Raw genomic sequence first — 60,948 nt, 5'->3', positions numbered from 1 at the left:
GGGAGGTTTTTAAAGCAGGGGTTCGAGGGCCACCTGTCAAGGATGCTTTGGTTGAGATTCATGCATTGATGACTCTACAAATGTATGATTCTAACGCATGCAGCTTTCCCTTTAACTTTCTATGATGCTGTGATTCTGTCGCGCGTGCTTTGCCCTTCCTACGATTCCCTTCCCACTCAGAAAACACGCCTTCCACGAATTGAGCTTGAAAGCACCTGGCAACACACACAAACCCCACCCAGCCCCACCTGGGGGCAGCTGCGGCCCTTCAGCGCCCAGTCCCCTACGAGGAGAGGCCGCGCTGCCCCGGGGGCCGACGGGAGTTGGAGTCCCCCTGCCTCTGACGGAACCCTTATTGGCCAATGAGGAGCGGCGGGGAGGCGCCCGCTGCGTGCTTCCTCCCGGTAGCCCGGATGTTGCCGTTGTTGGGGCAGCCGAAGACGCGTCGGCTTTGAACGGGGAGCCGTTGGGGCGGGCCGCCATGTCGTCTCCGGGAGGCCCGCTGGAGAAGCCGCAGATCATCGCGCACGCGCAGCAGAGCCTGAACTACACGGCCTTCGAGTGCAAGTGGGTGCCCAGCAGCGCCCGCCTCGTCTGCCTGGGCAGCTTCCCGCGGGGCAGCGGCGTCGTCCCAGCTCTACGAGCTGCAAGGCGGCCGCCTCCACCTGCTCCGCGAAGTGAGTGAGGGACGGCGGGCGGGCGGAGCGCGGGCTCCCGCTGCCTTTCGCCGGCTGCTGCTGAGGAATTTGGCCCGCCTCGTGTTTGTTCAGGGGAGGGAAAGGGAACGAAGAAGGGGGGAGGAGGGCGAGTTGAATGGGCTGCCATAATAATAATAATAATAATAATAATCAAATTCAACTCTAATCGTGCTCGTCTCCCATGTTGTGAGAACTACGCCCTGAGAACTACAGGTCAAGGTGTGCAAATTTAATAAATTATAATTATTCGCAATTATTATTTATTCAATTTTTACACCCTCATTTGTAGTTCACAGGGCAGTTCACAACATACACATACTACATATATGTATATATATAAACACAAAGTACGTAATAAAAATAAGAACAAAAACAAACTGATAACACCCCCCCCCCGTCCCACAACCTAATTAAAAGGGTATACAGTGGTACTTCGGGTTACATACACTTCAGGTTACATGCGCTTTAGGTTACAGCCTCTGCTAACGCAGAAATAGTGCTTCAGGTTAAGAATTTTGCTTCAGGATGAGAACAGAAATCATGCTACGGCGGCAGCGGGAGGCCCCATTAGCTAAAGTGGTGCTTCAGGTTAAGAACAGTTTCAGGTTAAGAACGGACCGCTGGAACGAATTAAGTACGTAACCAGAGGTACCACTGTATAGCAGAGGTAGGCAATCTAAGGCCTGGGGACCAGATGCGGCCCATTAGCCTTCTCAATCCGGCCCGCGGGCAGTCTGTGAATCAGTGTGTTTTTGCATGAGTAGAATGTGTCCTTTTATTTAAAATGCATCTCTGGGTTATTTGTGGGGCATAGGAATTTATTCATTCCCCCCCCCTTCAAAATATAGTCCGGCCCACCGCATGGTCTGAGGGATGGTGGACAGGCCCATGGCTGAAAAAGGTTGCTGACCTCCGGTATATAGGGTGATAATTCGCGGAAGGACTGCTAATAGAGGAAAGTTTTTACCTGGTGCTTAAAGATACAGTGGTACCTCGGGATGTGAACGGGATCTGTTCCGGAGCCCCGTTCGCATCCTGAAAAGAACGTAAGACACGACTGCGCGGGTCGTGTTTCGCCGCTTCTGTACATGACATCATTTTGACTGCGCATGCGCGAGCGGCGAAACCCAGAAGTAATGCGCTCCGTTACTTCCGGGTCGCCGCGGAGCGCAACCCTAAAATACTTAACCTGAAGCGTATTTATCCCAAGGTATGACTGTATGCAATGAAGGCACTAGGCGAGCCTCCTGGGCGGGTGGGTGGATGGGTGGGGGCATTCCACAAGGAGGGAGCCATTGCAGAATAGGCCTGTTTTTGTGTTGCCACCTTCTGACCCTCCTAAATTTTGCTTAGAAATGCAAGGAGAGCAAAATCCACCTAGTAAAGCATCGTAAGAATCTCAGCAACTAGCAAGTTCTGGTCGGCAAAGGAGTTGGGAACCCGTTGCCAGACTCCATCATCATGACCAATGGTCGGGGGGGGTGGTTTGGGAGTTGTGCACCAGAAACATCTGGAGAGCCACAGATCCCCCACCCTTGCAGAAGTCCAATTTGCCTTCTCATGCCAGGATTATATGAAGAGTTGAAATAGTGTGGATTCATGCTTTTAAGCAACAAGGAAAAGGCAGACAGTGTTAGGAACTATGCGTTTGTGAATTGCAATTCATCCTGAACTGAAGCATGCCAATTCTAAGTTCAGGTTATTACGTGGGAAACAGGAGTCAATATATGGAACTGCTTTCATAAGTTATGGTTCCCTTTCCAAAGACACACCCCTCCTCAGCCCCATTTAAAAAGGAAAGGGAAAAAGGGGGAGGGAGTCACAGGGTAGGCAGTCTTGCTGGTGTTTATTCAGAAGTAAAGCCTGTCAGTCAGTAGAGCATGAGACTAAGGCCTGGGGTCTGGATCTGGCCCAATCACCTTCTAAATCTGGCCTGCGGATGGTCATGTTTTTACATGAGCAGAATGTGTGCTTTTATTGAAAATGCATCTCTGGGTTATTTGTGGGGCATAGGAATTTCTTCATTTTTTTCAAAATATAGTGCGGTCCCCCACAAGGTCTGAGAGACAGTGGACCGGCCCCCTGCTGAAAAAGTTTGCTGACCCCTGCTTTATATGGCTAATATATTTGGTCACCATTGTTCACTCCCATGTATCACGTTCTGGCCATTGTAAGTAGTAATCTAATTGTATTCAGTGAGTGAGGTGCCTTAGGTCAGCTAAGTAAGTTTGTGACTAAGATGATATTTGAATTGGGCTCATAGCTCACATTCTTAGGTAAAGCTGCCTTGAGTCCCTAGTTGGGCAAAAAGACAGGATATATAATAATAATAATAATAATAATAATAATAATAGAGACACATTTAGAGATGGGTGAAGAAGTGTAAATATTAAAAATAGCTTCAAGATGATAACTAATTTCAGTTTCAACTTTTAATTAGGAAGATTGATAATGAACTGTAAGCATATCCCAAAACAGGATCAAATAAGAGAATCATGTATGGATTGGCATAGATAAAATGAAGCAATGTAATATTTGTTTTACTCAGCATTTGGCAAACTAACGTTCAGTAATCAAGCACTGTTTAGAAACCAATAATGATGGAGAAAACCATGCTGATCACCATGGTGATAACCATTAGCTTTGCTTGTCTACACATCCCTTTGCTTCCCACACAGCTTTGGTTGCTGTAGCTATAGCAATATAGGAGAACACAATGTTGGCCGCCTTATGCATTGAGGAGTAGATTGTGGATAAAGTATTGAGGAGTGAGAGTCTTTTCGTCCGATAGATTGGCTGGCCAGTTATGTGAAATCAATCATGAGGTCTTCTCAATGAACAACTACAGTGGTGCCTCGCAAGACGAAATTAATTCGTTCCGCGAGTTTTGTCGTCTTGCGATTTTTTTCGTCTTGCGAAGCACGGTGTTGAGAAAGTTTTGGAAAAGCTTCAAAAATCACCGAAGTCTTTAAAAACCTCAAAAAAGGCTACCACACCGCGTTCTGTGAGTTGCTCCTCGAAGTCAAGTCGCAACTGTATTAACAGTGTTAAGAAAAAGGAAACAAACTTGCAAGACGTTTCCATCTTGCGAAGCAAGCCCATAGGGAAAATCGTCTTGCGAAGCAGCTCAAAAAACAAAAAGCCCTTTCGTCTAGCGAGTTTTTTGTCTTGCGAGGCATTCGTCTTGCGAGGTACCACTGTACTCTTATTGCTTTCTAGCGTTCAGAGAATGAAGCTGTTTTATTTTAGCATTGTTCTCAGTGACTAGCAGCCTATTTACGGCACTTGTTTAAACATAGGATTGCATCCAGCATTTTTTTCCTGTTTGTGCAAGGATTTCCACGTGAACAACAGGACTTAATCTCTCTTTCTCCTTCCCTGCACCCCACAGCTATTGTTATCCCCACTCCTCTGAAGCAGGTGGAGGTGGGAGTGGGGCTGCATGGAGAAAGGAGGCGGAGAGGAATCCCATTGTGCAGGCAGAACTCTTTGTGCTGGAAGGATGACATAAGTGGATGCAGCTCATAATTTTTTTATAATCTGATTTTAGTTACGCAATCCTATCCCCAAAACATGTGGTATATAAATAATACTAGTTCTGATATTTGCCAATTTAAAAAATATGAAAAGGGGAGGGAGAAAATAATAGGCAAGTTGCAATCTACTTTTATGTTTGCAAACTATCAGCAGTTGCTAGGTTTACTAACTATGGACATCTCTGAAATAAATTGGAAAGAAGAATGACAGCTCAGTCTATGGATGCCGATCCAAGAATGAGTCCAACTGAATTCAAGTGGAATTTACTCCTAGGCAAATGTGTATGGGATTGCAGCCACAGCGACTTAAAATAGCCTTATTAATGACAAATCTCTCCCATAGTCACTTAGACAAATCAAATTTCATAACCAAAAATCAGACTAAAATGTGTGACTTGTCTGTTAATATCAATATTCATGGTGCATATTTGAATTTTGCTAAAGCCTACAAGCAGTAACTCTTCAAACAAGAGAAACTGGCTTTTGACGTTTACTTTTTTATCAGCACTTAATACTAACAGAACCAGTCTGTTAGATTGGACAAGATAATAAATGTAAAATTATTAAGCCTTCCTCCTAGTTTTTTTTTTCTTTCCAGATTGAAAAATCAAAGCCTGTTAAATGTGGAACCTTTGGTGCTTCTTCTCTGCAACAAAGATACCTAGCTACAGGAGATTTTGGTGGAAATTTAAACATATGGTAAGAACATTTCTGCTGGTTAATACTGCTTAAATCTCCATTTCACACTTCACCTATTCTTTTGTTCTCAGCTAATTCAAATTTGTCACTTTATTTAAGTCGTCTTAGTTTAGGATCACAAAGGTTTTAGGCAGTTGTAACCTAATTCAGTTATATAGAAAAATTAGTTAATTATGCCACCTCTGCATGGTTTTGTGACTTTCCAAAGCAATTTGTGATATGCAATCATAGACTACTATTTAAATTTTTAAATATCAGTGAACATATTTAGGTAGTGTTTTTAGATACTGTTGTTTTATAAATTTCATAGTCTTTTTGAAGTGTTCCCTTCACAGGTGAAAAACCACCAAAGATAATGGCACTTGGTTGTTGTTGTTGTCTTTTTTTGGGAGTGGGGAGCTTTCTTCATGCTTACCTTTTGACCCTTATTAATCATGGTTTCACCAGACAGAGAAATCCATGAATCTGTATACCTTGTTAACAACTTGCTTTTGTTTCCTGCACCAGTTCTCCTAATACATGTATTAACTAGATTAAATAAGAGTATTTTACATTTTCTTCATTTGTCCTGATAAGCAGAGGGTGTATGCGGGTTGTTGAATGATAGTAGCATTGACTAGCTAGAAAGAAGCACTGTGTCCAGATGCTAAAAGAAAAAGTAGATCTTAAGGGAAAAAGAAAAACCCTAAAAAGAACAGGATTTGCAAATATGGTAAGATTACTATTGAACTCACAACCCAAGGGGCACATTTTGCAATCTTCTGATTCTTGTTGTCCCTTTCTTGAATGATTTAGAAAACTTCAGATGTTCCTAGATGTCAGCAGCTAATACTCAGGCAAAAGTTATTTATTTTTGAATCCCCCCCCCTTAGGATTTCACCCAGCCTTATGATAAAGCTATAAAAAAGTTAAAAGGACATATTTCAACCTCCATTCTCCCATTTCTTTTTCTTTCTATCTATCTTTTACATTTTTACTAGCTCTTACTATTTGAACCGGTTCTCATGTAGTACTAAGTGAAAACATGATTTAGTAGCAGATAGAACAGCAGCAACAGGAACCTGCAAATTTGCGTGTTTGCACTAAGCTATGATTTGGCTTAGCACTGCATGTGAACTGGGCCTTTGCAGGCTCAGCATACCAATCAAAAAGTTGAATTGTAGTCTTGAATTTTTGTAGTTTGGATTGTGAAGGTGTTTCTTGAACCTTTGGAATTCCATCAGTTTTTGGTGGGAAAGGAAAGAACACAGTTAAAAAAAATGTTTGCATCAAATTTGTCATTGTAACAAATAGCAATGATAAAAATGTTGCTTCTTAAGGCTTGAGCAGGTTCAGATTTTGATTAATGGGTTGTTACTCTTAAAACCACTTTTGGTTTTTGCATCAGAAATTTCACAGATTTTTGCATATCATTTTAATAATCACTGCTATTTGAAACTGAATTGAGAATAGTTTGTTTTAACCATTGTGGTATAAAATATCCCTAATTCAATTTACTGAGAACCATTAAAGAACACAAAACTAATTATGCCATAAGCTCTCATGGATTTAAAGTCCAGTTCCTCAGGTGCACCAGCTTATGACACGGTAGTTGTATCGTATGTAAGTTGCCGTAAGACTCTTAGCTTCATCTTTGGAAATCGTAAAAAAATAATTGTTCCTTTCTGGTGTTTAGGAATTTGGAAGTTCCAGAAATCCCAGTGTACTCTGTGAAGGGACATAAAGAAATAATCAATAGTATTGATGGCGTTGGTGGCTTAGGAATTGGAGAAGGAGCACCAGAAATTGTGACGGGAAGTCGGGATGGTGAGTTAGATCTACTGCAGTGTCACTGGTTAGAAGGAAAAGCGAAGTGGGTTAGGATAAATCCAGCTAATAGCTTCCAATGATTACCATTCTTCTGTCTTCATATGTTATGAACCAATTTAGTCCTGTTATCTAAATTTAAAGGGTGTTTCCATCTACTCAGAAGTAAGTACTGTTCAGCTGAATGGGGCTTACTCCCAGTGGAGATTGGCATGCTTTCCTGTGAGTAAGCCTGATTAACACAGTGGAACTTACAAGTAAACGTGCCCAGGATTCCGTCACCTGTCTTTACCATAAGATAGTTTCTGAGACCTAAGCAATTCTAAAACATTGTCTTTTCAAACTAGGACAACTATGTAGGGATATTGAGAATGGGAAAGTGAGAGGATTGAGAAGCATGGGGGATGGTCTAAGGTAAAGGTAAAGGGACCCCTGACCATCAGGTCCAGTCGTGGCCGACTCTGGGGTTGCAGCGCTCATCTCGCTTTATTGGCCGAGGGAGCCGGCGTACAGCTTCCGGGTCATGTGGCCAGCATGACTAAACCACTTCTGGTGAACCAGAGCAGCGCACGGAAACGCTGTTTACCTTCCTGCTGGAGCGGTACCTATTTATCTACTTGCACTTTGATGTGCTTTCGAACTGCTAGGTTGGCAGGAGCATGGACCGAGCAATGGGAGCTCACCCCGTCGCGGGGATTGGAACCGCCGACCTTCTGATCGGCAAGTCCTAGGCTCTGTGGTTTAACCCACAGCGCCACCCGCGTCCCCTCGGGCGATGGTCTACTCTTGCTTAAAAAACTACTAGATCAAAATATCTTGCATCTCCCAAGCATCGCATGGTCAAGGGTTGTACATGTGCACTTTCTTGAGGCCACTGGATTCTAAGCTCCAGCAGCTGAGAAGGGCATTGTCCCTGCCTTGCTAACTCAAGGTCCCAGTATTTTTCTGGGAACTGGACTTGGCTGAGCACTCACCTGATGTCTGACATTAAGGGTAGCATCATGGACTTGCGTCCTCCTGCCTGACGGATCCAGAGCCGCTCAGTGGAGAAAGTTGGGGAGGCCAATGCTTCTATCATTTACTGGAAAGGGGAGGGGAGAGTGAGATGCAAGTGGAGACTGGTTTGTCACTCTAAACGTGAAAGAACATGAATGTGCCTGAATTTGTGGAGGGAGGACAAAGGAATGATCATCTATTTCCTCTCTGCCCCCACCTTTCTAGCAGTTCATTTTCTGATGGGTCTTCACTTGACTTGTTTTATTTAATGTGGCCTTTTGCTTTCTATGAGTTCAGTTACAAGCTCCTATGAATCACTTTACAAGCATAGCAGCTTGTAGGATGGAGAACTAGTGAATAGCTGTTAATTGCAGCAGTTCTAAAGTAACACCGGATGATGATGTTTTGAGCTGTGCCTATGTGCAGCAAAAAAGGTGGACGGTTATATTGCTCTAGCAGGGACTGACCAGGGAGGTGAGTGGCAGCAATCGCAGACCATCCTGTCTGATATCAGGTGCTCCAGAGGGTGCAGTACATTAGCTTAAGATAGGTCATTGGCGTTGTGGTGTTTTGTTTTTTTTTAAAAAAGAACACCAGCTGGAGCAACACTGCATGGCTGTATTTCATTGGGCAAGCAGAAATGCCACGGGGTCTACAGAGATGCAAATCAGCATGGGTATTGCTACAACTAAGAAGTCCCCTGAGGATTAATCTGTACTGAGCATTTGTGGCTGTCTTACAATGTTTGCGCATGCTTGGGCACATTAGCTATTCTGTAAACTAGTAACTGATAGTTTTAAATAAGTCCATTTCTTGTGTACATTCCAGGCCCTGTTGAAGTTAGTGGCACAATATCTCTTGTTTTTAATAGATTGCCACCAGATGTCAGAGCAAATCAAGTTTACTTAGGTATAATAGGGGAGCAAAAAAGGATGAAAATAAGAAGAGTCTATTTCTGATTTCCCCACCCTTAAATCATGTCGAGCTTTCGTTAAAACTTATTGAATTATAAGCTTCTAGTATAAAGAAGCTTTTTCTATTATTCTGTTTCAAAGGGATGTCAGATGAGGACCAGGCCTTTTTGCGGGGTGGGATGAGGAGGATATGAAAAAAAGCAAAGCAGCAATCTAAACACAAAAATCTGTCAGATTTTTAAGACTAGGAAGAGGATGCTCTTACAGCTCTAAATTAATAAGACTACACCTACTGATTAGTGCAGTCTATCACTGCTTATCCATAGTTGTCCTCCCCGCCCCCTGCCCAACTAGTATATACTTGGTAACAGCAGTCTTGGCCAGCCTTTTTCCATTCCAGGTTCCTCCTCAGCTGCCATATGATATGGTTACAAGGGTACTGCAATCAGATCTACATATGCTGTATGTTCTATTTTGAGTCCCACATAGAACAGGGTTTTCACATAAGTCATTAGAGGACTGTAGCAAACTGATATCTGCATATATGAGGATACAAAAAGAACAACATCAAGACAATTGCAGAAAGATCTGTATAATTTACATATAAAAATGTATTATATTAGTAGGCCTGCCTTCTTAATGGAGATTACAGCTTCCAGGAAACGGAAGCTAGTATTTTAGCTGAGTTGCATCTTCTTTAATTTATCAGTTAGTCTGCTCATTGGATGAAACAGCTCATCCATCAAATTGTGAAAGCATTGAAACAAACTCTTCTATTTTTTTTAAAAGTACATTAAAAATGAATAGGAGTAAGGGAGACATTAATAGTGTTTTATTAAACAAGTTGCTGGGGCCGAAGTGATAGAATAAATGCCACCAGGTATTTTATCAGTAAAATAATAATCCATTATCCACTTTTGCAGGGACTGTGAAGGTGTGGGACCCAAGACAAAAAGACACTCCAGTTGCCAATATGGAACCAGCCCAAGGAGAGAGCAAGAGAGACTGCTGGACAGTTGCGTTTGGTAAGGCCTCTCTTGAGCTGGTTGATTTTTGATGGCATACAAACATATATCATGGAACTTGTCTTTGCTCCCATCGCTTTTGTACCATAACATGGAGTTTAAATGACTCTATATGAAATGGAGTCTGTAGAGTGCTGCTTTTGGAAATATAGCTTGCAGCTACTTCCTTTTCTCTTTGATCTTCTCTGGGTTCTATCTTTCTGTTGCAGAAGCACCACTTCTGTCTCCAAGAATGCAGTTTTGACATTTTAAATAAAATAAGTAATACAGAAAGACAGTAAAAGGTAAAGGGACCCCTGACCATTAGGTTCAGTCGTGACTGACTCTGGGGTTTCGGCACTCATCTCGCTTTATTGGCCAAGGGAGCCGGCATACAGCTTCCGGGTCATGTGGCCAGCATGACTAAGCTGCCTCTGGCGAACCAGAGCAGCGCATGGAAACACCGTTTACCTTCCCACTGGAGCAGTACCTATTTATCTACTTGCACTTTGAGGTGCTTTTGAACTGCTAGGTTGGCAGGAGCAGGGACCGAGCAATGGGCGCTCACCCCATCGCGGGGATTCGAACCACCGACCCTCTGACCAGCAAGTCCTAGGCTCTGTGGTTTAACCCACAGCGCCACCCACGTCCCTACAGAAAGACAGTAGCTTGCACTAAATCTTTCCAGCTGTTGCCCTTGTCCTTTGTTAAATGCCTTTATCTCTTCTTGAATAGTAATAACCTGTCATTCCAGGACTGGTTTTCTACCAGAAATGCATGATGCTTTTATAACAGAATAGGTGCACAAATGTGACTTGTTATAAAAATTGTTGGTCATATGATTTTTTAAGCAGTGCCTCTTATTTTTCTAACTAGGTAATGCTTACAATCAAGAGGAACGTGTTGTATGTGCCGGCTATGACAATGGGGATGTCAAGTTGTTTGACCTTAGGAACATGACACTGCGGTGGGAGACCAACATCAAGAATGGGGTAATGTTTCACAAATGTATGTCTAAATGTCCATCTTTTTAAAAAATTATTTTTTGCAATACAGATACTTCTAGTCTGGGAATTATGCTTAGTGCGATTAAAATTAAGCTGCATATTTAGTTATTTTTTTCTGTGCACTTTTTTTGGGGTATGGCAAAAAAATATTACTCTTTGTATGACAGTAGTCAGTACAAGTTGCTAAGCTTGCATTTGTCCTCAATACTTTGTAGTTCAGGCTTTGGAAATGACATTGAAGGATGTCTTTGTTACAAGGCACGGATCTGTAGAGGAATAAAATCTACACAGTTAGAATGAGAAATATACCGTATTTTTACGTGTATTAGATGAGGTTTTTTGACTAAAAAGTCATGTCATAAAACTGGGGTCGTCCAATACACGGGTAGTGGCAAGGGGTGGGGGAAGTGGTGCGACTGCCAGTCAGCTGGTTGGCGGGACCGCAGTTTCCCCTGATGCTGCAGCGAGTGCGAAACGATCTAGGGAGTTTTTCCTGCCCACAGCTGCATGGGGGGAGAAGCTAAACAACTTTGGGCCATCTCCCCTCATTTTCTTAAAACTGAGTCTCAAAAATGGGGGGCGGGTTTCTTATACATGGGGGCATATTATAGATGGAAAAGTACAGTAGTTCACTAAATGAAAAGTGTAGTTCTATACAGAGTTCAGGGTACCCAGTCTTGTTGGCTGGGATTCCCTCCTTTCCCCTAAAAATCACACAGTAGGTCTTGGGCCTGTGTTCTGGAATGGCAAGCTCCCTTGCTACATGTCAAACCACTTCTGAAACTCTTTTTTAATTTTTTTTTAAATTTTCAATGCAAAATTATAACAAAAATTACAAACATTGAATCCAAGATAATACTATACAAACAAGAAAGAAAAACAGAACACCAAAAAGGAAACAAAAAACAAAAGAAAAAGCACACATCTACAAATAAAACCATATCTTCATTCTAATCTAGTCATTACATACATATACACATATTGACCTTGTTCCTTTGTTCCTTTTACTCTTTCTAAATTGTGTCTAATGTAGATTACTTCTATCTTTATACTTTTTTACACCATTTTTCTTTTTCTTTAACCCTGTAAAGCATCATTCATTACATACCGATATGTTTATTCCAGAGCAATGTTTTTTCATATACTCTTTAGCACATCCCCATTCTTTTAATAATTTCTGGTCCGATTGTCCCCTTATGAATGCTGTGAGTCTTGCCAGATTTATAGATTCACAAAATTTAATTTGCCATTCTTTCATTGATGGAATTTTTCTCCCTTTCCAATTTTTTGCTATAAGCATCCTGGCAGCTACCACTTCTGAAACTCTTGTAGTCTCAAAGCCAGATTACAGTTGATCATGGAGGTCTGCTGTTATAACAGGAATCCCACGAGGCATGCCTAAGCTTTTGGATTGCTCCCAAGGTCCCTAATTACACTTCCCTTGGCAAGTGAATTTGCTGCCCCCTATCAGAAAATCCCCAATTGTGTAGCTAGAGAAACAGCTTGAGGTTCTCTTTACTGTTGCACGGTATTTTGGAGGTGCTCAGAACGCCCCCAGAGTTCAGTGCAACCGCAGTGAAAATCCCTTCCTGGTAGGAAAGGAAGGCACAGAAGCACACCTAAAAAACAGCAAGGCCCACTCTTTTCCTTTTGAGCTGAAGACTTGTTATGCTTGCTTCTACGCTTCTGTGGTGCTCCAATCACCTGAGAAGGTAAAGAAGAAAATAAGCCCCAGCCTGGTCTCCAGTTGGAATTCAAGGCGTGGGGCAGGCATCAGCCTAGCATTGTGCTGGCTTATGAGGCTGCTTCTTAAATTGCCCTACGATTCAGGAATATTCTCCCCTATTCCAAACTTCAGAGTAAGGGAGGGTAGCAGGTGATTGCCTATAACCCTGGATTGTATTGTGGCAATTGGGGAAGGACCCTTGGAAACGGGTCAGGATCCCAGAGACTATGTAGTTTGGGTTGGCTGCTACTGCCAGCCAAAATTTGTGAATCCCCGTTGAGAAGGAGGAAGAGGGTGAGACGACAGCCACAAACTCAGGGCCTGTTCCAGCTGGACTGTCTTCCCACTCTACCCCACCCCAGTCAACTTTACATTTTATACTATTTATTTTAGTCCTTTAAAATTGTAAGCTGCCTTTGGTACCTTGGCAGAAAGGCAATATATGAATGAATGAATGAATAATATGCATATATAACTATACCCCAGAAGCGTCACTTTGATTCTAGGCATACCTAAATGTACATAGGAATGGCCTGCATGCCTTTCCATCTTGAGCTTTTTCTCAGTGGGACTTGCTTCTAAATAAATACAGTTAGGATTGCACCACAATTCTGCTGAAGTCTTAATGCTTGCTTGCTTTATGCTTCTAGGTTTGCAGTCTTGAATTTGACAGGAAAGATATAAATATGAACAAATTGGTAGCAACATCACTTGAAGGAAAGTTTCATGTTTTTGACATGAGGACTCAGCATCCAACTAAAGGTTTTGCTTCAGTTTCAGAGAAGGTACGGTATAAAACACAGGCTGTTCATTGTTCTGACAGAAAATATGCTACTCTTGCCATGGGGAAGACGCAAAGCAAAAAGTTTAGGTGGGAACAGATGCTCATAAGAGTACTATGACTGGGGCCCTAAACCTCTGGAAGACTTTCCCCCCTGAACACTCTTATGGGGCAGTAGTTGTGATGGCTTGAGAATACTCTCCGCAAGAAAAGTTTCTGCTCACTCAGAGATACATAGATACAGTCTTTATTTTACATATGTACAAGCAGCGCACATAATTATGCGTCCGAATCTTGAGAGTCAGATTCCCGAAGTGACTTACGTCCGCCCCTTTTCCAGCAGAAGAGGCGAGGCATTCTCAATTGATGTCTCTGCCCCCCAGCGCTTTAACCCTCTCCTTTCCTGAGCAGATGGAACCGGCACTGCATCGCTGTCAGTGCCAGAGCTTCCTGTGCGGAGTTGAGGCTCTGCTCCAGCATCTGAGAGCCTTCCCTCCTCCTGACTTCCCCTCCTTTCCTGCACTGGCACTTCCTGCCCCCCTTCCTCTGCTTGTCTCTCCTCCTCCTCCCCTGCGTTCTCCGGCAATACCATGACAGTAGTCAACTAACTTTTTGCGGTGGGGATTTTTTTGGTAAACTTCTATGAAAAGGTTCTCTCCCCCCCCCCCCCCAGTCGTATATAAATGTTGTGAAATAAATTGTGGGACGAGGGCCTTCTGGTGGTTCCCTTGCTGTGAGAAGCCAAGTTACAGGGAACCAGGCAGAGGGCCTTCTCGGTAGTGGCACCTGCCCTGTGGAACGCCCTCCCACCAGATGTCAAAGAGAAAAATAACTACAAAACTTTTAGAAGACATCTGAAGGCAGCCCTGTTTAGGGAAGCTTTTAATGTTTAATAGGTTATTGTATTTTAGTGTTTTGTTGGAAGCCGCCCAGAGTGGCTGGGGAAACCCAGCCAGATGGGCGGGGTATAAATAATAAATTATTATTATATTATTATTATCTTTGAGCGAAGAAAAGGCTAAGTTTGGAGTGCGGTTGGATGGTGCCTTGTAAGCCTCCTTCCAGCAGCTCCTCCAGCCAAGCTGGTGCCAAATGTCTGAGCTGCCCCGCCCTGCCCCAAAGGAGGTGCCTCCTCACGCTGCCCCACAGGGGCCTGGGAAACACCCCCTGGCCAGCCCCAGAGGCACCATTTGCTAGGGCTGCTGCAGCTAGCAGTCACACAAGCCTTTGGGAGGCAGAGATGCGAGAGGGCATCAGAGGAGGGAAGGAAGGAAAGAGGGACGGAGGCCAGTGTTGCCCGTGGCACCCCTGACCAACATTCAAGACACGCCAGGGTGCCATGGCACACGGGTTGAAAATCACTGGATTAGACTAATGTATGTACAATTTTTGTATAACTTTGTTGTTAGGCCCACAAATCAACCATGTGGCAAGTTCGGCATCTTCCACAGAACAGAGATATATTTGTGACTAGTGGAGGAGCCGGAAACCTTCACCTTTGGAAATAGTAAGTATTTACTGTTCATCTGGGTGGAGGGGGGGCAGAGAAGTAGGACCAGGTTTGTCTGAGTAGCCCTAATTCTGTACATTTAGTTACGGGTTATGGTGATGGTAGCTTTTCATGTCGTAGGAGAGCTTACTGTTAAGACCGAATTATTAGAAGTGGCTTAGCTTTGCATCTGCAACCTACCTTTTTTTTTTTGGCAGTGGATATACGTTGCAGGGGGGCGTGGGTGGCGCTGTGGTCTAAACCACAGAGCCTAGGGCTTGCCGATCGGAAGGTCGGTGGTTCGAATCCCCACGGCGGGGTGAGCTCCCGTCGCTCAGTCCCAGCTCCTGCCAACCTAGTAGTTTGAAAGCACATCAAAGTGCAAGTAGATAAATAGGTACTGCTCTGGCGGGAAGGTAAATGGCGTTTCCGTGCGCTGCTCTGGTTCGCCAGAAGCGGCTTAGTCATGCTGGCCACATGACCTGGAAAAACTGTCTGCGGACAAACGTTGGCTCCCTCAGCCTATAGAGCGAGATGAGCGTGCAACCCCAGAGTCGTTCGCGACTGGACCTAACGGTCAGGGGTCCCTTTACCCTTTACCTTATATGTCGCAGGAAACTTAAATAATTTTGCCATCACTTTGTGTTCAAACACAGCTGTACATTCCTCTGCCAAATGAAAATATATGATCTTTGTTCCATAGATTGAGTACCTTACTAGTGTTCCTAACAGTGACTGTCCTCCTGTAATATGTTAATGCTAACAAGTCCCTGAAATAATACTTAACCAACACAGATTTGTTTCTATTCTCCCTGTAAGTCTGTACAGGGAACACACTGTCCAGTGGCTTAAGCCCTTTGTTTCTTCTCTGCCTAGCTCCTACAAACGGACATAATTTCATTCTCCCTTACTCAAGGGTGGCTAGTTAGAACTAGAGTATTGGGGGGGGGGGGGGAATTTTGCTGAGCTGCTAGGCTCTTCCACTCTGTGAATTGGCTTGATGTTTATATGAGCCTTCTTGCTCCAGAAGCAGTGTGCTTTGCTCCAGCACAGATGCCATTTAAAACTAACTTCTGAACAGAACCACAAACTCCACCCTCTTGAGTGGGACAGACAAGAGAAGAGGTTTTAGCTCTTTTAAATGGCTACACTGAGCACATACTGAATATAATAAAATTCAGGAATAGCATACATCTTCTGTTTTTAATGTCTGTCTTTATCGTTTTTAAAATTACTCCAGCTAGAGGTTTTTTTGTAAGTAGCATACACGTCTTGATAAATAAATTTCAGCATACATATTTATGTATTTTAACATATTACCAAGGAGCTTTATAGAACAGAAAGCTTATTGACACAGCCTTGATCAGGCATAGATGTTTTGGGACTACAATTCCCATCATCCCTGACCACTGGTCCTGTTAGCTAGGGATCATGGGAGTTGTAGTCCCAAAACAGCTGGAGGGCCACGTTTGCCTATGTCTGGCCTTGATGTTTAACGTCCTTCTGAGCTTTGGTTTGCCAAAGGCTGCAGTATTCACTTGCCTGGGATTTCTCCCCATTGAATTCATTAGGACTTCTGAACAGACGTGCATAGGAATGTTCTGTAACTTAGCATTATTAAAATTCTGGAATCTTCTGCATTTCCTTTGTGATATCTCCCATCTCCCGCAATGTCAGTATGATATAGTTTCTGGGGGTTGGATTTGAATGTGAAGAAACCAGGTTGAGGAGTCACTTGTGAGATGCATGGAGCGACCTTAGGCAAGTCACGATCTTAGCCTAAACCAACTTACAGGATTGTTGTGAGGGTAACGTAAGATACCCATTGTAAGTGACCCTGAACTCTTTGGTGGAAATATTGATATAAAAAAAGAGCATGTGGTGTGTGCTTATAACAGGCTTTTCACATACCTTTTTTGATCTATTTTCCAGTGAGTATCCTGCGCAGCGGTCTAAGCAAGATTCAGAGGGAAATGAGATGGGAGTAGCAGGTTCGGTTAGCCTTTTACAGAATGTGACGTTGTCAACACAACCTATTTCAAGCCTTGACTGGAGCCCTGACAAAATGGGTCTCTGTGTCTGTAGTGCCTTTGATCAGACTCTGAGAGTACTCATCGTCACTAAACTGAACAGGATTTGACAAAGGACTTCTAAGGAGCAAAAATGTATGAGTTCCAGAGCAAGAACCTTTTAGAAATGTAATGGAATCTCTGTATGACCTCATGCTACAGAACAAAATGTGAAACATTTTGTCTGGGATACTTTTCACCATTTTGAAGTGTAGCATACATTTCTACAACCTGTGCCTTCAGTTTTAGCACATTAAGACCTGTTTGTATGTGACACACTTAAGTTCAAGGTTTCTTGTGGTTGTGGCCTTTTTTTGTACAGCAGTAAAAATTTGTTGACATTTGCTTAAATCATTTTTAATCATTTTGTGTGTCTGTTGCCCACAAAACTAAACCATATCTTAGAAACCAACTTCCAGAACTAGCAAGTGTTTTTCCTTTAAAGTACTGCATTTGTTAGTATGTTCACCAAAATGGCTTGGATTGCACTTATTTTCTGCATTTAAAAATTTGAACAGCTGTGTTTTAATGTAATAAAGGTTAATGTTTGTAGTGATATTTTTCAGTTATTGGCTGCTTATTTAAAATATGATAAATAAACATGAATGGAATAGTATTATAATTTGAGTGTAGTTTGCTATACTCCGGCCAGAAAGATGGGTTTCTGCACACCTATTTTGATATTAAAACCACACCTACCGTATTTTTCTCTCTATAAGACGCACCAGACCACAAGACGCACCTAATTTTTGGAGGAGGAAAACAAGAAAAAAAATATTCTGAATCTCAGAAGCCAGAACAGCAAGAGGGATCGCTGTGCAGTGAAAGCAGCAATCCCTCTTGCTGTTCTGGCTTCTGGGATAGCTGTGCAGCCTGCATTCGCTCCATAAGACGCACACACATTTTCCCTTACTTTTTAGGAGGGAAAAAGTGAGTCTTATAGAGCAAAAAATACGGTATTTTGATATTAAAACCAACTTTGCTCAATTTACAATCATTTTACATTTAAGATCAAATTTGCTTAAACTTAATTTTGTGCTTGTGCTTAGAAAGCAGTTGAATATTAATCAAATTTAATTCCCCACATCAATTGGGTGTTTTGAACAAGCTATTATTCTTTTTCAAGATCAATGTAAAATCTAAATCTATAGACAATAAAAGCATAATAAAATAAGTTGAAAGGTTTAACAGATCAACAAAAAATAATATAAAATGTCAGACAGGTCTTAAAAACACAGAAGAAGCACTACATCTGAATCACTGAAGAGATTCCAAGTCAAATTTTATTTTGATTAAGTGAGAAACATCTAAGCTTCCAAAGTATGCATATACAGTGCACTGAGAATCACTTTGAACATGATTTTCCACAAGGTTGGAAAAATCCACACATGCCGGAACTGGGTGCTTGCCTCGTGTGAAGCTGTGGACAGTTTTAAAATAAATAAAAACAAATAAAAAGTATTTTGTCATAGAAGTGATATGTGTGACCAGTCCTGTGAAATAGTTTACAGTCTTGAAGATGTTCATTAAAAATAAATAAATTCTGCAGTAGAAACGTATTGCAAAGTTTCAGATAGAACAAAAGAATTGTAAAACTATGATTTCCAGAACTTCTCAAGACACCACATTATTACTGCATCATATTCCAGGCCAATAGAATGATCTACTTGATGACTTTGTGTCAAACATCTTGATTTCTGTCGTGGCAGCATGGATCTTGCTTGTTTTGGAAGTAAGCCCCACGGAGTTAAAAGGGTCTTACAAGTAAATTGTACCGAGAACTGTAGCTGCGTAGTGTCAGCTTATGCATATCTACTCAGAAATAAATTCCACTGAACTCAAGAGGAAGTACTCCCAGTTAAATGTGCATAGGCATGCAGGCATAAGACGTTCCAGACAAGGAATGACCGCTGGGAGGAGCATAGAAAGAAAGAAACATGTTGCATCTGCCGGGCACAACCAGGCACCGAAACACTCCCAACGGTTTGACTTCAGCCCCAAAGGCGCACTCTTCCACCGTTTCCTGAGACAAAGGTATGTCAACTTTTAAAGCGCCTCAAGCCTTTTTGTTTTAATCTTAACACTGTAGAGCTGAGAGCTTCAGTAACTGAACCCTAAAATATATGGTAAAGGTAAAGGGGCCCCTGACCATTAGGTCCAGTCGTAGCCGACTCTGGGGTTGCGGCGCTCATCTCGCTTTATTGGCCGAGGGAGCCGGCGTACAGCTTCCGGGTCATGTGGCCAGCATGACTAAGCCGCTTCTGGCGAACCAGAGCAGCGCACGGAAACGCGGTTTACCTTCCCGCCGGAGCAGTATCTATCTACTTGCGCCTTGATGTGCTTTTGAACTGGTAGGTTGGCAGGAGCTGGGACTGAGCAACAGGAGCTCATCCCGTTGCAGGGATTCGAACTGCCAACCTTCTGATCGGCAAGCCCACAGCGCCACCCGCGTCCAAAATATATGGAGGACCGCCAATTTTGCAGCTAGAAATCCTAAAACCAACTGGGGAACAGCAGGCCTTAGTTCAGGGTGGAATGTGGGGACGGGTTTCTCGTGTTTTCACTGTACCATCTCTGAGCTGCCTCTGCTGATGGGCCCAAGAATTAGGTTCATCAAGAAGTCTATATCGTTTTGTTTCAGGGCTTTCTGGAGAAAAATGCCAGCAGTAGTTTCCTATGCAGCTAAACACAGTGGGGGACTTTGCAGTGGCAGAAGTCCCCCCCCCCCCATTGCTGATGGGGCACTTCCAACATGTCCTCATCCCCCTTCAACAAAGATCAGGACGTGAGGGCTGCAATGTTAAAATGTCTATAAACCGAGCTTACAGAAAATTTGCTGTACATAATATGTCCATCCCAATGTTATGCAAGCTTGTAATAATAATAATAATAATAATAATAATAATAATAATAATAATAATTTTTTATTTATACCCCCGCCCAGCCAGATGGGCGGCTTCCAACAAAATATTAAAATACAGGGCTGCCTTCACATGTCTTCTAAAAGTCTGGTTGTTGTTGTTGTCTTTGACATCTGAAGGGTATTCCACAGGGCGGGTGCCACCACCGAGAAGGCCCTCTGCCTGGTTCCCTGTAACTTGGCTTCTCGCAGTGAGGGAACCGTCAGAAGGCTCTTGGCGCTGGACCTCAGTGTCCGGGCAGAATGATGGGGGTGGAGACGCTCCTTCAGGTATACTGGACTGAGGCCGTTTAGGGCTTTAAAGGTCAGCACCAACACTTTGAATTGTGCTCGGAAATGTACTGGGAGCCAATGTCGGTCTTTCAAGACCGGTGTTATGTGGTCTCGGCAGCCGCTCCCAGTCACCAGTCCAGCTGCCACATTCTGGGTTAGTTGTAGTTTCTGGGTCACCTTCAAAGGTAGCCCCACGTAGAGCGCATTGCAGTAGTCCATGAAATGACAAAATGCCAACCCAGTTTGGCCAAATGGCCTGATAAGAGTTAAATTACATGTGCCATACAAATTCCAGCAGCATGTCTCATAGTAAACAGAATAGATATGTGTCTGAAAATGTAAGTGAATATGAGTCTGGGACGAGCTGCACAAACTATTAAGCAGCCTAGTGTGGAGGCAAGTCTAGATCTTGAATGGCCCTCTCTAAGATAAAATGGGTATTTCACTCCCCCTGGGAATTCCAATAGCTGCAATGCATTGCTTTTTTGTGTTTCATATGAATCAAAAAATTAATCTAGATCCAAGAGTGAATAAAACCAGACTAATATTAGCATTGTTAAGCAATTTCACTGTTGAGTTGTGTTGTCACCTCTTTTTAAAAAAAGGCTTAATCATTTGATAGGAAACAACGAGAATAGCTCTGGGTTAAGGAAGCTGTGAATTAATACTTCTTGCTTCAGCTAAATGGAGAGCAATGGCCTTGTCAATATATTTGATTTGAGATTATGTGCCTGCAACTTAAGCATTTTATTTCAGAGTAGGTGCAGGATTTCCAAAATGGACCATGCCGTAAAAAGCCCCGTCTAGCTTACGAAACAGTGGAAGGTACCGTATTCTGACCCTGTCCTCTAGTGGGCAAATATGAACATTGCAGAAGGTGAAGCCGTGTTTTCCAAGCAAGAGAAGAACTAAATAAAAGTTATTCAGTACAGTATATAGGAAAGGTACAAATCAGAACTGATTTAAACGTATTATGATTTCCAGGCCTTTTGAGAAACCTGAACAATCAAGGAGAACTTGTCGCCGTGACTTACATGATTTCATTTTAAGACTGAGTTCTACAGCACGCAGTAGATTCCTACAGGCATGTAAGGGTTGCATGTATCTGGGCAAACAGAAGGCAGCTTCAAAAATTTTGGAATCCAGCTCCTCCTCTCCATTGCGCAAGTGGTTTAAGTGCTAAACAAAAGGAGGAGGGATTGTCAAACTAATGCACTACACTTAATTGTCTTTTCATTTAAGGTTTTTTTTTTTTTTTTTTGTTTGCATCAGACAAGTCTGTTTCATTGGAAATCAGTGCTTCTAAAACCTGAACTTTTCTCTGGGAGCTATGCCATGCCTGAAGGCAGCAAAATGTTCCAGATGACAGGTTCCTGTGCCACTACCCTGTGTTTGTGTTTTGGTGTGTACACAGGTGAAACTCGGAAAATTAGAATATTGTGGAAAAGTTCATTTATTTCAGTAATTCAACTTAAAAGGTGAAACTAATATATGAGATAGACTCATGACATGCAAAGCGAGATATGTCAAGCCTTTATTTGTTATAATTGTGATGTTTATGGTGTACAGCTGATGAAAAACCCAAATTAACAATCTCAGAAAATTAGAATATTAAATGAAATCAGCAAAACAAGGACTGCAAATAGAGCAATACTGGACCTCTGAGAAGTAGAAGCGTGCACATGTACTCAGTACTTGGTTTGGGCCCCTTTTGCATCAATTCCTGCCTCAGTGTGGCGTGGCGTGGATGCTATCAGCCTGTGGCACTGCTGAGGTGTTATGGAAGACCAGGAAGCTTCAATAGCAGCCTTCAGCCTTCAACTGAGATGTGTGAGGTTATGGACTGATAGAATGCTTTGGCTCATCCACACTGAATATTCTCTTTTACACACAACAAACTGAGTGTCCCAACACCTTCTGAAAAAATGAGAGAGATGCTTTGGTTATAAAGAGAGTTCCCCGAGTATGGTTTAGGATGGGGCCGAAGATACCCTGTTCTTTTCTTCAATGGCAGCATTAGAATAGATTGGTACCTGCGACCCACAGATCATCACATGCAGTATCTCAGATTGTAACTGCATGAAGCGTGCATGCTGGATCCTATAGATGGTCCAGAAAAACACTTGTGACTACATGGTACAGTACTTTGATATGCTTGCCAATAAAGCTCTTTCCGCCTGCTGTTAAGTTATGGCCATTCAATTTGTTCAGGAGCAAATATGGATTGTGTGGCTACTGGTGAGTGTAATTTATAGCAGAACAGCTACTAAATCATGCCGTTGGCATTCTTCATTACAATAAAGTTGTCTAATTGAAAGACGTCCTCATTGACAATCTGACAGGTGGGACCTATCTTAAAAATGAATTTTGAATTATTGTGACTGCAGTTCCTAAATCGAGCTACTGTAGCTGTTAATCCTTGAAACAGGGCCTATATTCACCTAAAGCAGAGCTCTCAAGTGCACTCTAGGTTCAAGCATAATTTGTTCCCAATCTATAGACTGCCAAATGAATTTGATGCTTTATGGTACTGGAATCAAATAAATCACCTTTTGATCACCTGAAAAGGCCTGCTCCAAATTCTAGGTTGTATAAAACAGAGAGAAAACGGGGAGATTTTCCCCTTGACAGTCATCTAGTCAGTCTAATTTTGCCATTAATAGAGCAAAGGTGCCAGTTCTTTTTGTCAAACTGAGCTGGGTTTATGTCACCTTATCAAATACTATATTTGATATTAAATAGAGCTGCAGCAATTAAATGAAATTGGATAAACTTTTAATTAGCTAAATTACCAACCCAGCTGCAGATATTGGTTTAAGTTACTAATTTTTTTTTAAGTGCTTATAAAAATTGCAGGTGATAAGCATCAATGTAAAAGATGCGTTCTTTTGGGACGTTCACTACATGTGTGATCTTCTAAAAAAACACTTCTTGCTTCAGAAATGTTGTTCTTTGCCCCCATGCAAATTTATTTGATAGACCCTAGCCTCACTATACCTGGGAGTAAGTCCCATTGAATTCAAGAGACTTGCTTCTTCATAGGCATGGTTAGGATTGTGCCGCAATTGATTAAAACTCAGATGCTCATATATTTCAGGTGGTGCTCACCTGACTATCCTGGCCTAAGTCAGATGTCAAAACAGGAGAAAAACGTCCAAGATGCTAGGGAGCTGTATCAGTATGCAAGGGATATTGCCCCATGTAATCAAATTTAATACAGTCATACCTCGGGTTGAATGTGCTTCAGGTTGAGCGCTTTCGGGTTGCGCTCTGTGGCAACCCGGAAAATGGAGCGCGTTACTTCCGGGTTTTGCCACTTGCGCATGCACTCAAAATGATGTCATGCGCATGCGCAGAAGCAGCAAAAGGCAAGCCGTGAACCGTTGCGTCTTACGTTCCATTCAGGATGCGAACGGGGCTCCGGAACGGATCCCATTCGCATCCCGAGGTACCACTGTATATGGAAAATGTGCTAGAGAAATTTGGGGCCTTTTGTTCTGTCTGTCGGTGCCCTTTAGAGCCTGCCACAAACCAACAATAACCTGTTACTGGAGGGTTAAGTGGGGTTAAGATTGCAGCCTTTCATCTCCCAGTTTCCTCCTGCTGGTATTTCCGTATTCCAGTACGATTCCAAGTTTGGGAATACTTCATATTAGAATACATGATGAAAACTCAAGTCAATCATGTAGACTTTACATTGACTACACTTGGCTGCATTAGACCACAAGGGATTGGGGAGTCCAACACTGAAATTTATTGCCAATGAAAAAAGCATAATCAGCACAGAACATACCGCATCTATTAGAACATCAATAGTGTCCTGAGTTTATTGAAGCCGCAATTCTGCACAGTATGATCACATCTTGTGCAGTGGCTATATTCCAGGAGGGGGTGCATATATGCAAAAATGTATATACCTGAACCACCTCCTTGGAACTTGCCCCCGTTTGACCATCTTTATCTTCTAAGAAAGGCAGAGAGCTTTTAAACTCTCAAGCTTCCTTACCAGGCTCTGAGATGCTCTCACAAGATCCCACGGGACTGTCTGAGTTCCTGCAAGATCTTGTGAGAGCATCCCAGAGCCTGCTAAGGAAGCTTGAGAGTTTAAAAGCTCTTTCCATATGTCAGGAGTGCTCTGATGGTGTTTCCTGCTTGGCAGGGGGTTGGACTCGATGGCCCTTGTGGTCTCTTCCAACTCTATGATTCTATGATTCAATTAATTTGCGAGATTTCAACCGGTTGGCTTTCAACTATGTAAGGTTGAAATTGTGCAAAATCGGATCATACTGTACACACTTATTTGGGATTAAAGCCCATCAAATTCCTAAGACTCTGCTGCAAACAGTGTTGGATTACCCAATAGGCACCCTAAACATGTATTTAGGATGCCAGCAAAGGATGTCGCCAAAAAAGAGAGACAGAGTACTGCTTTGCTTCTCAAAGCATAACCATTTTTAATTTGCTTCTGATTTGTTTCATTTGTCTCTGACTTACAAGATCATGTAAGAGATTTGCCTCCGACTTACAACATATAACAAAAGCCTTCATTTAACCAAACCAGCTCTGGTCATGCAAAATGTTGCCCAAACACATCCTGTCATTTAATCTAGCTCATGTCCAGGAGACACTTTGTGGTACGTGCCAATTACCCTAATCTTAACCTGTATCTCTTTTCTATCTACCATTTTGAAAAAGAAGAAAGACCGAAAAAGCTTTAATCAGAAAGCCCTGTATGATCTCAGGGAAATAACCCTGAAGTGAAAATCATGCTTGTTCTCTTGTATCGTTTACTTTTGCATTTAAATGTTGATGGAAGCACTCCCTTTTAAGAGGGCAGATAGCACATCTTTCTAATAGAATTACACCAAAAGGAAGCACAGTCCTTTGACTCAAAGGCTAAATTGGTAATGCGGGCAGGGAGAGAGAGAGGCCCATGTATGGCACAGGATTAGCCAGTGAGGCAGGTGCCTGAGGCTCTGGCAGCAGTCCCATTAACAACACCCCCAGCCCTCTATAGCAGCCCACTTGGCAGCTCCTCAGTTAGCCTGCTGCCCTCAGCACCAGTGCAGGATGCTGTTCCATCACCAATGCCAAAGTAAATCTAGTTATATTTTCTGCATATGCCTTTTGTTGGGGGAATCGTGTAATTTTTTAAAAAACATGAGACTTTTCTAACTTACCTGATGGCATTATAAGCAATACTTAGGCAGTAAAGTGGAGTGTTTAGGAGAACAAATGGCTGAGTGTGTGTGTGTGTGTAAAAGGTAAAGTAAAGGGACCCCTGACAATCAGGTCCAGTTGTGGCCGACTCTGGAGTTGTGGCGCTCATCTCGCTTTATTGGCCAAGGGAGCCAGCGTACAGCTTCCGGGTCATGTGGCCAGCATGACTAAGCCACTTCTGGCAAACCAGAGCAGCGCACGGAAACGCCGTTTACCTTCCCGACGGAGTGGTACCTATTTACCTACTTGCACTTTGACGGGCTTTCGAACTGGTAGGTTGGCAGGAGCTGGGACCGAGCAACGGGAGCTCACCCCATTGCGGAGATTCAAACCGCCGACCTTCTGATCGTCAAGTCCTAGGCTCTGTGGTTTAACCCACAGCGCCACCCGCATCCCGTGTGTGTGTGTGTGTGTGTGTGTGTGTGTATATTCACACCATATTGCCCTTCAAATCAGGAAGCAAAATGTACCCGGCCGGTCCTTGTCACGGTGGCAAACAGCTGTCTGCCTACAAAGTATTGATATTGGACTGGGGAGGAAGGCTGGTCTGGATGGCATCTGTGGGTCCCCTCTGAGCCTGTATTTATATCTACATAACATAGAAAGAGAGGCTGTTAAAAGTTGCCACACTTACGCAATAGAAATCTGGAGTGTGGTCTGCACATCACACAAGGCACCTCGTTTCCTAGAAAAGTCTCTGTGTCACCCCTTCCTCCCATTTATTGTGAAAAAGCATCGTTTAACCAGCCAATCTAGTTGTTTGTTACTGTTATATATTTTTGTGCTTTTATATTGTAAACCAACCTCTGATCATCAGATGAAGGGCAGTATAGACATTAAATAAAGAACTTAATAGATGCCTCCAGACTCTATGATGGAATATTGCCCTTGATTGCTTATTATCGCCCTGGCCATTTTTGCAGCTTAGCAGACCATTTCCCCCCTCTCTTTTCCTTTGCATGCAAAAGTGAAAGCATTATACAGTGGGACCTCGGGTTAAGAACTTAATTCGTTCTGGAGGTCCGTTCTTAACCTGAAACTGTTCTTAACCTGAAGCACCACTTTAGCTAATGGGGCCTCCCGTTGCCGCCACACGATTTCTGTTCTCATCCTGAAGCAAAGTTCTTAACCCGAGGTACTATTTCTGGGTTAGAGGAGTCTGTAACCTGAGGTACCACTGTATTCTATTCCTCTCCTGTGGCCTGCCAGGCCTAGGCCTTCAGGGCCTGCCTCTTACAGACACCAGCCTCCATTAAATAATCTTGAAGAACTCCATGAGATAAAAAATAGGTGCCTAGTGCCTGTTGGCTTTCCCAGAATCTGTGGTTTTTCATTACATCTCATTTACACACACACACACACACACACACTAATTAACTTATGGAATCAGCTACCACAGGATAGCTTTAGATGGGAGTGAAGACAAGTGCATGGAGGAAACAGTTATCAGTGGATCTCTGCTGCCACAAGGATTACAGGCGAGGTGGGAGTTGGGGGGTGCATTGATGGCTCCCTGTTTGTGGCTGACTCCCCAAGGAGCCTCGCCAGGTGCCTTCATTACACACCTTGAGGTGCCAGGCAAAAACCTTCTTCAACCAGCCCCTTGGCTAACATCTGATACCCTTCAAAGGGGAGTTGGGGGGCATTTGTGGGAGGGAGGGGTTTTTGTTTTGTTCTTATTATGCATTATATCTCCTTATATTGTTTTTTATGCTGTGAATCGCTTTTACATCTTTTCTCTTTTACACCTCTCTTTTAAATCAGAACCAGTGAGGGCGGTGAAGGTCCTGTGTGAATGTCTGGAGGCAGTTGGAGGATGGATGGTGGCTAACAGATTGGAGGATGGATGGCGGCTAACAGATTAAGGTTGAATCCTGACAAGACTGAAGTACTGTTTTGGGGGGACAGGAGGCAGGCAGGTGTGGAGGACTCCCTGGTCCTGAATGGGGTAACTGTGCCCCTGAAGGACCAGGTGCGTAGCCTGGGAGTCATTTTGGACTCACAGCTGTCCATGGAGGCGCAGGTCAATTCTGTGTTCAGGGCAGCTGTTTACCAGCTCCATCTGGTACGCAGGCTGAGACCCTACCTGTCCGCGGACTGTCTCGCCAGAGTGGTGCATGCTCTGGTTATCTCCCCCTTGGACTACTGCAATGCTCTCTACGTGGGGCTACCTTTGAAGGTGACCAGGAAACTACAATTAATCCAGAATGCTCCAGATAGACTGGTGACTGGGAGCGGCTGCCGAGACCACATAACACTGGTCTTGAAAGACCTACACTGGCTCCCAGTATGTTTCCGAGCACAAATCAAAGTGTTGGTGCTGACATTTAAACCCCTAAATGGCCTCAGCCCAGTATACCTGAAGGAGCATCTCCACCCCCATCATTCTAGCCGGACACTGAGGTCCAGCGCCGAAGGCCTTCTCACTGCGAGAAGCCAAGTTACAGGGAACCAGGCAGAGGGCCTTCTCGGTAGTGGCGCCCACCCTGTGGAACGCCCTCCCACCAGATGTCAGAGAGAAAATTAACTACCAAACTTTTAGAAGACATCTGAAGGCAGCCCTGTTTAGGGCAGCTTTTAATGTTTGATGTATTTTAACATTTGGTTCAGCATCTTAAAAAGCAGAGACATCACCTTGCCAACAAAGGTCTGTATAGTTAAAGCTATGGTTTTCCCAGTAGTGATGTATGGAAGTGAGAGCTGGACCATAAAGAAGGCTGGTCGCCGAAGTATTGATGCTTTTGAATTATGGTGTTGGAGGAGATTCTTGAGAGTCCCATGGACTGCAAGAAGATCAGACCTATCCATTCTTAAGGAAATCAGCCCTGAGTGCTCACTGGAAGGACAGATCCTGAAGCTGAGGCTCCAATACTTTGGCCACCTCATGAGAAGAGAAGACTCCCTGGAAAAGACCCTGATGTTGGGAAAGATGGAGGGCACAAGGAGAAGGGGACGACAGAGGACGAGATGGTTGGACAGTGTTCTCAAAGCTACCAGCATGAGTTTGACAAAACTGCGGGAGGCAGTGGAAGACAGGAGTGCCTGGCATACTCTGGTCCATGGGGTCACGAAGAGTCGGACACGACTAAACGACTAAACAGCAACAAAGAACATAAGGACAGACCAAGCCTCTGCTCTCACAGTGGTCAAACTGAGGCCTGTGGGATCCCTGCAAGCAAGACCTGAGCTCTAAAGCACCCTCCCTTCTTCCAGCAACTAGTATGCAGAAGCATAAAGATCCGATAGCGGAGGCCATTTCTGGACCTTTTCCTGGTCTCCTTTACCATGTAAATCAGGAGGAAGGAACCTTTATCAGCTGGGCTGGGTTACAATTCTCTTGTGGCTAACCTTCTCGGGAGGGTCACGAAGAGTCGGACACGACTAAACGACAACAAATTATTATTATTATTATTACATCTACATCAGTGCTATTTTCCTAGAAAAAAGAGGTTCCAGAGCTCATCACGAACACCTCCCCCCTTCTTTTTAGAATGGCAAAGGCCAAAAATCAGAAATAAACCCGCGCGCCCCGCTGCGTAAAGCGCAGCCTTTCCCCGCGCGCAGCCCGGCCGGAGACCCGCGGGACCCCCTTGGCTCGGAGGGGTCGAGCTGCGCAGGCCCGGCCTCCTCGTCTCCCAGCGAAGGAGCGCGGTGGGCGGCCAGGCTCCGCGGCTCCGCCTCGCCCAAGCCCAAGCCCGGCCGGCCGAGCAGGCAGGCGGGCGGGCGGGCGGGACTCCGGGGGCGCCTCCCCGGCTTCTGCGTCAGAGCGCTGCGCGCAAGCGGAGGCCCGCCGTCTCCACGCCGCAGGTAGGAAGAAGCGCCGCTGGGCGAGGAGCGGGGCCCCCGGCTCGCGAGGAAGCAGGCAGGCAGGCAGGCAGGTGGGCGCTGGCCTCCCGTTTAGCCCGGTGGCGGTGGAGGGACTGCATTCCCCGCAGGACCCGCAGCGCCAAAGCGGGTGGCCTCGGGGGTCCCTGGGCCCAGAGCTGGTTGCGCCTTTCCGGGGAGGGGGGAGATCTGCTGGATCCGGCCGCGAGGCGTCCCCTGACCCGCAGGATCGCCCAGGGGCCTCTTCTGGAAAGTGCCCCCAACACCCCCCCCAAAAAAAAAGAAAGGAAAGGAAAAGCTCTCCGCAGTTCTCATTTTCTTCCTTATTCTGTATACCGCCCTTCATCCCTAGATCCCAGGGCGGATCACAGCATTAAAAACACAAAATACATATTAAAAACAAGAACAGGAGGAAAGCAAATCAGTAACCCCCTTCTCCCCACTCACTTCCACAAACACATTTAAAAGTGTTTCTGGGAGGGGGTGGTTTTGTTTTGTTTTGATTATGTATTTCGTGTTTAGAGTGGATCCACACTAAGCATTTGTTAAAACATGTGCAGCACATGTTTAATGCACATGGCTTCCCCCTGCTGCCAAAGAATCCTGGGAATTGTAGTTTCCATCCCAGAGAGGCTACGGTTCCCAGAATACTTTTCTGAGGGGAGAGGGAGGAGCCATGCGCTTCAGATTGTGGTGTGTGTGTTTGAATGTGCTTTAAATACATGGTGTGCATGCGGACCCGGGCAATTCATTTGGCTATTGTAGTTGTTGAAGCACTTTTTCCTTTGAGTTGCATCTGATGGGTTTGCAGGAGCAGAAAGAGTTTCTGCTTGTGTAAGGCAGGCTGCCTTGTTTTTGTCAAGAAGCACCAACCTTTGCTGCTGCTGCTGCCTCCGTTTCCACCCAGGGGTGGGGAGAAGCCGGTCCTATGTGATTATGGCCCAGAAAGATGAAGTAGGGTGGGGGGTGGAGTTGTTGGTTTCTGCTTTCCTTCACTGTGCAGCGAAAGGGCTTGTCACGAGACAGGTGTTTACATTCCACAGTCTGTACTGTTGGAGTTTCTCACGGGAAAGGGAGACTGGATGTGACGTACACTGGTTTCCTGTTTTTCACTGTACTTTGCTGTTTCACTTTGTGATTTCTCTCCGAGCTGTCGAGGAGAGAGGATGCATTCTCTGCTCCGGCAGAGGCAAGATGTCTTTCTGTAATATACCAGCTTTGAACTGTAAATAAAGCAATATAGAGTATGCAGCACGTACTCCTCATCCTTCCGCTGGGCACGAGACTCTGCTTTAAACCAACACGTGGTTATGGGCCCAGAAGTCGAATCGGAGTGCCGGCAAAGCATCGGAATGCAGAGGGACAGATCGGATCGGAATCTGCTCTGCGCGTAAAAGTGATTGATGAGGTATGTGCTACTGCTCCGGGCAGCCTGCCAGCTTCTAGTTAATGGCTTTATGGCTGGACTTTGAACTTTCAAAGCCGTTTTGCCGGGAATAGGCAAAAGGCTCCCAGGCACAAGTTACTATGCTGGGGAAATCGAAAGTAACTTTTAAGTGCGCTTTTGGAATAAGGCAGCTGCAGCAGTGACGCAGCAAGATTTAAAGCAGCATATATGATGCTGAAGGCTAATGCCAGAGTCATGATGGCCCTTCAGGATGCTTGTGGGATTCCTAAGCTCAACAAGAAAAATTACGCGGACTGGGTTCTGTATGCAGAGGCAATTCTGCGGAAAGAGGGTTTGTTTGAGGTGATTACAGAAACCCCCCCAGCTCCAGTTACAGATGCATGGGAAGCTAAGGATTCCAAAGCAAGGGGAACTCTTACATTGATAGTATCCCCAGAAGAGCTCTGTCTATTGCGTGATAAGACCTCAGCCAGAGAAATTTGGGACGCTTTGAGAGAAGCTCACTTAAGGACAAAAGCTGGGTCCACTATGTTTTACTTTAACAAGCTGCATAATATGGCTCTTGCTGAAGGTGGAGATGTGCGTTTACATCTGATGGAGATGCAAAATCTGAGACATGAGCTGCAACAGAGAGGACTCAACTTTCCAGAGGCTGTGTATTCTTTCATGATACTACAATCTTTGGGTTCAGGTTGGGAGTCTGTTGCAACCCAGATTGCTGTGCAGCCAACCGCTCAGCTGACAGTGGACTTTGTTACTGCTGTGATTCAAAATGAAGCAGATCGCCGGGGTGCTAGCTGCATGGGCAAGGGGGAGTCTTCACAGACGTCGTCCCATAGTGCAGTGGAACCACCAGATGGCGCCAAAGCTTTGAAGGCAGTGAAATGCTACTCGTGTGGACGTCTAGGCCATATGAAGAGGGAATGCAGATATCCCAGGGCCAAGACAGAGCAGCGCAGCGAAAGCTCATCGCGCGGAAAAGGCCGAGGCAAAGGCAAAGGTCCGGTGTCTAGGACAACGCAGCACAAGGCTATGGTTTCACGCTTCACTCCAAAGGTTGCAGAGGTCCAGAAGACGTCTAGATCTTTCTTCGTTGTTGATTCAGCGGCGACCCACCACATGTGCAATGATAAGAGACTGTTTGTGTCTTTTACACCGCAGGAAGGTGCGATTCACCAGGCGGATGACCACACTATTCCCAGTAAAGGCTACGGAACTGTTGTTCTTCACAGTTTGGACTTATCGATACAGAATGTGCTTTATGTGCCAGACGCCAAACATAATCTGCTCAGCGTTGGACAGCTGAATGAGCGGAACATTGACGTTTCCTTCAAGAACAGGAAGTGCATCATCACAAAGAAAAATGATTATGTATTGCATGCTGAATATGTTGATCGTTTGTTTGTTTTGTATTATGATGATGTTGTGCAGGATGACACTTGTTGCATTGCAGGTTCTAACAAAAGTTTGCATGCAGAATGTATTCATGATTTTCACCGAAAATTTGGTCATTTGCATTTTGAGGCAGTATCTAAAATGCCTGCCTTGGTTGAAGGTATGACTATTAAACCCTGCAGGTACTACATGAAGTGCAAAGCATGCGCAGCAAACAAGGTGAAAATGGCTGCGAAAGGTAAGGTGTCTAGTAGGCAACCTACAGAACCATACCAGGTTGTTCATGCAGATTTGGTTGGACCACTAGCGCCCTCTTTGGGTGGAAATAGATACTTCATGGTTCTCGTTGATGCATTTTCCAGATATATTTTTGTGTACAATCTCAAGCAGAAATCAGAGGCTTTTCCTAGGTTCAAGGAATTCTGTGCTTGGTTGGAAAATGTGCATGGTAAGAAGATAAAGACTCTTTTCAGTGATCGCGGGGGAGAATTCACTTCTCAGCAGTTTGAAGCTTTTCTGACTGAGAAAGGAATTCAACACGATTTGTCTAGTCCTCGCTCGCCATGGCAGAATGGACTTGCGGAACGGGCAAATCAGACATTGCTTCAAGGGTTAAAAACCTTGCTGCATGATGCCAATCTTCCAGAGAGTTATTGGGCCGAATCTCTCTCGTGTTTTGTTTACAGTTACAATCGCAGGTTATCTTCAGCGATTGGTTGTACCCCCTATGAGAAGATGTTTGGCAAGAAGCCATACATCAAACACATGAAAATTTTTGGTTCTGACATGTGGGTTCGCTCACCACAAAACTCCAAGTTAGACAAGCGTGGATTGCATGGTATCTTTCTAGGTTATCAGAAAGGGTCTTACAGAATAATGATGACTGACTCTGAGACAATTAAGCTCACGAGAAGTGTTGAGTACAATGCAAAGTGGGGGGAGAATGTGGGAATTTTCCAATGTTATCCTGATGACGGTGATGAGACTGAGGATAGTCAAAAGCAACCACAACAACCCACACCCACTGATGAAGGTTCTGAGTCTGAATCTGAAACTGAATCGGGTGATTCAGAGGATTTCAAGAGTGCGAAAGCCTCTATGCGACCCTCTGAAAGCTCTGATCAAGAATTGGAGGAACCATTGTTCACAATAGGTCGTTTTTCTCCTAAGAAGGAAAAGGAGAGTGTTGAAGACTTAAGGCTAATTCGTAGGTCACAGAGAGCCACAAAAGGCAGACCTCCAAAAAGATTTGCTGATGAGTTTGCTACGATAGCAGTAACAGCTGTTAAAAGCTCCAAGAAGGTATTTGAACCTTCAAGTTTCCAAGACATCCAGGGTTTGGATTCAAAGGAAGCTGAGCCATGGTTAAATGCCATGAAGGCTGAGCTTGATTCCTTAGAAAGGAACAAAACATGGGAGCTAGTTCCAGTAGTTCCAGGAATGAAACTGCTTGGAAGCAAATGGGTCTTCAAAGCGAAGACAGATCAAAATGGCAAGATAGTCAGACACAAAGCCAGATTGGTAGCCAGAGGTTTTGCACAGGTACCAGGTGAAGACTATCACGAGACCTATTCACCCACAGTGAGATATGAAAGCATTAGGCTTATGCTCAAGCTAGCTGCAGAGGAAAATCTACACATTAGTCACCATGATATTAATACAGCTTTTCTGTACGGATCTCTGGATGAATCACTTTATATGCTTCCACCTGATGGCGTACAGGTAAAACAGGGATTTGTTTGTGCTCTGAAGAAATCCCTTTATGGTCTCAAACAAAGTGCACGGTGTTGGCACACAAAACTCACTGAAGTATTGTTTTCTCTAGGTTTTCAGCAAGGGAAAGCTGATCCATGTGTATTTGTCAAAGAGGAGGGGCAAAAGAAACTGTACTGTTTGTTTTATGTTGATGATTTATTATTCTTTTGGAAAGATGTCGCAATGTACAATAACGCCCTAGCTCAACTGAAAGAGCACTTTGACATGAAAGATCTTGGTGAGGTAAACAACTACCTATCTCTGGAAATAGAGAGAGATCAAGATGGTAACATTCTAGTACACCAGTCACGGAAAATTGCTGATGTGTTAAGCAAACTAAATCTGATGGATGCTAACCCTGTAGACACACCGATGACAACAGGTTATCAGGTAGATGACACTGAAGAAGCATTTTCTGACACTACACTGTACAGAAGTGTGCTAGGCAAGCTAAACTTCATTGCCAGATGTTCAAGACCAGACATTGCTGTTAGCTGTAATTTGCTAAGCAGACAAGTCAACAATCCTAGTGTCAAGGATTGGAAAGCTCTGAAACGCATAGCGCGGTATTTGAAAGGCACTATGCATTACAGACTGAGATTTAACAATCAGAAGTCTGGTGGTCTTGAGATATTTGCAGATGCAAGTTTTGGAAGTGACACTACAGACAGGAAAAGTACGTCTGGAGTTTGCTACATGTACAATCAAGGTCTGTTTGATTGGTCATGCAAGAAGCAAACAACAGTTAGTTTAAGTACTTGTGAAGCCGAACTGAATGCACTATCGTATTCACTTAAGGATTGTGAATGGTTAATACAATTGTGCAAAGATATGAAAATTCCTGTCAAATGTCCAATCCAGGTTTACCAGGACAACAAAGCATGTTTGGCTTTGCTGAAGTCTGAAGGTTGTAAGCAAAGCACGAAGCACTTGCAATTAAAGTTGCAGCATGCTAGGGAATGTATTCAGAAGGGACTCGTAACGGTGTCCTATATGCCAGGTAATGAAATTCCTGCTGATGTATTGTCCAAGATTGTATCAAGGGATCAACACTGTACCTATGTGCAGAAGTTGGGTTTGTACTGATATTGTACGAACACGCTGCCCAGTGATGTTCACAGAAAGGGGGAGGATGTTGGTTTCTGCTTTCCTTCACTGTGCAGCGAAAGGGCTTGTCACGAGACAGGTGTTTACATTCCACAGTCTGTACTGTTGGAGTTTCTCACGGGAAAGGGAGACTGGATGTGACGTACACTGGTTTCCTGTTTTTCACTGTACTTTGCTGTTTCACTTTGTGATTTCTCTCCGAGCTGTCGAGGAGAGAGGATGCATTCTCTGCTCCGGCAGAGGCAAGATGTCTTTCTGTAATATACCAGCTTTGAACTGTAAATAAAGCAATATAGAGTATGCAGCACGTACTCCTCATCCTTCCGCTGGGCACGAGACTCTGCTTTAAACCAACAGGAGTCAGTGAAAATAGTGTGCCACCTTTTTGTACAACACTTCGTGTTTGGGGCCGGATTAGTTGAAGGACACTGGCTGTGGGCCCATTTTGGCCTACTTTGACTCCAGTCTGCTCCCACTACATGTGTTTGAAGCAGTACAGTGGTACCTCAGGTTACATACGCTTCAGGTTACATACGCTTCAGGTTACAGACTCCGCTAACCCAGAAATAGTGCTTCAGGTTAAGAACTTTGCTTCAGGATGAGAACAGAAATCGTGCTCCAGCGGCGCGGCAGCAGCAGGAGGCCCCGTTAGCTGAAGTGGTGCTTCAGGTTAAGAACAGTTTCAGGTTAAGAACGGACCTCTGGAACGAATTAAGTACTTAACCTGAGGACCACTGTATTAGAAACTGAGATATGAAAGCTAGGACCTGAATGACTCCTTAAAACCTAGGTTATGGGTGCAAGAATGGAATGCCTAGGTGTGCTTTTTAATAACAGGAATACAAACTGAAAATGAATGAACTGCAGCTAAAATATTAAGTTAATTTTTCACATGGTCTAGTCCTTCCCCTAGGGACGCGGGTGGCGCTGTGGGTTAAACCACAGAGCCTAGGACTTGCTGATCAGACGGTCAGTGGTTCGAATCCCCGCACCGGGTTAGCTCCCAACTGCTCCTGCCAACCTAGCAGTTCGAAAGCATGTCAAAGTGCAAGTAGATAAATAGGTACCACTCTGGCGGGAAGGTAAACGGCATTTCAATGCGCTGCTCTGGTTCGCCAGAAGCGGCTTCGTCATGCTGGCCACATGACCCAGAAGCTGTACGCCGGCTCCCTTGGCCAATAAAGCGAGATGAGCGCCGCAAGCCCAGAGTCGGTCACGACTGGACCTAATGGTCAGGGGTCCCTTTACCTTTACCTTTTAGTCCTTCCCCTGCCCACCCCCCTAATATTCTTAAGAGGGTCTCTTCTCAAGTCTTCAGAGAGCAGCTACAAGTGGGGAGGCAGAAAAAAGTCCTTTCCCTCCACGCTGCAGTTTTAATCTGAAATCTTAGGCACAGTACTGCGCCCTGAGCTCAGAAATTCCCTGTCGCACAATGCGCCTAGAACAATGGGAGTTTTGAACACTGGTTTGTAGCTGAGTGCACGTGGCAAAGGCTCAGACAGCCCTTGCACTGGCACAGATGGCAGCTTAAGTGAATTGGAGTTTGGTAACGGGCCTGGGATGAATCTATAGCCCTGCCACCTATGCGGTGTGAACATCGACCAAGAAAGCAGCCTGGGGTGGGGATGTGATCTAACTATGTTTCAGGCCTCTAATGTGTACAGAGCCTGTAGAGTTCACCATCCTTTGCGATAAGCATCAGAGTGGCCTCCTTGTTAGCCTGCCTTTATGATAAGTTAGACTGGCAGCCACTAAGGAAGGCCTATGTTATAAAAGGACCCTATTCCATGGGAGGCTCAGTGAATGGCCTTTTCAGTCCAGCATTGAAAGCAGCTTTTAACTGATGGGATTTTATTGGCCATGGCAGTTCTGTTGCTTGAATTACACCGTGAAATATCGGTGCTTGCTTATAATGTATTATATAAGTTTTAAATATATTTTATGTTTTTGATGTTTGCCAGCTTGAGAAAGACTACACAGAAAGGGGTGAGGAGGTATTGACAAATAAAACACCTGCCTAAACTGAGTTCTGCAAAACACAGCAAGTGAGTGGATGAAGGCTTTTCAACTTCATCACTCAAGGGAAACCGTCCTCCAACAGCTATAGGTGAAAGTGCATCTGATTCCGGATTATTTTAAGCAAGGTACTGTTTTCTTCACACTTAACCCTACTTCTTAAATCATCTGTGCTCAGCTCACATACTGTTTTTTGGAGTTCTCAAACTCTTTTCTGAATGCTTGCACCCTAGTACTTTGCATTGTGCTGAAGTGCAAGCGTTTGGGCAGCTGTGGACTGTGCGCAACAGACGAGAGAGAGGATTCATTGAAACAGGGCAGTCTTTATTCCAGATTACTTAATCCAGAATGCTTTGGGTACTGCCGCTCCGCTGCTGGCACGTACTCCCGAGAAGGTTAGCCACAAGAGAATTGTAACCCAGCCCAGCTGATAAAGGTTCCTTCCTCCTGATTTACATGGTAAAGGAGACCAGGAAAAGGTCCAGAAATGGCCTCCGCTATCGGATCTTTATGCTTCTGCATACTAGTTGCTGGAAGAAGGGAGGGTGCTTTAGAGCTCAGGTCTTGCTTGCAGACTTCCCACAGGCCTCACTTTCACCACTGTGAGAGCAGAGGCGAGATGGGCCATTGGCTTGGTCCAGTAGGCTCTCCTTATGTTCTTTGTTGTTGTTTAGTCGCTTAGTTGTGTCCGACTCTTCGTGACCCCATGGACCAGAGCATGCCAGGCGCTCCTGTCTTCCACTGCCTCACGCAGTTTGGTCAAACTCATGTTTGTAGCTTTGGGAACACTGTCCAACCATCTCGTCCTCTGTTGTCCCCTTCTCCTTGTGCCCTCCATCTTTCCCAACATCAGGGTCTTTTCCAGGGAGTCTTCTCTTCTCAGGAGGTGGCCAAAGTATTGGAGCCTTAGCTTCAAGATCTGTCCTTCCAGTGAGCACTCAGGGCTGATTTCCTGAAGAATGGAGAGGTTTGATCTTCGTGCAGTCCATGGGACTCTCAAGAGTCTCCTCCTCCTCATTCAAAAGCATCAATTCTTCGGCAGTCAGCCTTCTTTATGGTCCAGCTCTCACTTCCATACATCACAACTGGGAAAACCATAGCTTTAACTATACGGACCTTTGTTGGCAAGGTGATGTCTCTCCCTATGTTCTTAAGCGGATTCAAATCAGATATGGTGCTTTATGTATGTTAAACCCCCAGTACAATGGCTATTGTAGGGGAAAGAAGCAGGGAGAAAGCTGAATGGGTGCAATCCTCAGGTATGCCTGCCTGTAATGATATTCAGGGTGAGCAGTTTCTGAGGGGAAGCATGTTTGGAGGACGACTTTCTTTACTGGGTAAAAGCCTACGGATAAAATTTGAAGTGGTGGTACTACATAGACTTCTAAATACCTGCAGGCACAAGGCCGTTATTTTCAAAAACAAGCAAGTAGAAAGCGAGCCCTTTCAAATTTTGGATATATCTGTTAAAAATGAGGTACAGGTTTGATGTCCTGGAATTATTAGCCTGCTGGAGAATGCTTTCATGGTCATTTTGTCCTTACATCTATTCATATCTCTGTAATAGTTTAAGGCTACAGCTTTGTGAATTAACAGTTATCAAACTCTTCCCATCAACTCTCTGAAACACCACACTTGGAATATCGGCACAATAAAGTTCACGGTATTTTTTCAAAACCATAAATATATTTCCAAGTGTCCAGAAATGGTACTTTATCTTCTGGTGTGGCATGAGGTGAAGGAAAAAAACAAGGAGGGGTGTATTTATTTCTGAAGCCTCTCTCCCTCTCTGCCCCAAAATGTGGGACAGCACACCTGTGTGTAACCTTTTCTTTAATCTGAATGGAAGAGTTTAGGTTAGAGTTTCCCAGACTTCACAACCTTCATCCTGGTGACCCACAGCAAAAATACAATTAAAAATCAGGTACCATTTAGCACAGCAAAGTGCAATAGCTACAACAGCTGAAGACCTTTACCAATTTCAAAGTGGACTGGAGGGGGAGAGATTTGCTGCCCATGAGATTTGCTATTCCTGTCGGTTGCCTGTAAGCAGTACTTCTGGGCAGAAATATAAGGGTCACCCTTTTAAAATCATTCCTGCAGCATCATTCAGTCGTGCCTTCATTTTGCAGGAACTGGCCAATATACATTTGATTCAAGTAGTGTGCTTACCCACAGAATAGCTTCACTTTTATACATTCCTTGCTTAGTGGCTCTGCAGAATGTTCTATTCCGCCCCCACTTTTTAAAAACCTTTCTGGCCTTCTCTCAGAACTGGGATTATTTGTTTTTGTTTTTTTAGTTTTTTATTTATACAGCAAGAAAAACACACACACACAAATACCAAATTACACACAAATTACAAAAATAACCATAGACACATAATTTTCTTAGCAAACAATAAAACATCTACTGGTCTTAACACTAAAGACCCAACTTCCCGTCTATTCCATATTTCAAATTCATATTACTTTTTGCCAGTACACGCTTTTATCATAATTAAACTTATTCTCAATAAATCTAATTTCTTATATCTACCTTGCAAGTATTACTGAAGTTCCTCGAATGCTGCAACAGAATTTAAACTACTATATTTATTTTTCAGATAATCTTTGAAAACCTCCCATTTTGAAACAAATTCCTGTTTTGATTTATTCTTTATTTTTTTCTGATAAACCATCTAATTCGGCATATTCTGTCAGCTTTTGGATCCAATCTTGTATAGAGGGGATTTCATTACTCTTCCATTTTGCTGCGATCAAAACTCTTGCTGCCGCCGTCGCATATAAAAATATACCCTTCCTCTTTTGTGGAATATCCAAATCTGTTATTCCCAGGAGGTAGGCCTCTGGTTTTTTACTGAAAGAGATCTTTAGCATTTTTTGCAGTTCTACATGGATACTCTCCCAGAATACTTGTATTTTCCTACATATCCACCACATATGGCAGAATGTTGCGAACTGGGATTATTTGGAAGGAAATTTTTGTTGCTGTTATGTAGAACCGTCGTTCAGTTTTGGCACAAGGAATGGGGTGGAAAGGCAGGCCAGAAACTGATCAAGTTTCTGCTTGTTGTATGTAGGAAGTACCTTTTTTGTATAGTTTGAAGTAATTGTTTTGCAGATTAAGTAAGGGAAAGAAACAAGGAGTCCAGGATTGCCTGTAGATATATGGAATCATCCACATTTCTTTATTTCCCCCTTAGCAACTTCTGTTCCATAGCAGTTTGTGTTGATTTTGGCAACCAACTGTTTTGTTGAAGCAGGCAATGGTCTTACTTATTGAAGATTAAAGCTTGAACACAACTGCTTAAAACTAGGGGTGTTGCCTGGAATCTTAGTCATTACTATGAGTTTCAACCGATTTCTGAACTAAGTGATTAAAACACAAGTTTTAAGCCGCCATCTTAAAAAGGGATCTGATTTCTCTCTCTCTCTCTCTCTCTCTCTCCTCTCTCACACAAAAGCTGTGCCACTGACCTGTGGTCAATTTGGGGACACCTCTTTAAATGATCCAAACTTTTAAAGTTAAGTGGACCAATCAGTTGTCCAAACAACTTTTAAACTCTGCCATAGCAGCAGCACATTCTCTGTGGTCATACTCTGGCCTCTGCCAGCTCAGTTTTGTGTGTGTCTTTTTTGAGGTAATAAAAAGTAGTATTCTCCCCACCCCCCGAATCAGTGGAGGTGCACAATTTCTCAATGAGAGCTAATGGGGCACTCATTTATTTTATGAACGTGCTTTCTGGCTGAGTCCATGTGATGGAAATGAAAAAAGTTCCCGTCCTTGCAGACATCCATGTTCCTGGCCCACACCCCTTTTCTTTTGAAAAAAAAGCGCTATTCAGATGATGTCTTTGCGGTGTGGTTCCTGAACTCCATTGTCTGGTTCCCACATTGTTATCAGTAGAATATTAAATTATGTATTACACGGGGTATTTTCATGCCAACATCAGCATTCTGGTTCCAGTGGTGAGCAGAGAGCAGCATGAGAAGTAGTCTTAACCCAAATCTAAATCTTTAAAATGGGCGGGGAATCTATGGCTCTCCAGATGTTCATCATCTCCATCTCTTATCAACCCAGACGATGAGCCATGCTGGTTGGGGTTGGTAGGAACTGGAATCCAACAACATCTGGAGGGCCTTCTGCTTTAAATGATACCAGTATGCTCTAGGTCATGGGTAGGCAAACTAAGGCCCGGGGGCCAGATCCGGCCCAATCGCCTTCTCAATCCGGCCTGCAGACGGTCCGGGAATCAGCGTGTTTTTACATGAGTAGAATGTGTGCTTTTATCTCTGGGTTATTTATGGGACATAGGAATTTGTTCATTTTCACTCTCTCCAAAATATAGTCTGCCCCCCCCACAAGGTCTGAGGGACAGTGGACCGGCCCCCTGCTGAAAAGGTTTGCTGACCCCTGATCTAGGTGCTGCACATTTATTAATTTTATTACATTTATATCAGCATGGTGTAGTGGTTAAGCCAGTGTATTGTAGTGGTTAAGAGCGGTAGACTTGTAATCTGGTGAACCGGGTTCACGTCTCCGCTCCTCCACATGCAGCTGCTGGGTGACCTTGGGCCAGTCACACTTCTTTGAAGTCTCTCAGCCCCACTCACCTCACAGAGTGTTTGTTGTGGGGGAGGAAGGGAAAGGAGAATGTGAGCCGCTTTGAGACTCCTTCAGGTAGTGATAAAGCGGGATATCAAATTCAAACTCTCTTCTTCTTCTTCTTCTTCTTCTTCTTCTTCTTCTTCTTCTTCTTCTTCTTTCCTTTCTTCCGTCATGGAACCCAAGTTGATGGTGGCTTTCATGAGGTGCATGAAAGTGGTACATATTCTATCATGATAATATTTGAAAACCTGTTCAAAATGAAAAAAGTTGCCAACCTTGCAGACTTCCCTTGGTTATCTAGGACTGTCAACCCATAGGTTGACGTAAGTGATTTCTTTAAGAGCTCGCGGACCATTTCATGAGCCTAATGTTTCTGTGTTTATCTACCTGTACTGTAGGTAAACCTGTCCTGGTTCTTGTGTGTAGAGCATAATGTCGGAGAGTGATCTTGCTGGAGAAGAGTACCCAGCAGAGATCCATGATTACCTTTCGGCCTTTGATAAGTCTCTTGGTTTTGTGGATGAGATGCTGAAGACTATGATGTCTGTGTCGAGAAGTGAGCTTCTCCAGAAGGTAAGAAGCAGGTGAAGGCACAGCAGTGTTTGTCTTTTAACTAATCAATGGTGGAAGGGAGGGTCCCCAGCGGTCTTTCATAATAGGGTGGCTTGTACTTCATCCAGAAAGTACGTTCTCTGCTTGCCTTATTTCTGGAAGTGGGGTTTTAGAATAAACTCGCCCTAGAATGTAAAATCTAGGTGTTAAACTGCTACCGTACCCATTCCAGCTGTAGGAAGAACAAATCTAAAAGAATATATGAAGTATCTTTTCTTTCTCACTTTCAACACCCAGAAACAGCACAAGGCACTGCCTGAGGCCTTGGTACATGTATCGATGTACCTTAACATTTAAAATCCAATTTGTAATTTCTTTGGGGCAAAATAAAAACTCGTCCATCAGGGAGTTTCACCCCCGAAGCTTTCCAAACATGAATAAATTATAAACACAACGGTTCTGACAACTCAGCTCTTTGACAGCATCCATGTTCAATCTTGTAAGCTGCACACTCATGTAACCTGAGTTTCCTGGAAATCCTGTAGGAATGAAATGATAGATTGGGTTTGACAGCCAAAAAAAACATTTCTACCTTTTGGTGTACAGCTGCAATATCCCTGCATGCATTGTACACTTAAGTACAGGTGGCAGCGATCCATAGCCACCAGTGGCGTACGACTCCTTCCTTGCTTGTGAAGAGAAGCAACTCTGCGAGCACCTGGGGCTTTCGTAGTTGGCTGTGAGGGAGGTCCACTGGTTACCTCGTTGGGTCACTGCCAGGATTGACAAGTACCGTATTTTTCGCTCCATAGGGCGCACTGGACCATAGGGCGCACCTAGTTTTTAGGGGGGGAAATAAAGAAAAAAAATTAGTTCCCCCCCAAGCCACAAAGAGCAAAGAAGCCAAGACAGCGAGCGGGGTCCATCCCGCTGGCTGTCTTGGCTTCCTCTTTAGCAACGCGCAACCTCTCCAGCCAGTGCTCCGAAGGCTTGTGGATAGCTGCCTGAAGCCTGAAGCCTCAAATATATAAAAGGATGTCACATAGAGGAGGGAGAAAGGTTGTTTTCTGCTGCTCCAGAGAAGCGGACACGGAGCAATGGATCCAAACTACAAGAAAGAAGATTCCACCTAAACATTAGGAAGAACTTCCTGACAGTAAGAGCTGTTCGACAGTGGAATTTGCTGCCAAGGAGTGTGGTGGAGTCTCCTTCTTTGGAGGTCTTTAAGCAGAGGCTTGACAACCATATGTCAGGAGTGCTCTGATGGTGTTTCCTGCTTGGCAGGGGGTTGGACTCGATGGCCCTTGTGGTCTCTTCCAACTCTATGATTCTATGATTCTATGATTCTATGATTCTATGAGTGAGAGGGGTCGGTGCGCACCAACCCCTCTCGCTCTCCAGGCTTCAGCGAAAGCCTGCATTCGCCCCATAGGATGCACACACTTTCCCCCTTCATTTTTGGAGGGAAAAAAGTGCGTCCTGTAGAGCGAAAAATACGGTAGATAATAAATGGGAGCAGTGGTGTAGCATAATGGCTCCTAGAGCTTCCTTTGGTGGTGATGTTGGTGGAGGAGACTGCTACTTCTGAAGCCCAGACAGCTTGCTGGGGGCTGGGGTGGAGTTACTATTTCCTACCACAGTCATTAAATATATATATATATTTCCTTCCCATTGACTGCAGCAGATTGAGGAGGACAAAATAGGCCAGCTCCCAGGCTGGCATAGTTTTGGGGTCGGTTTGGGGAGTATTGGGGGATGCTTAGGATCCTGGAATGCCTTGTGTTGTCCTTTGACATTGATGGTTTCCCTTCCTGTGGAACAGTGATGCTTCTCTTTTGTGGGCTTCTCTTTTTCACCCACAGAAAGATCTGAAATAGCCACTCGTTTCCCTGGAAGTATACACAAGCTCCCCAAATTGCAAACTGTCAAGTCCTGTTAGAATCAGTTGGCTTTTGGGAAGCTTCCCCTCCACCTGCAATTGAGGGACAACAATACTAGTCTACCTTACAGAGTTATTGTAAATATTCCTGCAGATTATGTGAAAAAATGTGAATCGTTTTAAATGTTCAGAACGGGTACATAGATGCTGAGTTGTGTATTAGCTTATTTCAGCATACATTGACACTTGGGTTGCGAACATACCGTATTTTTTGCTCTATAAGACTCACTTTTTCCCTCCTAAAAAGTAAGGAGAAATGTGTGTGCGTCTTATGGAGCGAATGCAGGCTGTGCAGCTATCCCAGAAGCCAGAACAGCAAGAGGGATTGCTGCTTTCGCTGCACAGCGATCCTTCTTGCTGTTCTGGATTCTGAGATTCAGAATATTTTTTTCCTTGTTTTCCTCCTCCAAAAACTAGGTGCGTCTTGTGGTCTGGTGCATCTTATAGAGCGAAAAATACGGTAATCTGTGCGGGAGGCACGTTCGCAACCCACAGTGCCATGTCTGCACACACGCGGGTTGCGATTTGGCGCTTCTGCGCATGTGCGACCGCCGAAACCCAGAAGTAACCCATTCCGGTACTTCTGGGTTGGGGCGGTGTGCAACTCAAAAACGCGCAACCTGAAGTGTCTGTAACCTGAGGTATGACTGTGCTTTGTGGATTTCCTGACATTTCGTTGGGTTGGGTAGGTAATACTTTAATGGGACAGTTTTATTAGGTGTCTGAAAGTCAAGCCCCCAAATGCAGATCATGCCTACATAAATATTACTTTCTGTTCTTTAGAAATTTGTTTACTTGAAATTATTGGGTAGGATTCCATGAACAATTTGATTTTTTTTTTAATGAACTTTGAATTTTGCGAAGTACTGTTAGATTCCAGATTGGGGGGAATGTGCCATTGACGCTATACTGTGATAGTACAGTGGTGCCCCGCAAGACGAATGCCTCGCAAGACGGAAAACCCGCTAGATGAAAGGGTTTTCCGTTTTGGAGGTGCTTCGCAAAACGAATTTCCTATGTGCTTGCTTCGCAAGACGAAAATGTCTTGCGAGTTCCTGCGGGGTTTTTTTCCTCCCCCCCCCTTTTTCCCAAGCCGCTAAGCCGCTTATCAGCTGATCGGCTAAGCCGCTTAACAGCTGATCGTTAAGCCGCTTAACAGCTGATCGCTAAGCCGCTTATCAGCTGATCCGCTGAGCCCGCTAAGCCGCTAATACTGTAGCGCTAATCCTCTAAACCGCTAATGGGCTTGCTTCGCAAGACGAAAAAACCCGCAAGACGAAGAGACTCGCGGAACGGATTCTTTTCGTCTTGCGAGGCACCACTGTAATTGGTTCCTGTAGCTGGAAGCCTTTTTTGATGTCTCAGTTAAATAATGAAATGCACACGATGACGTTTGTATCTTTTGTGTTTTAGTTGGATCCTCTTGAACAAGCAAAATTAGATTTGGTCTCTGCTTACACATTGAATTCGATGTTTTGGGGTGAGTGTGGAGTATGAAATTTATGGTGGTAATTTAAGCACTTTAGCATGTAACTGCATATTTAAATATGCGACTTGGCAGCTAAGTATCCATCCTATTTCTAATGATGATTTTACAGCCACTATACTTTTATAAGTGACACTTAAAGAAAAGCTTAATTATTTAAGCCTTTGCCATTTTTGTAATAGCTGATCAATTCCCTTTTCTTGTTCTTCGGTTCCTCTAGCAACCCTTCCGATTCTCCGTAGAGCCTTTGATGCCATTTCACCCAGCTGTTAGGCATTTTATATTATGACGAATACCACTGAGTTCAGTTTAGCAAAGCAGCTTTACAGTCTTGCAATTGATGTGTGCTTTTGCAGTTTAGATGTGTAGTAAGGATTCTATTTGCTAAAGTCTCTCACAACAATAATAATATTGATTAATAAAATTCATTTTACAGTATATCTTGCCACACAAGGAATTAATCCAAAGGAGCACCCAGTGAAACAGGAGCTGGTAAGATTCTTATTTAAAATACAGTACAAAATCAGATTCTTACTTAAAATACAGTACAAAATTCCTGGGATAAATGCTTGCACAATGTTAAACCCCCCCCTCTCTCTGAGTGTGTGTGTTCCTGGATAGATCCTCAATTATAACCTTATTTTATATTTTTATTTTATTCCAAGCATGTCAGGGTGATATTCCTAGTTCTTCCTCTACCCCAATTTAACCTCTCAACAACCCTGTGAGGTTGATTAAGAGTCACTGACTGGCCCAAGGCCACCTAGACCAGGCACCCCCAACCTTTGGCCCTCCAGATGTTTTGGACTACAATTCCCATCATCCCTCCACTGGGCTTGTTAACTAGGGATCATGGGAGTTGTAGGCCAAAACATCTGGAGGACCAAAGATTGGTGATGCCTGACCTAGACCTTCATGGCTGTTTGCACCTTGATCTCCCGAGTCCTCTTCCAATGCCAACCCAGCCTTCCTCAACCTTGGATCTCCAGGTTTTCTTGAACAACAGCTCCCCTGAGCACTGGCCATTCTGGCTAGGAATGATGGGAGTTGTAGTCCAGACATCTAGGGACCAAGGTTGAGAGAGCCTATGTTTCCCCCCCCCCTTTTAAAAAATACTTTATTTTTCAATTTTCAAAATAACTGCATTTTTTCTTTTGTATGTACATATCCAATCCAAATTTGCATTAAATGACTCCCCCCCCGCCCCCTCTGGTTTCCATTCCCCCCCCTTTAATTCTCCTTGCATATAATTATGTCTCTCCAATTAATTATAACTTCTTTTTTCCTCCTAATTCTATTATTAGTTCATAAATGTTACATCAAACCTGGTAATGTTTTAACATTTTTACAGTATTCTTTAAAGTAATCTGTAAAATCTTCCCATTCTTGATTGAGTTTTTCCTCATCTTGCTGTCTGATCTTCACGGTAAGTTTAGCCATTTCGGCATAGTCTATCATCTTAGTCTTCCATTCTTCTTTTGTTGGGACATTCTCTTCTTTCCAGTTCTGGGCAAGTAACATTCTAGCTGCTGTAGTCGCACACATAAACAGTCTCTTCTGCTTCTTTGCACTTCTTCTTCTATTACTCCTAGTAAAAAAGCCTCTGGTTTTTTAACAAACGTATTCTTAAACATTTTGGAAATTTCATTGTATACCATTTCCCAGAAGCCCTTTACTTGCAGATGATGAATGAACTTTATTACGGTCACAGACCAGGATAAACAACAACAACAACAACATATAAACAAAATAGCAGTTAGGATTTTTTTTTAACCGATAATTGTTAGAGCAAATAAGGACAAAGAAACAAGCATAGGATAAAACATCTGAATAAAATACAAGATTAAACACGGATAATGGATGGATAAAAACTGATAATTAAAACATATAAGAACTAAAAACAAATAACATGCAGTTAAAACTACTGTAAGCATAAGAACTAAAAGACTCGCAGTTAAACAACTATAAGAGGCTGCAGAGTAGAAGCCTCTGAAATAGAGGACACGCACAACATTAGAAACTAATGTGCAGATATGGTTAAAACAGACAAGTAAAACAATATACAACAATAAATTTAGAAACAATGTACAACAATGAACTATCCCAGGGAGTTGACTCAGAGTCACTCATGGAACCGAGTTTGGGGATTTTCATGCCAAACTATTTTGAGTTGGGCCTACAGATTTGTACACAGAATCTGGCGACTATCCAGGTCATCTTCCTTTACTTCTTTTACACATCCACCACATATGAAAAACTGTACCTTCTTTCTCCTTGCATTTTCAGCATAAATTAGAAGAATTTTTATACATCTTAGCGAGCCTTACTGGAGTCAAATACCACCGGTACATCAGAGAGAGTTTATGCTAACCACTTTTCCACACTTGCTTCCAGTACAAAGCTTTTGCTTCCATGTGTTGGTGTACTGCCTCCAGTGAAAATTTGCTGAAGCAAAGCCACCATTGAGTATGACCAGTTGTTCATATGATTTGCTCACCTTCCTAAGCTAGGAAGGAATTCCCAGGAGGCGAGCGTTTCTTTGAAACAGTCTTGCCTGTCTCTGCAAGCAGAAGTTTCAGGCTCGGTGAAATTCCAAAAGGGCTACAAGTTAAAAGTCAGACAATCCTTTCTGATGCCTCTCCCTACTGAGAGTCGAATTCTGTGCCAGCCACCTTTTCACTTGCGGAATGGAAAAATGTTGCACATCTAATAATTATTTATAACTTCCAGTACAGTGTGTTTTCCTATAAATACTTGGACTTGTGTTAATCTCTGAGGCTACCTTTCCTTACTCCTGTATGACTTTAAAAGTATCATGTGGTTGATTTACTAGCGAAAACGGGAAAAGATTCTCCCTCCCCTTTTCCAATCCCTCCATTAATTCATTTTCTCAGCAGTAAAGAATCCAGTTCGGCAACAAAGCTAAAAGCTTTTTTGGCACCAGTTGTATGTATACTGTCCAGTAATTCTACATTAGTGACATATTTACTGCCTACGATAAATCTTTTCAGTTTGTCTTTATATTCCATTTAGATGCATGAGTACAGTATATAAGGCTGGATACCTTGGAAATTCTGCTGACTTCAAGAATCAAATCAAATGATTTAGCTTGAAGAATAGAAAAACTGCAGATCAAATCTATCAGAATAGTTGTGACATATACATTGTATTATTCTATATACACGCACACATCGTTGCTAAAACAATGAACAGTGCGTAACCATAAAAGCAGATGGTTGGCAGAACTAATTGCAGAATAAAAGTTACTCTTGCGTAGAGAACTATAGCTTCATGCCCATACATAACGTGTGGCTAGATTTGCGGTGCATACTTTTAGAAAGAAGATTTGCATTTGTTCCAAGATCTTATCTGAACCAAATTGCCATTCAATTTTTCTTACCTCTTCCCAAAGCTATGTCAGTATAGCCTATAGAAAATATATTTAGTGTTGAAAATCTCAAGCGATGTGTGAATTGTTCGTTTTGCTGAAAGCTTGAACTCCCTGAGAGGAAAGGGATTATTTTCCAATTCTTCTAGTTCCTTGTAAACATTGTATAATGAAGTGGGGGTGGGGTGGGGGGAAGGAGAGAGAGGTGGATGGTATTTCCTTCTGAAGGATGACATGATGTCCTTATCTTGCATATGGATGCTCAATCAGTAGTCGCTGCTCTCTTGCTGTATGTCTGGTACTTAGGACCAAAGGGAACATACATGATCGGTTCAGTGGAACTTTTCAATCAGGTTGTGAGAATCCATTACGTGTGTCATTGAATGTAAATCTCTTCATCAGCTCCTTTTACCTACGTTGACATATAGGCTTGCCATTTATTCCTATGGCTTGTTGGAGCACTCCTGAGGCCATCACACAACATGTTATGATGGTCTTGAGAAAACAAGGTCACTATCTAATCAAACGTTTGTTGTAATGGGATTAAAGGGAACTCCGTATACTCGTAATTTTGGAAATCTTAATCAAAAGATCGGTGCCAGCCCAGGACATTCTGCTGCCTGAAGCAGAGACAAAATGGCAGCCACACCATCAGAACCCCTACCAGGGCCAGCATTTTCTGGATCATTGGCACCAGTTCCTGCCTTTTTCTATGGTGACACCATGAGGTGAAGAGGCCACATAATTTATATTATACACCCCATCTACGTAGAATCCTTTTCTTCCTTGAACCACTGCTATCTGAAATTACATTTTATCTAAATGAAACAACTGTGCTGAGTGGATGCTTTGGAATTTACACAGCTACCCTTCCAGGTGATTCAAAAGAATCTGATAGTGTGTTCTACTAATAGTTGTGCAACTAGAACTGCAGGTTTAAATAGGCTGGATAATCTGCAAGCAAGTTAAAGGTGCTTATGGGGCGTGGGTTTTTTTTTGGAGAGGCTATTTTGGTTCCGCTTTTAGTGTAATGGGGAATGAAAAGAAGATTATAGGTCCCCCTTTCCCTCTAAGAGTTATGTTTAAAACAGTGTTTAGGGCTTTGTAGGTCAGTAGCAAAGTATAAAGTCAGATAGCCAGTGCAATTCTTCTAGAAGTGGTGTCATGTGCTTATGGTACATCCCTCTACTCAGCCACCCAGTCAGACCACACCGACCCACAACACGCAGTAAGTTCAAGACCCTTGCCTGTGGCAACTGATGGTCATGGTCAGCCAAACAATTTCAGGCCTCCAGAGCTTCAATGGATCCCATCAAAAAGGACTAGGTGGTTCCTTCTGGATCTGTTACAACCACGGTGTCCCAACTTGTCATGGTGGCAAAGTATTTTATCCACTAGGTCCCTAGAGACATGTCCCAGCAGGCTTTCGAGGGCTCCAGTACTTTGTTCACTTAGATATTAATAAACTTTGCACCACTTAGAATAGCTCTGCTGGCTTTTTGAGATGCAATTGAGGCAACCCACAATCCTCTCTTGCTTCCCCCACTACTGTAAATAATGGGCAATTATGCATTCTTAATGCACATCGGTGCCAAACTTATCGCTCTGCTTTCCTTTGGACCACATCAGTGAGGCTGAGGCGTGCGTGTCTTGTTGTCAGGGCAATTGGTCCAGGTTTATGCGCTCCCTTGCTTAGCCATTGCTCTATGGCCCTTGTCAGTACAGGGCTGCCTTAGCTGTGGCCCCCCAGATATTGCTGAATTACAAGCCCCATCATCCTTGATCATTGGTCCTGCTGGTTGGGGCTGATGGGAGCTGGAGTCCTTCAGGAGGCTGGAAGGAGCAGCTTCTCCATCCCTGAGATAAGCGAGCAACACTAACAAAAGGATCTCAGACATGAATTTTGCATTTAGCCCTTGAGAATTAGATTTTCGTCTTGGAGGAGAGTCCCCACTGTGAGTTAGTTTTCGGCGAAGTTGAATTCTGGAATGTGCAAGCAAATCATAGTTTGAGGTGGGTCTTTTGTTTACCGTTTTGCTTAACAACCCCTACACTTTTTTGATAGGAATTGTGATCTTTCCATGTCTTCCAGGAGAGGATAAGAACCTACATGAACAGAGTCAAAGAGATAACGGACAAGAAAAAAGCTGCCAGACTTGATAAAGGAGCCGCTTCGAGATTTCTGCGGAGTGCCCTCTATGAACCCAAACCTCAGAACAAGTCTGCAAAGAGAACTCCCATTCCAGCCAAAAAGAAGAAAACACACTAGGATTTCCCTGTTTTCATTGGTATAGGCGGAATGAATATTTTAATTGAATGTGTCATGTTTCATATGCAGTAAAAATACGTTTTGGTGAAATAAATTTATAACAAAAAACCATTTGAGATTTGTAACCCTGCCTCAGATCCTGTTGTTTATTTTGACTTTTGATAGAGAAGCTGAAATTAACTAATCAGGGTCTTCCAACCTACCTACTTTTTACAAAATAGAACTTATAGCTAATTTGTCTTTTGATCTGGGAAACACGACAAGGTATCCATATGCTAGGCAGCTGAAGAGCAACTACTGCAGAACAGATAGTTTGCAGATTGCACCGTCCGTGATCAAATGTATCTGCTTGTCTGCATCTGACCCTTGTGTGCAGTTCTTTCGTTCTAAACCAGCTTAGCTGCTGCTGCTGCGGTTTATCAAGTATCCTCTTGAATGAATCTGCTGTTAATAAGAATTGTTCCCTTCCGTTGTAGTTCTGCTGGTGCTCTAGTTCAGGAATGACGGAGCCTCCAGAAGTGGCTGCACTTCTGTACAGCTCCCACCAGCCTCTCTGCCCAATGGCCATACTGGCTGGAGCGGATGGAAGTTGGCAGTCCAATATCATCTGAAGGGACACAGGTTCTTCATCCCTGCTCTAGCTCAACTGGTTAATGTTTTAGTTGGTGTTCTTGCTGGAGTGCCTCCCCCCACCCACCCTTCAATTCCATTCATGTTGCTATTGGCATCTATCTTTCTCAAGAGACAATGGAGTGCTCTTCTGGAATCGCAATCAGACCACTGGAGAATCACAGCGCCTGCTGTGGCTGCAGAGACTATAACTCCTTACTGCTGCCTCCCACGTCGTTTTTTGCTGCATTAGCAGCACTGAAATGACCTCTCCTGGGCACAGACCTGAGCAAAGTGTATATGGAGGTCCAGGGCTGCACAGAAGACAAGACCTCACTGCTCAGACTGGTGTGGTCCAAAGGAAAGCAGAGCAATACGGCTGGTACCAGCTTGGCCGCAGGAGTTGCCAGAAGGAGGCGTATAAGACACTATCCAACCATCTTGGGGACTTCACTCCAGATTTGTGTAGGGTTTACTCCTAAGCCTTTTCATCTCCCAAAGATGTCCTACAAGGCATCCATTAATATACGTGTCAGCTAAACCACTCACAATCAGAACAAACCAGGTTACCCTTGACAGTTCCTTAGAATGTGAACTTCACCTGCTAATTTCCCCCCCATAATCTTTGAAAGCCTTTTAGGATGTGAAAGGGGAAAGAGAGACTTCTTGGTGGATGCCTCTTGTGAATTTCTCTTCATGTCAGTTAAGCTTCCCATAACTAGTTTCAGTATCTACAGGCAGCAATGTATATTTTGTATTACAAAAATCAGCATTATAAATCGCAGTAACCTAAGGTCAAATTTATGGGACGCGGGTGGCGCTGTGGGTTAAACCACAGAGCCTAGGACATGCCGATCAGAAGGTCGGTGGTTCGAATCCCTGCGATGGGGTGAGCTCCCGTTGCTCAGTCCCAGCTCCTGCCAACCTAGCAGTTCGAAAGCACGTCAAAGTGCAAGTAGATAAATAGGTACTGCTCCGGCGGGAAGGTAAATGGCGTTTTCATGCGCTGCCCTGGTTCGCCAGAAGCGGCTTAGTCATGCTGGCCACATGACCCGGAAGCTGTATGCCGGCTCCCTCGGCCAATAAAGCGAGATGAGCGCCATAACCCCAGAGTCGGCCACGACTGGACCTAATGGTCAGGGGTCCCTTTACCTTTACCTTTAAGGTCAAATTTACAATGTAAAATAAGCAAATATGCATACATATCCTTACTGCAAACAGTGGAAATGACTAGCACTATGTTAACCCTGGTTAATAGAAGCCCTGGTCAGTCTGCTGGGTTTGGTCTAGATGTCCCTTGGAATCCCTTCTACCCCCTACAGTTCTGTGATTCTGTAGGGGGTAGAAGGGAGTCCATCTTCTCCCCTACTCATGAAATTTCACCAGGCTGGGTTTGAAAATTTTCAAGTAGTCATAGGGGTTAGAAACTTGTTTTTTCTTTCAAACAAACAAACAAACAAACAAACAAACGAGCCCCCTCAAGCATTTGCCCTGTTGGTTGTGGACTGACTCTGCGGAGAAGTCTGTTAGTCAAAAAGGGAAAAGCCAATTTGGACCAACTTGCATCCTATACCCAGTGAAAGTGGAACCACCAAGGGCCCAGCACAGAGCTTTCCAAACACTTCATGTTGGTGACACTTTTTAGACATGCATGAATTTGTGGCGCTGTGGGTTAAAACACAGAGCCTAGGACTTGCCGATCAGAAGGTTGGTGGTTCGAATCCCCGCGACGGGGTGAGCTCCTGTTGCTCGGTCCCTGATCCTGCCAACCGAGCAGTTCGAAAGCACGTCAAAGTACAAGTAGATAAATAGGCACCGCTCTGGCGGGAAGGTAAACGGCGTTTCCGTGCGATGCTCTGGTTCGCCAGAAGCGGCTTAGTCATGCTGGCCACATGACCCGGAAGCTGTACGCTGGCTCCCTCGGCCAATAAAGCGAGATGAGCGCCACAACCCCAGAGTCAGCCACGACTGGACCTAATGGTCAGGGGTCCCTTTACCTTTACCTTTACATTTGGTTTTACTAGCAAACCGGAGGTTAAACGAAACCCTTTCCAGCCCTGGGAGGAGCACGGGGAGTGTACATTCAACACACCTACACACTGCAGCCAACACACTTAACATGTCACGACACACAGTTTGGAAAGCTCTGGCCTAGCAGATTGAATTAAGGTGTCTGTTTGCTATTGCAGTGAACATTCAGTTCACACTCAATTTACTCTGGGACTCTCGTTTTAAGCACAATTCTCTCTGTTGATTTAAAATTGGGACATGTTAGATTTCCTCCGTTCCACTTGGTTGAGAGCCATCGTTCTCATCACTGTTCTCCAGATTTACTTCATAATGTGACTACATTTCGTCTAAGCTGTTTGATTAGTTTGAGATGCTGTCCCCACTGCTTGTTTCTGCTAAGCTGATTCTTTAACCCTCATATGTTTGCAAAAGCATTTTCCTAATCACAGAATCAAATGGAATATAGAATATCCTAATCGTAGAATATAGTTTAGTCACATTTTTTTTGGTGGGGAGAGGGAATGATTTATTTGATAATGACTCAAATTTCAGTGTTTACATGTGAAATAATAAGGATTTAAAAAAAAAGATTAGAGGTATACAAGGATCATATTTTGGGAACTGTGCTGATATTTGTTAGTTTCTGTGGGACTGCAGCAATCAACTTAAGGTCTCTTCTTATAACTTGAAGTCTTCTGAAGGTGTGAATAAAGAAACCTGTCCAAATGGTTACTCCTTAGCTGCGGCATCGATGTAAAGCAGCAAATGGATTAAAGGAGTTTTCATCACGTTGGGTATAATTTAGGCCCCCGTGTGGTACTTTCAAGTAAACATGAGGCCTACCTCCTGGGGATAACAGATTTGGATATTCCGCAAAAGAGGAAGGGTATCTTTTTATATGCGACGGTGGCAGCAAGAGTTCTGATCGCGGCAAAATGGAAGAGTAATGAAATCCCCTCTATACAAGATTGGATCCAAAAGCTGACAGAATATGCCAGATTAGATGGTCTATCAGAAAAAAATAAAGACTAAATCAAAACAGGTATTTGTTTCAAAATGGGAGGTTTTCAAAGAATATCTGAAAAATAAATATAGTAGTTTAAATTCTGTTGCGGCATTCGAGGAACTTCAGTAATAGTTGCAAGGTAGATATAAGAAATTAGATATATTAAGAAAAAGTTTAATTATGATAAAAGTGTGTATTGGCAATAAGTAATATGAAATCGAAATATGGAATAGACGGGAGGTTGGGTCTTTAGTGTTAAGACCAATATATGTTTTATTGTTTGTTAAGAAAATTATGTGTCTATGGTTATTCCTGTGTGTAATTTGGTATTTGTGTTTTTTTCTTTTTTCTTGCTGTATCAATAAAAATCTTTTTTTTTTAAGAAAAAAAGTAAACATGAGGCAGGATTAGGCCGCTTCTGTAGCACTCATGCAGTTCGTCTTCCCTAGCTGGAGGAGTAACACCTGCATAAATGTCTTGCAGTTTCAGAACCTGCCAGTCAGCCTCTCCTTTTTAAATATTTGAAAACTGTCAACATACGGCCTTCCTTTCAACCACCCCTCTCTTCACAGATAGAAAGTGCTATCTGTACACAGTTGCAGTTAAGTACAAGTACAGCAGCACGATCTATCTTTGAACGCTGTTGATTGGGACTGCTTTTGATTTTCAGGGAGTCGTCACAGACATTTAATCAAAACATTATTTAGGTACACTGAGCACACGGATAGCTGTTTAGACAGGAATCAGCCGAGGAGTTTTGAACTGCCAAGTGTTGCAAAGGTAGCAGGCTGCCGAGGTGGATTTTGCTTCAATAAACCGTCTTGTTAGCTTCCCAACCAAGGGAACTCAAATAGCATTGTGTTTGCATGTAGAAATAGTTGCAGCACTTTATGTAGCTGCGCAAATCACCCCTCTACCCCAAATTGGGATGATTGTGGGAGAGATAGTGTTTCCCCTTCTATGTGCTGAAAAATAAGTTTGGAGACAGTCCTATTTCCTTGAAATTCTTCTTAAGAGAGAGAAAAACCCACGATTTTATTTTCATTGATGGTTCATTACTGACTGAGGAACATTGTCATTGCCCGTTGGGCAGATATTCTGGAAGTCTCTTAAACCTGGAATTGTGAGATGGCTAAAGGTAAAGTGACCCCTGACCGTTAGGTCCAGTCGTGGACAACTCTGGGGTTGCGGCACTCATCTTGCTTTACTGGCTGAGGGAACCGGCATACAGCTTCCGGGTCATGTGGCCAGCAGCAGTGCATGGAAACGCTGTTTACCTTCCTGCCGGAGCGGTACCTATTTATCTACTTGCACTTTGACGTGCTTTTGAACTGCTACGTTGGCAGGAGACGGGAGCTCATCCCGTGGCAGGGATTCGAACCGCCGACCTTCCGATCGGCAAGTCCTAGGCTCTGTGGTTTAACCCACAGCGCCACCTGCGCCGCTCATGAGATGGCTAGGGAATGACTAATTCATGTGATTGCTAAGTTAAACATGAATGTAGATGGATGTGTTTGGTGGAAAAGAAAGAAGGCTCAAGACGCAGGGCAAATGATACAGCACTTCTAGTCTGTTGCTGTTTCCACGTGGGATTTGGTCACATCCTGGCAAATGCACGCTATGCAATTAAAGCTGATGTGGAGCTCTTGTGAAACAAACACGCTTCCCCAAAAGATCACATTTCTTGCAATAAGGAAAGTGACAGGAAGATGCACTGGAAACCCATTCTTTGAAATGGCATCTAACAGCTGGAGAGGGTTGCAGGTAGCAGAAACAAAGAAGTGAGACTGTTGCCCATGTGTTGTAGGTCCAATTGCTATCTCTTAACCTGATCTTGTGTGCTTGTTTAAAAATGGGAATGCCCCAGGAGCCTTAAGCTCTTTGAGGAAGGGCAGGATACAACCGGGATAACTTGAATGATAATAGCCAAGTCTTTCTAGACGTGGGTTTTGAGAAAGGCTATTAAAGGGGATCAGATGGTGACAGCAGTCATGAAATTAAAAGACGCCTGCTTCTTGGGAGAAAAGCAATGACAAACCTAGACAGCATCTTAAAAAGCAGAGACATCACCTTGCCAACAAAGGCCCGTATAGTTAAAGCTATGGTTTTCCCAGTAGTGATGTATGGAAGTGAGAGCTGGACCATAAAGAAGGCTGATCGCCGAAGAATTGATGCTTTTGAATTATGGTGCTGGAGGAGACTCTTGAAAGTCCCATGGACTGCAAGAAGATCAGACCTCTCCATTCTGAAGGAAATCAGCCCTGAGTGCTCCCTGGAAGGACAGATCCTGAAACTGAGGCTCCAATACTTTGTCCACCTCATGAGAAGAGAAGACTCCCTGGAAAAGACCCTGATGTTGGGAAAGATGGAAGGCACAAGGAGAAGGGGACGACAGAGGACGAGATGGTTGGATACTGTTCTCGAAGCTACCAGCATGAGTTTGACCAAAGTGCGGGAGGCAGTGGAAGACAGGAGTGCCTGGTGTGCTCTGGACACAACTAAACAACAACAACAACAACAATTAAGGGGATGGCTGTTGCTGATACGGAGATGCCAGCAAAGTTTGCAAACTTAACCTCCACCTCTGTCATATCCTTCCAGCCTCCTTGCCAAGGTTGTCAAGTGATGGCCTTTGGTTAACAAAAGATTAAGCAGGTCCCCAGGCCTTTTTGTTGCTTGGATCAAATGCCTTTCTGCTTAGTTCTTTTGAACACTTCAATGCATTCACCATCTTTTGGCTTCACCAAAAGGCCTCCAGTGTTTTGGACAGTGTTCAAAATTTCATTAAGGGGAGGGCAGGCCCTCCTTATTTCCTACAGATGTGATCCACAAACTCTTGCGCTAATACCCAGCATTAATGCAGGCAGCCTCGACCCAGTTGCTGCTGCTGCTGTTCGAAAGACATTTGAGAGGTGGCCAACCACATAACTCAGCTGTGCTACAACTTCCCTGGGTCCCATCCAAGCAGATGAAATAAGTAGCTCTTGGCTGGAATCTTGTGGCATTCAAGACCTCTGAATGAAGACCGTATTTTTCGCTCTATAAGACGCACCAGACTATAAGACGCAGCTAGTTTTTGGAGGAGGAAAACAAGAAAAAAAAATATTCTGAATCCCAGAAGCCAGAACAGCAAGAGGGATCTGGCTTCTGGGATAGCCTCTTGCTATCCTGGCTTATGGGATAGCCGCACGCAGCCTCTCCCGGGCAGCGGAATTGTGATGGCCTGCGAATCAGATTCAGAGGCTGAACCTGAGAAATCCCAGCCTGCACAGGAGTCCCTGCCTCCAGAAGCAGCTGAGCCGGGGCTGGGGCTTGAACCTGAAGGGTCCTCACCTGTGCCGGATCCTCAGGAGCAGACATCAGCTGAGTCTGCTCTGGCTCCGGAGGTGATCAAGGACACATTGCCTGCAGGTGCTCCACTCTCAGCCCCGGCAGAGGAAGCTGAGGTTGCCTCTGGGTCCGGTAATCCTCCAGCCTCTCCTGAGCTGCAGAGGCTCAGGGCAAAGAGGCGGAGGGAACTAAGTACTTGCAGGAGGAGTCCTCACCTCCAGGCCAGGAGAGGCAAGTCACCTGTGGACCGGGGCCGCCCTGTGCCTTGGGGCAGATAAAAGCCAGCCAGCCCAGTCCCAGGTTGTGGGAGCAACATTGTTGGTAACCTTTTCCTGCCGGCACCCTGTCCTGCCCCTCTGCCAGAGTTCCTGACCTCACCCGACGCCTTGCCTTGGACCCTGCTTCAGCCTTGACAGATAGTCTCTATACCACACCCTCGACCTTGGACTGGACTTGGACCACGCCACACAGTAACCCCCCGGGACCAGCACAGGAATGAAGGCTCCCCCTGCCCGGGAGAGGCTGTGTGCGGCTAAGCCAGAAGCCAGCGGGAGGAAGGCTCCCCCAAGAGCCGCACTCCCACTAAAGAGTGTGCGGCGTGTGTGCGCGGCTCTTCTCCCTCCTCGGGCTGCCCTTCTCCCTCCTTGAGGAAAAGCCCCCAAGAGCCGCGCACACGCTCCACGCGGCTCTTTAAAGGGAGCGCTGAGCAGAGCCTCCCGTCTCCATTCGCTCCATAAGATGCACACACATTTCCCCTTACTTTTTAGGAGGGGAAAAGTGTGTCTTATAGAGCGAAAAATACGGTGAAATATTGGGGGTGGGGGGCAGTGGCAAGGTCCTACTTGCTTCGTATGTTTTTATTACATTAAAATACAAATTGTAAGTGCCCTGAACCAGAGACAGCTGCAGATCGCGATGTGCACCTAGGCAAAGGCAATGCCGTTTGTGTTGCAGTGTAGATGGAAATGTACACCCCCAGCCATGCTGTGTAGTGCGACTGCAAGCAGCATTGGAGGACTCACATCATGGTGAAAATGCACACCTGGATCCAATAATTGCAAAGTGTTCTCAATCCAGCACAGGAACCCCAGTCACAGAAGGTGCTTACCTCCCTTGATGGATCGGAGCAAAACTGTAGAATTCAAAACCAGGATCTTAAGCCTATCACAGCAGTCACTTTATGATTGGTATTACAAAAACTGTAAAGAGAGGGAGAAATGTTTTGTTTACAAATGCAGAACATCTCAATTTACTACTGCATGTTATTTTGCCTTTTTATGAATTGAAAAACAGAAGACATAATTTTATTTGGAAACGTCTGCGTGCAGATCTGCGTAGGCTCTGTTCCATGTCTGTATAATAGGAAGAAGAACGGCTTTGGCTACTTCATGGAACGGCTGTTGAATTCAAAACGGTTCATCTTTTTAGAAGATCCCCCCCCCCCCTTTCCGCCCTGGGTTTCAAGAACGGAATCTTGCATTAAACAGCAGCTTAACTGGTATACTTTCTATTCAGCTTAATTTTGAATTGGACATTGAAGCCAAAATATAAATCTCAAGTGATGCATTGCCAATCAGATATATTGTATATTACAAATATCACGGACTGATTAATCAAGGATTTTCCAAATTACCGCAGAGGTCTCTTGAACAATTTGAGCAAATATGTAGTCCTATCACACCCGTATCTTAACACTTAATTGCCTGTTGTAAAAAAAAAAGGGTCTTATTTTTTGTAATAGCAGAGAATGAGCCCCCCCACCCGGTTATGGCTCTGGAAAGGAGAGCAAATGTAGGTGGAGTAGAAGGGGAGGGGAAGATTGTAAGAATGAGGATGGTATCGGCATTTATGGAGCAGAACATGGAGTTTTGTTGTCTTTAGCAGTTAAGTCACCGTTTACAAGTTCTCCTGTTTATTAGACTCACGAGGACTTAAGCTTAGATTATAATGAGCATGAAACGCTGGTTATAGAAGTTGGCTCCTTATGTAATGTTCATGCATGCCGACTGCTCAGTTTTAGTTTGAATTTAACCTAGAGTGGATAAAGCACGTGGGTGACCCTTGTGGAACTTGCCCTTCCTCTGCTTCTCACCACTTTTCCATCCCACCTGCTACTTGCTGCTAATAAGTTTTGTTTCATTGAGAAAGAATTGGCCGTTGTTCAAAATCACATGGTTATCTCTTCTTATAAGCTGCAAGACGCAGGTGCCTTGCTGGTGAACGTTGTCAGGTAGGATATAAACAGTCTTTTTAATTTGTTGCCTTGGGCTGATGAAATCTCCTCCCCAAGAGAGAAGGAACAAACATGTGGTGTTTCCATGGAGAGTTGTTTTCATCAAGCATCTTAACATCCCAGTCTGTTGCTTGGCTCTCACAGTGAACTCCTTCACTGTGGGCTGAACATTGTGTTTGTATTTATGACCTACTTTGAGGGGTTCTTATACCATGTCTGTATTCAAGGCCTGATTTATTTTTACTACTTTGTGTTAAAATTACTTCATTTAGTTTTACAGGAGGAGGCAGGGAATAACTTTGGCGTGTGAGGTTGTTACGACAATTTAACATTCCCCACTAAGGATAAAAAGGTAAAGGGACCCCTGACCATTAGGTCCAGTCGTGGCCGACTCTGGGGTTGCGTGCTTATCTCGCTTTACTGGCCGAGGGAGCTGGTGTACAGCTTCTGGGTCATGTGGCCAGCATGACTAAGCCACTTCTGGCGAACCAGAGCAGTTCACGGAAACGCCGTTTACCTTCCCGCCAGAGCAGTACCTATTTATCTACTTGCACTTTGGCGTGCTTTTGAACTGCTAGGTTGGCAGGAGCAGGGACCGAGCAACAGGAGCTCACCCCGTCGCAGGGATTCGAACTGCCAACATTCTGATTGGCAAGTCCTAGGCTCTGTGGTTTAACCCACAGCGCCACCTGCATCCACTAAGGATATCACCCTATTATTAACCACCACCACCATAATTACTAATAGTTACTAATTAATAAATAAGTATTTACTAATAAATAATACTAATAACAATAAAAATCTCATGCAGAGAGGCCAACTGATTGTAATGTGACTTTTCTTCTTATGAATCAATATTAAAAGACCCCAG

The 60,948-nt window shown here is 44.0% G+C and overlaps 2 protein-coding genes across 2 annotated transcripts; both read left to right on the top strand.

Annotated features, from left to right (window-relative positions):
- Positions 1–400: 400 nt before the first annotated feature.
- Positions 401–17,283, top strand: DNAAF10 (dynein axonemal assembly factor 10). Its single transcript, XM_080999296.1, is given in 9 exon segments — positions 401–631; positions 633–677; positions 4,833–4,933; positions 6,609–6,739; positions 9,573–9,674; positions 10,530–10,645; positions 13,037–13,171; positions 14,577–14,674; positions 16,589–17,283. Coding segments are annotated over 9 exon segments (1,086 nt in total). The 5' UTR covers positions 401–481; the 3' UTR covers positions 16,797–17,283.
- Positions 17,284–28,791: 11,508 nt separating this feature from the next.
- C1D (C1D nuclear receptor corepressor) lies at positions 28,792–51,014 on the top strand. The gene is made up of 6 exons (XM_080999419.1): positions 28,792–28,945; positions 36,590–36,772; positions 41,654–41,828; positions 45,160–45,226; positions 45,669–45,724; positions 50,713–51,014. The coding sequence occupies exons 3-6, from the start codon at positions 41,688–41,690 to the stop codon at positions 50,887–50,889; spliced, it is 441 nt and encodes a 146-aa protein (XP_080855545.1). The 5' UTR covers positions 28,792–28,945; positions 36,590–36,772; positions 41,654–41,687; the 3' UTR covers positions 50,890–51,014.
- Positions 51,015–60,948: the final 9,934 nt, after the last annotated feature.

This window comes from Podarcis pityusensis (genome assembly GCF_964106645.2).
Source record: "Podarcis pityusensis genome assembly, chromosome: 3".
Taxonomy (NCBI): domain Eukaryota; kingdom Metazoa; phylum Chordata; class Lepidosauria; order Squamata; family Lacertidae; genus Podarcis; species Podarcis pityusensis.
This window is presented reverse-complemented; position numbering and strand designations above follow the sequence as displayed.

What these genes read in the sequence shown, in the direction of transcription:
- C1D (XM_080999419.1), top strand. Translation starts at nt 41,688, where the DNA reads ATGTCGGAGAGTGATCTTGCTGGAGAAGAGTACCCAGCAGAGATCCAT. An exon ending in GAAGTGAGCTTCTCCAGAAG is followed by an intron (nt 41,829 to 45,159) that starts GTAAGAAGCAGG and finishes TTTGTGTTTTAG; the next exon opens with TTGGATCCTCTTGAACAAGC. An exon ending in ATTGAATTCGATGTTTTGGG is followed by an intron (nt 45,227 to 45,668) that starts GTGAGTGTGGAG and finishes TTCATTTTACAG; the next exon opens with TATATCTTGCCACACAAGGA.